The sequence below is a fragment of the Lolium rigidum genome, chromosome 1 (genome assembly GCF_022539505.1).
Source record: "Lolium rigidum isolate FL_2022 chromosome 1, APGP_CSIRO_Lrig_0.1, whole genome shotgun sequence".
NCBI lineage: Eukaryota > Viridiplantae > Streptophyta > Magnoliopsida > Poales > Poaceae > Lolium > Lolium rigidum.
Window position 1 is genome coordinate 268,305,703 of NC_061508.1, and position 57,978 is coordinate 268,363,680.

At 45.9% G+C, this 57,978-nt stretch overlaps 1 protein-coding gene and 1 long non-coding RNA gene across 6 annotated transcripts; both read left to right on the forward strand.

Annotated features, from left to right (window-relative positions):
* The first annotated feature begins 4,489 nt into the window (after positions 1-4,489).
* LOC124693739 lies at positions 4,490-30,577 on the forward strand. Of its 5 annotated transcripts, none has more exons than XR_007000213.1 (6): positions 4,490-4,793; positions 24,392-24,439; positions 24,647-24,747; positions 26,170-26,499; positions 26,670-26,718; positions 30,223-30,577. It is a non-coding gene; the product is annotated as an uncharacterized LOC124693739 (long non-coding RNA). The 5 variants fall into 5 exon arrangements; XR_007000219.1 differs by lacking the exon at positions 4,490-4,793 and adding an exon at positions 24,292-24,309; XR_007000225.1 differs by lacking the exon at positions 4,490-4,793 and having other exon boundaries at positions 24,294-24,439; positions 26,170-26,245; positions 26,310-26,499.
* A 4,271-nt stretch (positions 30,578-34,848) lies between these two features.
* On the forward strand, positions 34,849-48,990 carry LOC124658596. Its single transcript, XM_047196810.1, has 5 exons — positions 34,849-34,966; positions 35,907-36,062; positions 36,634-37,822; positions 38,482-38,610; positions 47,778-48,990. Exons 2-5 carry the CDS (start codon positions 35,912-35,914, stop codon positions 48,988-48,990), a joined length of 2,682 nt encoding a protein of 893 aa, XP_047052766.1. The 5' UTR covers positions 34,849-34,966; positions 35,907-35,911.
* Positions 48,991-57,978: the final 8,988 nt, after the last annotated feature.

The window sequence follows — 57,978 nt, forward strand, 5'->3', positions numbered from 1 at the left end:
ACCGCCTGGGACCTGGCCGCCGCCGACCTCAGCGTCGCCCGTCCCGGACGCCACGTCGACGCCGCCCCGTGCTCGCTCGGACCTTGACGCCGCCCCGTCCCCAACGCCAGCACGACGACGCCCTGTTCCCAACGCCGGCCCCAAGACCATCATGTCCTCCTCTCCGCCTCCCTCACCTTCTACACGCCCGCGCGCTTTCGTTGCACAGCCGCGGCGGTAGGGGCCCCCGGCAGGCGCCCAGGCCTCCTCGTGGTGCGCGCGGCCAAAGGCACGTTCGAGCGGACCAAGCCCCATGTGGCCGCCGCGCTCACCGGCACCGCGCAGATGGACGGTGCCATCCTCGTCTGCTCCGGCGCCGACGGGACCATGCTGCAGACCAAGGAGCACATCGTGCCGGCATACGCGCATGCCGCCGTCCGCGCCTGCCACCCGCGCCCGTACGCGTATGCCGCCGCCCGTCCTCCTCGGCGTCACCTAGCCACGCATGCCGTCGCCCGCGCCTGTTCTCCGCAGCGTGCTACAACTGCATGGACGCCACAACGGCGTGCACAGCAGCCGCGCCCAACGCCTCCTATTTCCGTCGCGACATCGTCCGGGAACTCCTCCGCAATTGCATCCAGGCGAGAGCGGCGCCGCCGCGGGGAATCCTTCCCAACGATTTCTCTTTCCGATTTCCATGTGCTAGCATTAATTGCGGGGCAGCAGATAGTACTGTATTAAAAATAGGCTTGTTTCTGTGCTGGTCCACAAAGCACACTTACCAATAGGAGGCCGATTTCTGCCGGGAGCAAATGCCCGCCGGTTAACAATGCATTTTCTCACATCTGAACTCAGCTTGCACCATAAATTTTGCTCCATGCCCCCAACAGACATGTACAGTAATTTTGAGGAGGGAACCACACCAAACGGAACCATAGCATCACGACAGATGTTGAGAACGAGCGTGTAGCTCGGTGGCTGTGGTTGGCGGTGGCCACACAGCCCGCCCGGGATCGACTCCCAGAGGGAGCGATTTTCCGGGTCCCCACTGCCACAGGGTTTAACCCTGGAGTTGACTAGGCTCGCGGTACGTGTGCTATCTAGCTTGTGCACTAGTGGGGTGTGTGTGCGTGTGGAGTGTGTTAGTGCATAAGTTCAGATACTACAGCTGTACTAAGTTGAGGAAATCTCAAAAAAAAAAAAAAAAGCATCACGACAGATGTTAAGACAACAAACTAATAGTTGGTCTGAACGATAGACATCATGCAATTGTATCAGCAGTCAAGCACAATTCATACAGTATTATCTTAATTGTTACCTGTCAAAGTTCAATATCTTTTCTCACTTATATGATTTCGAGTAAGTCGCCCAATTTTTCAACTTGAGCTATGCTAGCGTGATAGTGTAAGCAAGTGAGAAATTGTAAAATCACATGGCTTGCTTGTCCAACCACGAACTACGGCCTTCTCAACTGAATAAGCTCCACTCATTCGGAAAACTTTAAATGGAGGAAGAGCTATACGCTTTATTATTAAACATTTAGATTTCTTATTTCATAATTTTGAAAAATCCGAATCAAAATTCTAGAGATAACCAATGGTGTATACTACAATGGTGTATAATCTCAATATAAACTACTTTATATTCTAGGATACATAAAAATGACAAATTCTGACAAATTTTATAGTGAATGGTACACATTTCAAGACTACTAATTTTGTCAGATTTTATTAATTTCGTGTATCCTATAATACAAATCAGTTTGCATTGAGATTTTGCACCATTTATAGCATACATTATTGGCTACCTCTAGGATTACGTTTCAGATTTTTTAAAACTTTAAAATATGATTTTTGAGTCTTTGAAAATAAAAAGCTACATGTAGCTCAGTCTCTAAAAATCCACACTCCCACTCATTCCACTTTGAGCATAAAACTTTTTACCCTAACAAGCATGTCAATGTACCCAAGCAACCATCACAAGTTGCACCGATACAACGCAATCCAAAGCTTGTGCCACTTGGTAGCACCTTACAACTAGCTGGTCGATCTACCGAAAAAACCATACAATCACAACACGATGACAACACTAAGTTTTGTTAACACAGTTCGATAAACTTGTCTACTCTGCGGGGTATGACTACGGGCACTCTCCCAATGATACCACGACACAAGTTGTCTTCGACATCGGCACATGCTGCCGGTTCCTTTGCGCGTCTACTGCTATCAAGTCATCATAAGTTACATCGTGTGGCATCCCTCTACATTATATAGGCAGCCTAGGATACAAAAGTTCGTCGCGAATGCTACTTGTGCCCATCTGTACCTAATACAACTCAAAGTTCTAATGCAACCCCTCTCGACTTACGCTGTATCCCCTCCATCAGTCGAGTGAAATCTTCCGTCGGACTCCAGCTCCACATTCAATATGACTTCTTCGCATATGATCAGTCTACGCGCACCATGTCGATTACAAGTTCCCAAGTATACAACATCTTGAATCAACTCCGCAGTACTGCATGCCGAAGCACGCATCCCTCGGGCATGCTCCACAAGTTCTGAATTTTGATTGTGATCCATTTAACTCAATGAATTTACATAAATCCAGTAACAAACACTGCTTAACTGAAACAAATTTCCGTACCTAGATTGGAATACTGAGTTTCAAACATTTGACAACATTTACAAAGACAAAACGCGTAGTCACAACATGCTTCAGTGAAAACCGCGGGTAGTGCTTGCACATCAGAACCAAGCATTTTGGAAGAGTTCGATAGGTGGTGGCTTGCCAAAAAAACATGTGGCGCGTTTTTTTTTGTCTTTCCTGAGCCAAGAGATGTATTGTGGCAGTATGTAGAGTAGGCGTGAGTGGGGAGCCGCCACCCCTGTTAGCAACACTAACTTTGCCTTTTTTGGCACTCTTCTATGTGATTAATACACATTTCTATGGTGTATTCTCGAAAAAAAAAGTAGTGGCATGATGAATTTAATATATAAGAACTGCACTCCTTAACCAAATAGTGTGTACTTTAATCTAGCAGGGTAGAACGAAATAACAGAGGAGAAAAATAAGAAGAAACAATAATATATAATAGAGTAGAACAAATAATATAAGCATTGAATCACATGTGCAGTAAAGTGAATACCTTACATGACTATTTTCTCATGTACGATATGTTGATTGCGCTTCCAAGAGCAAGAAAAGGATCACTACTTTAAAAGCACAATTAAGGAGTGATTATAATAAAATACTAGGTATGAAAATTATAAGAAGTAAAAAATCTAGTGTGTTATTTATTAGTCAGCAAAATTAAATTAAGAATGTTATTCATCGTATTAGTGTGCATGATGCAAAGTTTGTTAGTACTTGTATTGCTGCTCACTTTAAGTTGTTAGCATTGCAATGTCTTACTACTGATGAAGAATTTAAGTACATGTCACGAGTTCTAGATTCTAGTGCCGTTGGCTCCTTGATGTATGCCATTGTTTGTTGTCATCATAATTTGTCATGTGCTATAAATTTTATTAGTCGATACATGGCTAATCATGGTAAAAAACATTAAAAAGTTGTTCAATAAATTTTCCGGTACCTTGCGAGCTCATTTGAAGCTTGCTTGAAATTTGGCAGACCAACGAGGGACTCATTAAGTATGTGGATTTAGATTTTGCTTCTGACTTGGATAAGAAGAGGTTCTTCACATATTATGTGTTCACTGTTGGTGGATGTGTTGGGAGTTGGAAGACAATGTTGCAGCCTGTTGTTTCCCAATCTAGAATTGATGCAGAATAAACGGCTACTGTTGCAGCTTGTAAAGAGTTTGTTTGGTTGAAAGATTTGTATGCTGGAATTTATGGAGATGATTCTTGAATTAATCTGTTTGTGACAGTTAAAGTGCATATACAATACTAAAGATAAAATATCTCATGATGGGATAAATCACATTGGTGTTAAATACTATTATGTTCACGATATTATTGCACAAGGTAAACTAAAGGTACTTAAGATTAGTACTCAAGATAATCTTGCTGATACGATAACAAAGTCGGTTATTGTTGCTAAGTCATGAGCTGTTTGGTATAATTGTTTAACCAAATTATTGTTTGACGTTGAAAGTATTTTCTTTATTGTTTAGGATATTTTTTAAATTCATTCTACAAGAAGATATTATCTCAAGGTGAAGTTTGTTTTGTTGTGATCCAAATAAGTACACTATATTAATATATTATATATTAATATTAACTGGCAACAAATATCTTTTTTCTCAGAATTTTGGGTCAATTTCTGAGTTCACTAGGTGGTGACACGTATGTGCTTACATAGTTTCATTACCGCAGTTGTTTTTATGTGTGCATTTTTGGTGTCTCTAGAATTTTTAGGGAGGCTGGGAAACAGTGTAGTACTTTTTGAGCTTCATTTGGCGCGTGGATGTAGCGTGAGATGGTGAAAGCGGTGCCCTGCCGCTTAACGCTTGATCGGTCCCAACTCCCAAGCCGACCAGTGCCCCCACCACTCGATTCCCCACCCCTCATCTCCCTCCTGCACGCGAAGGGGCGCAGGGGAGCATGGCGGACGGTCGGCTGCAAGATTGAAGCGGCACTAGGCAAGCTCGAGGGACGGAGGCCGGAAGCCGTGGCTGTCTCCATGAAGGCCGTCCTCGGAGCCTACCTCGGCGTGCACGTATTGGCGGCGTTCCCCATGACTTCACCCGTGTGGCTGGGCTCTTCTCAGGGTGGAAACACGCCTAGCCTTGCTGTAGATCGAGGGAGGCCACGGCCAAGGGGACCTGCATCGTGACGCAGGACATGGACTCCATGGTGAGGGATGAGGGCGAGCACATGTCGCCACTGCAGTTCACAACTTCTCTCGGTCACCGATTCCGGTGTTCCCCACCACTGGCATCTTTATTTGCAATTCTGTCGATGATGACCTCTTAGAGCATCTCCAGCCGCGTCCCTCAAAGCGTCCCCCAAACCGCGCCGGATTGAGCGTTTAGGGGACGTGTTTTGTTCGTGCCGTCTTTGGGGGACGTCGCTCCCCAGCCGCGTCCCCCAAACGCCTCCCCCAAACATTTAAAATACTTTTTTGCCTTTTTATTTCAATTTCCACAAACTAATACATAATTTGGAACGTGGTTTACACGAAAACATAATTGGGAACGTGGTTTTCCACAAACTAATACATAATTTGAACCGTCGTTGACACAAATATAAAATTTTGCAAAGAAACTAAACCTAACTAGGCCGTGCATCGAAGGTTTCCTGTGTTCGCTGCTAAGAAAGAACACTCGAGGGCACACTGATACGTCCAAAACGTATCTACTTTCCCGAACACTTTTGCTATTGTTTTGCCTCTAATTTGTGTATTTTGGATGCAACTAACACGGACTAACGCTGTTTTCAGCAGAACTGCTCTGGTGTCTCGTTTTTGTGCAGAAATCCAACTTTCGGGAAAATCCTCGGAATTTATGCGAGAAGGCCCTATTTTCCCAGGAAACTAACGGAGCCAGAAGGACAATTGAGGTGGAGGCCCGAGGGCCCCACACCATAGGGCGGCGCGGCCCAGGGGGGGCCCACGCGGCCCTGTGGTGTGGCCCCCTCGGCCGGCCTCCGACGCCCTCCTTCGGACTACTTATCGGCCTCGACCTAAAAACGCACGAGAGGAAGTCGAAGTCGCCGAAACCCTCCGAACGCCGCCACATCGCGAAACTCCGTCGCGGGAGCCGAAGTCTCCGTTACGGCACTCCGCCGGGACGGGGAATTGGAGGAGATCATCACCGCCATCACCGCCAACGCCTCTACATCAACCAGCCATGTTTCCCCCATCCATGTGTGAGTAATTCCCCCGCTGTAGGCCGAAGGGGATGGTAGGGATTGGATGAGATTGGTCATGTAATAGCATAAGATTGTTAGGGCATAGTGCCTAGTGTCCGTAATTGGTACTTTGATGATATTGTTGCAACTTGTTATGCTTAATGCTTGTCACTAGGGCCCGAGTGCCATGATCTCAGATCTGAACATGTTATTGCTTCATCAAGATATTCATTGTTTATGATCTTACCTATAAGTTGTATACACATGTCGCTGTCCGGAACCAATGGCCCCGAAGTGACAGAAATCGGGACAACCGGAGGGAATGGTAGCGATGTGAGGATCACATGTGTTCACGGAGTGTTAATGCTTTGCTCCGGTACTTTATTAAAAGGAGTACCTTAATATCCGAGTAGTTTCCCTTGAGGCCCGGCTGCCACCGGCTGGTAGGACAAAAGATGTTGTGCAAGTTTCTCATTGCGAGCACGCACGACTATATATGGAACACATGCCTATTGATTGCTTTGTACTTGGACACCGTTTTATTATTATCTCGCAAATGCCCTGCTATGATTGTTACATGAGTTTCTCTCATCCATGCAACGCCCGTTATCCGTCCCCGTGCCTACAGTATTTTAATCCTGCTGTTTACTAAAATCACTACTGCTGTCTCTGTTACTCTGCTGCTGTTATTTCACTACTGCTACTGCTATAAAACTGTTACTACTGATAAACTCTTGCGAGCAAGTCTGTTTCCAGGTGCAGCTGAACCGACAACTCCGTCTGTTAAGGCTTCCAAGTGTTCTTTATCTCCCCTTGTGTCGAATCAATAAATTGGGTTTTACTTCCCTCGAAGACTCATTGCGATCCCCTATACTTGTGGGTCATCAAGACTATTTTCCGGCGCCGTTGCCGGGGAGCATAGCTTTATTTGGAAGTTCACTTGGATTAATATTGTTCGCTGCAAATTCTCCATCATGGGTAAACCTCGCGATACTAAGATCGCCATATTACCATCCACTACAAGAAAAGGTACAATTCGAATACCTCTGCTTGCTCTTGATTCACCATCCGTGATTGATAAACTTGTTTCACCGCCGCATGCTTCACATGCGGGTACTTCTGCTGAATCCGAAAACTCTCATAATATTGATAATGTTTCTGCTTGTGCTTGATGATAGTGGTTCTTTGGGATCCTTTCTAGATGCTACAATTGCTAGGTCTAGACAAATTGAAAATACTGAAACTCCTAATGCTACTACACCTGCTAGTTCACCTGAACTTGATTATTTTAGTGATGATCCTGAGGAAGATTATGTGGAGCTTAATGATGATTTTATTGAAAAATGCAATGCTACTACTGATGCAAGAAAAATTAAAAAGTTGCTTGCAGAACATGCTTGTTAGATATAAACTATCTCCCGATCCTAAGTTTGCCACATCTCCTATAAACATTAAGGATAAAGATTATGATTTTTCTCTTGATCTATCTCATATAGCTATTGTTGAGAAAACACCCTTTTGTGGTACTGAAAAAGAAAGTCTTTGTTGAACACATGACTGAGTTATCTACTCTAAGTAGCTTGTTTTCTGATGATGTCAAGATGCGTACTTACTTTGTTGCTCAAATTTTTCCATTCTCATTAAAGGATGACGCTAAAACTTGGTATAATAATTTGCCACCTAATTCTATTAAAAGTCCAAAAGAATTGCTTGATGTTTTCTTCCGCAAATACTTTCCTGCTAGTGCTCAACATATTGCTTTGCGAGAGAATTTATAATTTTGACCGGGGAGATGAAGAGAAATTGCTCGAGGCTTGGGCGAGATTTTGCTCTCTTATTAGAGCTCGGCCTGATCATGATTTGGAAAAGCATGATTTACTTGATATATTTTATAGTGGACTAACCATTGAGTCTAGGGCATACCTGGATAGTTGTGCTGGTTGTGTTTTCGGGAAAAGAACTCCGGACGATCGTTGAAGAATTATTGGCTAAAATAAGCCGGAATCATGATGATTGGACTACGCTCGAACCGACTCCAACTCCAATATTGAAGAAGAGGGGGTTAATTAAATTGAATGATGAAGATATGAGGGAAGCCAAGAAGTCTCTCAAGGAGAAAGGTATTAAATCCGAAGATGTGAAGAATCTACCTCCTATAGAAGATATATGTGAGATAATTCCCCCTTCATCCATGATTGAGGTAAACTCCCTTCAACGCTTTACTAGGGAAGATATTCCGTATTCGAAACCTCCTGCACAATGCTTAGATGAGTTTGATAATTATATTGTTAAGCAAGAAAATTTTAATATGAGAGTAGAGAATCATTTAATGGAAAATTCTCGAGCTATTAGTGAATTGCATGATATTGTGGAGAGAACCTCCAATGATGTTAAGATGCTTGTTAAACATTTTCATATGATTTAAACTCAAATTGATCAACTCACTAAAGTGCAAAATGACTTGTTAGGGAATAATTCTAAAGAGAAACATGCTTATGAAGTAACAACTAGAGGGGGTGTCTCTACCCAGGATCCTCTATATCTCGAAGGGCATCCCAAAAGAATTGAACAAGATTCTCAACACATTGAACCTAGTGCTCATTCCAGGAAGAAAAAGAAGAAGAAACATAAAAATGTTGTAGAATCCTCTCGAACACTGCTAATGATCCTAATAGTATTTCTATTTCGATGTCTGAAACTGAAAGTGGTAATGAACATGATAAAGATAATGATAAGAATGATACTCCCGATAAAGAAGAGGTTGAAGAAGAACACTGAAAAGCATGCTAAAAATAAAAAGTATACTAAAGAAGACTTTATTGCTGAGAAACATGGTAATGAAAGAGAACCTTGGGTGCAAAAGCAAATGCCTTTTCCTGCTAAGAAACTAAAATCAAAGGAAGAAGAACACTATAATAAATTTTGCGATTGGATGAAACCTTTATTCTTGCAAATCCCTTTGATTGATGCTATTAAATTGCCTCCTTATTCAAAGTATATGAAAGATATTGTTACTAACAAAAGGAAAATCCCCAATGAGGAAATTTCCACTATGCTTGCTAATTACTCTTTCAATGGCAAAATACCAAAGAAGTTGGGCGACCCAGGTATACCTACTATTCCTTGTTCTATCAAGAATAATTATGTTAAAACTGCTCTATGTGACTTGGGAGCCGGTGTTAGTGTTATGCCTTTTTCTCTTTATAAGAGACTTTATTTAGATAAGTTGATACCTACTTGATATATCTTTGCAAATGGCTGATAAATCTACTTGCTATTCCTGTTGGTATATGTGAGAATGTTCCTGTTCAAGTTACTACTAACCGCTTGATATTAACTGATTTTGTTGTGTTGGAAATGCCTGAAGATGATAATATGTCTATTATTCTTGGGAGACCTTTTCTTAACACCGCGAGGGGCTGTTATTGATTGCAATAAAGGAAAGGTTACTTTCAATGTTGATGATAGGGAGCATACCGTTTATTTTCCCAAGAGGATTGAGAAAGCGTGTGGAGTTAATACTATTTCTAATGTGAGAACTATCAAAGTGGGAACTATTGATTGCCCCATATATGAGCCTAAGGAAGAATATCAAACTCTTGTGATTGGATCCATATCAATACAATTCAAGGTAACATGATTGATTTGAGGTTTATTTCTTCTTATGCTATGAAAAAGTTATTTGGTGACAAGACTTGATCAACCTTGTTAACGGATACTTTTTATATGCATAGAGGAGGTAAACAACATATCTTTCTTCCTCCACTTGCTCTAGTTGCTGTAGCACTTTTAATTTGCAAAGTTCCTTAGTTATTTGAAGATTTCAAAAATTTTCCTGGCCAGTAATAATAAACTAAATACCCAGAAATGTGCGTTTTTCAAAGTTTTCAAAAATTCACAAAAAATATACCGTTGGTCCTATTTTTCGACGAGGCACCTGGGAGCACCAGAGGATGACCTGTGGGGCACTAGAGGGCGCCAAACCACAGGCCGGCGCGGCCAAGGAGGTGGCCGCGCCACCATGTGGTGTGGGCCCCCCTTTGCCCCACTTTGTCATCTCTTTCTCCCAGCACCTTCTCTCTCCCAAAAAAACTCGTACCAAGTTCCTCTCTCTCGCGTTTTTGCTCCAGAGCTCCAGATTTTTCGATCTCTTTGCTCAGCCCAGATTTCTGTCTGAAATTTGGCACATTTGCTCTTCGGTATGTGACTCCTCCACCCATCCAAGTAGAATTTTGTTTGGTTGAGTATATCTTGAATATTTTGCTGCTGTAGGTAACATGTTTAGTGAGCTTGCATGCTTGTTCTAAGTGGTAGAAACTAGCTTTGATGCATGATTAGTACTCTAGCAAGTTCCTATGGTAGTTTCCCTCAATTATATGTCACCAAATCAAATTTTTATATCATTTGTTGAAAATTTCAGAAAAAGCTATGAAGAAGTTCAACTTTGGAGAGTTGTTCAAGAAAGGGACAACCAGCACCGGGAGGCCTTCTAGGGCCGCCACCCGGATTAGGCGATCATATAATGAAGATATCATCGCGCCTAGCTTTGCGCCCGAAGAGGACAACGGGCCTCCTAATGCTTTGACTTTTCCATGCTATGATTTTCTAAGGAATGCAGGGATATTGGAGGATTTCTTAACCCTTGTCAACAGGGCAGGGTTAACCACCTATATGGGAGATGAAAGGGAGCAATACTATATGCTCACCAAAATCTTCGTCGAGAGTTTCCAGTTCAACAACAAACAATATGAGCCGACGGTTGCATTCAGGATCTATGGTAATCCTGTTACTATGCAATTGAAGGATTTTTGTCGTGCATTGGATATTGCCCCTGTAGGTACAGCAAGTAGGATTGATGACAACCCCCGGGACTTGTTGGAGCTCTACCGAGGGATCACCGATGATGATTGTCGCACCATTCAGCGGGGCAAGATAAGGAACATTCAACTCCCCGCCATTAAGTATTTTGCATACTATATTGCTACTAGCATTCTTGGTAGGGAGAACACTAGCAACATTTCTAGTTACCATCTTGCTTTCTTGAATATTGCACTTACTGGTCAGACATCCTATCACCTTGGTGCTCTTATTGCTCGCCGCCGGACTACCAGGGGGCCTATTTTTGGAGGAACTATCGCACTGCGCGTTTTAACATATCTAAATCTTCCTATTGATCCTAATGATGTGCCATTGGCCCCTAGGAGACTCGATATTACTGCTATGAAGAGTCATCATTTTGTTACCACTGATTCTACTTTAGATAATATGGTGTATAGAATGTTGTTTTCTGACGGGGATGAGAAAGAAATTCATCTTCCCCAACTAGGTTTGTTAAGTATTGACAGGCAATCATGGTCGTGCACTAAGGAGGAAGTGGATGAGCATTTGAAGATAAAAGACTTCCACCAGCAACATGACTCCGAGGACGCCGGGGCCTCCTACGACCACACCGTCACATATCCGGGTGCTTCTTCTAGCACATACCCGGAATACGATCCATCTTCGTCATACGACGGAGACACTACCTCATGGGATCGATGGGATTGAACTCAATTTAGGCCAAAAGCCTAAGCTTGGGGGGAGGTATACCGGCATCACTCATTCTTTGCATATTATGGTTGCTGGATACTTGCACATACTTGTTTTGTTCGTTTGAGTGGTTTTCTAATAAGAGGAAGATGATATTTGGGGAAGTGCTGCCTGAAAACAGATTCTGGAACGTTACCGTAAAAATTCTCAAAAATAGCCAGAGCGTCATTTTGAGCTGCCAATGTTTTTGCAGGTTCCCCAGGTTGTTATCTAACTTTCATTAGTTGAACACTTTTCGATATGAGCAACGTAAGATTTTTGTAAAAATCGATTTCTGTACTGCTGTCAGGTTTTGGCAGATTTCTGCCATCTCGCTTTTCTGTGTTTCTTTTAGTTTGCTATTTCTTGTTTTTGCTTTGTTTCTTTCCCAAAATACAAAAATACCAAAAATATTTCTGTTGTTTCTCTTCACCATTTGTTTGCTTTGATTTCTTGCATTTGCTTCACTTTATTTGCTATTGCTAGTTTGCTATAAGAAAACCCAAAAAGATTTTGCTTTGTTTGTTTGTTCCCTCTTACTCTTGTTCTCAAATTCGAAAACACCAAAAATATTTGCTGTTCTTCTTTGGTTTGTAAAGTTCTTTATGAGTTCAATGGTCTTCGGTGGCTGGAGCGTGGTTTTCATTTCATATTATCCAAGCTACACAAGTGAAAAGGCAATAATGACGATCTACGACAATCTGATTGTGGTGAGAGGCTGGTATGAACTCTATTTGTTTTCATTTTTGTACATATACTCATCCATGTGAGCATGCTTAGTTGGTTCATGTGAGGTATATGTTATTTGAGAAAGTCTAGTAGTTTATGGTCTCTCATGTTTAGCTCCAATTTATTAATATGAGTAGCATGTCATGGATGTTTGCTTGCATTGTTTTATTCATAAGTAAGTATGGCATTGTGGTATCCTCCTCTGAATAATTCATTTATATCGACTTGGCACATGCTCACGCATGCATATGACTGAACAAAAAGTCAATTAAGCCTCGATGATCTATATTGCTTCAGAGTTCTTGTATCACTTTTATGCCTCCGTTAATATATTTTGCCGCAAGCATGATTATGACAGTTACTGCTCTCTTGATTTGTCGCTCCCTAGTCTATTGCTAGTCTTCACTTGTATTGAGCGGGAACGCTGCTCGTGCTTCCAAACACCTGAAAACCAAGTTGTTCCAAAGTGTCCACCATAAATACCTATGCATGGCATTTCAAACCATTCCAAGTAAATTCTCGTGCGCTACCTTTAAAACCTTCAAAATGTTTCTCAATTTGTGTTTATGTTTCATAGCTCACGAGGAAGTATGTGGTGTTTAGCTTTCAACCTTGTCATTTACTTTTGACGGACTCTCATATGGACTAGTGGCACATCCGCTTATCCAATAATTTTGCAAAAAGAGCTGGCAATGGGATTCCCAGTCCCGAATTAATTAACTTAAATAGACACTCCTCCATGGTTTATGATTGTTGGACGGCACCCGAAGGATTCGGTTAGTCATGGCTTGTGCAAGCAAAGGTTGGGGGGAGTGTCATCATCATAATAAAACTAAAATAAAAAAGGGGCACTCCTTCATGGTATGAGATTGTTGGCAGGCACCCGAGGATTCGGTTAGCCATGGTTTGTGAAAGAAAGGTTGGAAGGAGTGCCAAATAAATATGCAATAATTCATGGGAGCCGCTCTTGAAAGTCCGGTTGGCGAGGTAGTTAGTGTACCCATTGCCATTCGTTGACAACAACAAACACCTCTCAAAATAATTTTACTCCTGTCTTTATAAAAATAAAAAGCTCTAGCGCATGTTAATCCCTGCTTCCCTCTGCGAAGGGTCAATCTTTTACTTTTATGTTGTGTCTCCATTATTTCTTTGAGCACTATCTTGAGAGCACAAGCTGTCATTCTTAGTATAATATGCTTGTCTCAAAATATGATTGATTGTGGTATAACTTTGATGCATTTATCTTTTGACAATCACTACTTCTAGTCTTTCTATGAACTCCGAGAGGTGCCCGGGCATTTATGTTTTGCCAATCAAATACAGACAAGCGAGATACCACTTTATCATACTCTCTTATGAACATTGCAATCCTGCTTATATACATGATTCATGATGCTTACTATTAATTGTTGGTACCTCTCCATGATTGACATGGCTGTTAGATGATCTTATTTGCATATGTCTCATTATGAATTGCTTAAGTATTAGCCATAGCATGAGAATATATACATCATATGAGCAAATATGTTCGTGAAAGTTCTTTTATCGCTCAGTTGTTAACTGAATTGCTTGAGGACAAGCAATAAGCTAAGCTTGGGGGGAGTTGATACGTCCAAAACGTATCTACTTTCCCGAACACTTTTGCTATTGTTTTGCCTCTAATTTGTGTATTTTGGATGCAACTAACACGGACTAACGCTGTTTTCGGCAGAACTGCTCCGGTGTCTCGTTTTTGTGCGAAATCCAACTTTCGGGAAAATCCTCGGAATTTATGCAGAAGGCCCTATTTTCCCAGGAAACTAACGGAGCCAGAAGGACAATTGAGGTGGAGGCCCGAGGGCCCCACACCATAGGGCGGCGCGGCCCAGGGGGGGCCCGCGCGGCCCTGTGGTGTGGCCCCCTCGGCCGGCCTCCGACGCCCTCCTTCGGACTACTTATCGGCCTCGACCTAAAAACGCACGAGAGGAAGTCGAAGTCGCCAGAAACCCTCCAGAACGCCGCCACATCGCGAAACTCCGTCGCGGGAGCCAGAAGTCTCCGTTCTGGCACTCCGCCGGGACGGGGAATTGGAGGAGATCATCACCGCCATCACCGCCAACGCCTCTACATCAACCAGCCATGTTTCCCCCATCCATGTGTGAGTAATTCCCCCGCTGTAGGCCGAAGGGGATGGTAGGGATTGGATGAGATTGGTCATGTAATAGCATAAGATTGTTAGGGCATAGTGCCTAGTGTCCGTAATTGGTACTTTGATGATATTGTTGCAACTTGTTATGCTTAATGCTTGTCACTAGGGCCCGAGTGCCATGATCTCAGATCTGAATATGTTATTGCTTCATCAAGATATTCATTGTTTATGGTCTTACCTATAAGTTGTATACACATGTCGCTGTCCGGAACCAATGGCCCCGAAGTGACAGAAATCGGGACAACCGGAGGGAATGGTAGCGATGTGAGGATCACATGTGTTCACGGAGTGTTAATGCTTTGCTCCGGTACTTTATTAAAAGGAGTACCTTAATATCCGGTAGTTTCCCTTGAGGCCCGGCTGCCACCGGCTGGTAGGACAAAAGATGTTGTGCAAGTTTCTCATTGCGAGCACGCACGACTATATATGGAACACATGCCTATTGATTGCTTTGTACTTGGACACCGTTTTATTATTATCCGCAAATGCCCTGCTATGATTGTTACATGAGTTTCTCTCATCCATGCAACGCCCGTTATCCGTCCCCGTGCCTACGGTATTTTAATCCTGCTGTTTACTAAAATCACTACTGCTTGTCTCTGTTACTCTGCTGCTTGTTATTTCACTACTGCTACTCGCTATAAAGCTGTTACTATCGATAAACTCTTGCAAGCAAGTACTGTTTCCAGTGCAGCTGAACCGACAACTCCGCTGTTAAGGCTTCCAAGTGTTCTTTGTCTCCCCTTGTGTCGAATCAATAAATTGGGTTTTACTTCCCTCGAAGACTGTTGCGATCCCCTATACTTGTGGGTCATCACACACCCAGTCACCTAAACTGGAAAATCCAGCTGGTGACGGTGCCCTTGTTGGTTCTACCGAGGAAGAACAGACAGAGACCTCCGTGCACGTATTCGCTGCGAAGAAACAACACTAGTCGTCCTCCTTGTCGGTGCTATCGCCGTGGTAGTCCCGGCGGCACCGCGTCTCGTCGAAGACCTTGACGCTCATGTCCCTGTCGCCGAAGTAGGAGAACAGGAGGATGAAGCTGATACGTCTCCGACGTATCGATAATTTCTTATGTTCCATGCCACATTATTGATGTTATCTACATGTTTTATGCACACTTTATGTCATATTCGTGCATTTTCTGGAACTAACCTATTAACAAGATGCCGAAGTGCCGATTGCTTGTTTTCTGCTGTTTTTGGTTTCAGAAATCCTAGTAACGAAATATTCTCGGAATTGGACGAAATCAACGCCCGGGGGCCTATTTTTCCACGAAGCTTCCGGAAGTCCGAAGACGAGACGAAGAGGGGCCACGGGGTGGCCAAACCATAGGGCGGCGCGGCCCCACCCCGGCCGCGCCGGCCTATGGTGTGGGCCCCCGTGCCGCCTCTTGACTTGCCCTTCCGCCTACTTAAAGCCTCCGTGACGAAACCCCCGGTACCGAGAGCCACGATACGGAAAACCTTACTGAGACGCCGCCGCCGCCGATCCCATCTCGGGGGATCCGGGAGATCGCCTCCGGCACCCTGCCGGAGAGGGGATTCATCTCCCGGAGGACTCTACACCGCCATGGTCGCCTCCGGAGTGATGTGTGAGTAGTCTACCCCTGGACTATGGGTCCATAGCTGTAGCTAGATGGTTGTCTTCTCCCCATTGTGCTATCATTGTCGGATCTTGTGAGCTGCCTAACATGATCAAGATCATCTATCCGTAATTCTATATGTTGCGTTTGTTGGGATCCGATGAATAGAGAATACTTGTTATGTTGATTATCAAAGTTATATCTATGTGTTGTTTATGATCTTGCATGCTCTCCGTTATTAGTAGATGCTTTGGCCAAGTTGATGCTAGTAACTCCAAGAGGGAGTATTTATGCTCGATAGTGGGTTCATGCCTCCGTGAATCTGGAGGAGTGACAAGAACCACTAAGGTTATGGATGTGCTTGTTGCCACTAGGGATAAAACATTGGTGCTATGTTCAAGGATGTAGTCACTAGTTACATTACGCGCAATACTTAATGCAATTGTCTGTTGTTAGCAACTTAATACTGGAGGGGGTTCGGATGATAACCTGAAGGTGGACTTTTTAGGCATAGATGCAGTTGGATGGCGGTCTATGTACTTTGTCGTAATGCCCAATTAAATCTCACTATACTCATCATGATATGTATGTGCATGGTCATGCCCTCTTTATTTGTCAATTGCCCAAGCTGTAATTTGTTCACCCAACATGCTTGTTTGTCTTATGGGAGAGACACCTCTAGTGAACTGTGGACCCCGGTCCAATTCTCTTTCTTGAAATACAATCTACTGCAATACTTGTTTTACTGTTTTCTGCAAACAATCATCTTCCACACAATACGGTTAATCCTTTGTTACAGCAAGCCGGTGAGATTGACAACCTCACTGTCTCGTTGGGGCAAAGTACTTTGGACGTTGGCGCCGAAATCCCTGGTGTTGCGCCGCACTACATCCCGCCGCCATCAACCTTCAACGTGCTTCTTGGCTCCTCCTGGTTCGATAAACCTTGGTTTCTTTCTAGGGAAAACTTGCTGCTGTGCGCATCATACCTTCCTCTTGGGGTTCCCAACGAACGTGTGAATTACACGCCATCAAGCATATTTTTCGGCGCCGTTGCCGGGGAGATCAAGACACGCTGCAAGGGGAGTCTCCACTTCTCAATCTCTTTACTTTGTTTTTGTCTTGCTTAGTTTTATTTACTACTTTGTTTGCTGCACTAAATCAAAATACAAAAAAATTAGTTGCTAGTTTTACTTTATTTGCTATCTTGTTTGCTATATCAAAAACACAAAAAAATTAGTTTACTTGCATTTACTTTATCTAGTTTGCTTTATTTACTTGTTGCTAAAATGGCCAACGCTGAAAATACTAAGTTGTGTGACTTCACAACCACAAATAATAATGATTTCTTATGCACACCTATTGCTCCACCTGCTACTACAGCAGAATTCTTTGAAATTAAACCCGCTTTACTTGAATCTTGTTATGCGAGAGCAATTTTACAGTGTTAGTTCCGATGATGCTTGCTGCCCATCTTAATAATTTTGTTGAACTATGTGAAATGCAAAAATATAAAGATGTAGATGGTGATATTATTAAACTAAAATTGTTCCCTTTCTCATTAAGAGGAAGAGCTAAAGATTGGTTGCTATCTCTGCCTAAGAATAGTATTGATTCATGGACTAAATGCAAGGATGCTTTTATTGGTAGATATTATCCCCCTGCTAAAATTATATCTTTGAGGAGTAGTATAATGAATTTTAAACAATTAGATACTGAACATGTTGCTCAAGCTTGGGAAAGAATGAAATCTACTGGTTAAAAATTGCCCAACCCATGGATCGACTACTTGGATGATCATCCAAACCTTCTATGCAGGACTAAATTTTTCTTCACGGAATTTATTGGATTCAGCTGCTGGAGGTACCTTTATGTCCATCACTCTTGGTAAAGCAACAAAGCTTCTTGATAATATGATGATCAACTACTCTGAATGGCACACGGAAAGAGTTCCACAAGGTAAGAAGGTAAATTCTGTCGAAGAAACCTCTTCCTTGAGTGATAAGATTGATGCTATTATGTCTATGCTTTTGAATGATAGGACTAATATTGATCCTAATAATGTTCCATTAGCTTCATTGGTTGCACAAGAAGAACATGTTGATGTGAACTTCATTAAAAATAGTAATTTCAACAACAATGCTTACCGGAACAATTCTAGTAACAACTATAGGCCATATCCTTATAATAATGGCAACGGTTATGGTAATTCTTATGGGAATTCTTACAACAATAATAGGAACACACCCCTGGACTTGAAGCCATGCTTAAAGAATTTATTAGTACACAAACTGCTTTTAACAAATCTGTTGAAGAAAAGCTTGGGAAAATTGATATACTTGCTTCTAAAGTTGATAGTCTTGCTGCTTGATGTTGATCTTTTGAAATCAAAAGTTTTGCCTAATGAGAATCATCATAATAAAATTGTTACTACAGCAAATGCCATTCAAGTTAGAATTAATGAGAATATAAGATTAATGGCTGAACTGCGTGCTAGGTGGGATAGAGAAGAAAATGAAAAACTAGCTAAAGAGAAGAATGTAGCTAAAGTTTGGACTATTACCACCACTAGTAATGTTAATGCTACACATGTTGCTGCACCTCCTACTAATACTAATAAAAGAATTGGTGTTAGCAATGTTTCCACTTCTAATGCAAAGCGCGAGAAACTGCTGAAACTGCCTGTGATAAAGCTGCTGAAATTTTTTCCAACATTGGGGATGATGATCCCATTGCTTTAGATTATAATGGTTTGAATTTTGATGATTGCCACATCTCTGAAGTTATAAAGTTCTTACAAAAACTTGCTAAAAGTCCTAATGCTAGTGCTATAAATTTGGCTTTCACGCATCATATTACAAATGCTCTCATAAAAGCTAGAGAAGAGAAACTAGAGCGCGAAGCCTCTATTCCTAAAAAGCTAGAGGATGGTTGGGAGCCCATCATTAAGATGAAGGTTAAAGATTTTGATTGTAATGCTTTATGTGATCTTGGTGCAAGTATTTCTGTTATGCCTAAGAAAATTTATGATATGCTTGACTTGCCACCGCTGAAAAATTGTTATTTGGATGTCAATCTTGCTGATCATTCTACAAAGAAACCTTTGGGGAAAGTTGATAATGTTCGCATTACCGTTAACAATAACCTTGTTCCCGTTGATTTTGTTGTCTTGGATATTGAATGCTATGCATCTTGTCCCATTATATTGGGAAGACCTTTTCTTCGAACTGTTGGTGCTATCATTGATATGAAGGAAGGTAATATAAAATATCAATTTCCTCTCAAGAAAGGTATGGAACACTTCCCTAGAAAGAGAATGAAGTTACCTTTTGATTCTATTATGAGAACAAATTATTATGTTGACACTTCATCTCTCGATAATACTTGATACACACTTTCTGCGCCTAGCTGAAAGGCGTTAAAGAAAAGCGCTTATGGGAGACAACCCATGTTTTTACCTACAGTAATTTGTTTTTATTTTGTGTCTTGGAAGTTGTTTACTACTGTAGCAACCTCTCCTTATCTTAGTTTTGTGTTTTGTTGTGCCAAGTTAAGCCGTTGATAGAAAAGTAAGTACTAGATTTGGATTACTGCGCAGTTCCAGATTTCTTTGCTGTCACGAATCTGTGTCTACCTCCCTGTAGGTAGCTCAGAAAATTAATCCAATTTACGTGCATGATCCTCAGATATGTACGCAACTTTCATTCAATTTGAGCATTTTCATTTGAGCAAGTCTGGTGCCATTTTAAAATTCGTCAATACGAACTGTTCTGTTTTGACAGATTCTGCCTTTTATTTCGCATTGCCTCTTTTGCTATGTTGGATGAATTTCTTTGATCCACTAATGTCCAGTAGCATTATGCAATGTCCAGAAGTGTTAAGAATGATTGTGTCACCTCTGAATATGTCAATTTATATTGTGCACTAACCCTCTAATGAGTTGTTTCGAGTTTGGTGTGGAGGAAGTTTTCAAGGATCAAGAGAGGAGTATGATGCAACATGATCAAGGAGAGTGAAAGATCTAAGCTTGGGGATGCCCCGGTGGTTCACCCCTGCATATATTAAGAAGACTCAAGCGTCTAAGCTTGGGGATGCCCAAGGCATCCCCTTCTTCATCGACAACATTATCAGGTTCCTCCCCTGAAACTATATTTTTATTCCATCACATCTTATGTGCTTTTTCTTGGAGCGTCGGTTTGTTTTTGTTTTTGTTTTGTTTGAATAAAATGGATCCTAGCATTCACTTTATGGGAGAGAGACACGCTCCGCTGTAGCATATGGACAAGTATGTCCTTGGTTTCTACTCATAGTATTCATGGCGAAGTTTCTCCTTCGTTAAATTGTTATATGGTTGGAATTGGAAAATGATACATGTAGTAATTGCTACAAATGTCTTGGGTAATGTGATACTTGGCAATTGTTGTGCTCATGATTAAGCTCTTGCATCATATGCTTTGCACCCATTAATGAAGAAATACATAGAGCATGCTAAAATTTGGTTTGCATATTTGGTTTCTCTAAGGTCTAGATAATTTCTAGTATTGAGTTTGAACAACAAGGAAGACGATGTAGATTCTTATAATGTTTACAATATGTCTTTTATGTGAGTTTTGCTGCACCGGTTCATCCTTGTGTTTGTTTCAAATAAGCCTTGCTAGCCTAAACCTTGTATCGAGAGGGAATACTTCTCATGCATCCAAAATACTTGAGCCAACCACTATGCCATTTGTGTCCACCATACCTACCTACTACATGGTATTTCTCCGCCATTCCAAAGTAAATTGCTTGAGTGCTACCTTTAAAATTCCATCATTCACCTTTACAATATATAGCTCATGGGACAAATAGCTTAAAAACTATTGTGGTATTGAATATGTAATCATGCACTTTATCTCTTATTAAGTTGCTTGTTGTGCGATAACCATGTTCACCGGGGACGCCATCAACTATTCGTTGTTGAATTTCATGTGAGTTGCTATGCATGTCCGTCTTGTTTGAAGTAAGAGCGATCTACCGCCTTATGGTTAAGCATGCATATTGTTAGAGAAGAACATTGGGCCGCTAACTAAAGCCATGATCCATGGTGGAAGTTTCAGTTTTGGACAAATATCCTCAATCTCAAATGAGAAAATTATTAATTGTTGTTACATGCTTATGCATAAAAGAGGAGTCCATTATCTGTTGTCTATGTTGTCCCGGTATGGATGTCTAAGTTGAAGAATAATCAATAGCGAGAAATCCAATGCGAGCTTTCTCCTTAGACCTTTGTACAGGCGGCATAGAGGTACCCCTTTGTGACACTTGGTAAAAACATGTGCATTGTGATGATCCGGTAGTCCAAGCTAATTAGGACAAGGTGCGGGCACTATTAGTACACTATGCATGAGGCTTGCAACTTGTAAGATATAATTTACATGATACATATGCTTTATTACTACCGTTGACAAAATTGTTTCATGTTTTCAAAATCAAAGCTCTAGCACAAATATAGCAATCGATGCTTTTCCTCTATGGACGACCATTCTTTTACTTTCAATGTTGAGTCAGTTCACCTATTTCTCTCCACCTCAAGAAGCAAACACTTGTGTGAACTGTGCATTGATTCCTACATACTTGCTTATTGCACTTATTATATTACTCTATGTTGACAATATCCATGAGATATACATGTTACAAGTTGAAAGCAACCGCTGAAACTTAATCTTGTTTTGTGTTGCTTCAATGCTTTTACTTTGAATTATTGCTTTATGAGTTAACTCTTATGCAAGACTAATTGATGCTTGTCTTGAAGTGCTATTCATGAAAAGTCTTTGCTTTATGATTCACTTGTTTACTCATGTCATATACATTGTTTTGATCGCTGCATTCACTACATATGCTTTACAAATAGTATGATCAAGATTATGATGGCATGTCACTCCGAAATTATCCGTGTTATCGTTTTACCTGCTCGGGACGAGCGAGAACTAAGCTTGGGGATGCTGATACGTCTCCGACGTATCGATAATTTCTTATGTTCCATGCCACATTATTGATGTTATCTACATGTTTTATGCACACTTTATGTCATATTCGTGCATTTTACGGAACTAACCTATTAACAAGATGCCGAAGTGCCGATTCTGTTGTTTTCGCTGTTTTTGGTTTCAGAAATCCTAGTAACGAAATATTCTCGGAATTGGACGAAATCAACGCCCGGGGGCCTATTTTTCCACGAAGCTTCCGGAAGTCCGAAGACGAGACGAAGAGGGGCCACGGGGTGGCCAAACCCTAGGGCGGCGCGGCCCCACCCCCGGCCGCGCCGGCCTATGGTGTGGGCCCCCGTGCCGCCTCTTGACTTGCCCTTCCGCCTACTTAAAGCCTCCGTGACGAAACCCCCGGTACCGAGAGCCACGATACGGAAAACCTTACTGAGACGCCGCCGCCGCCGATCCCATCTCGGGGGATCCAGGAGATCGCCTCCGGCACCCTGCCGGAGAGGGGATTCATCTCCCGGAGGACTCTACACCGCCATGGTCGCCTCCGGAGTGATGTGTGAGTAGTCTACCCCTGGACTATGGGTCCATAGCTGTAGCTAGATGGTCGTCTTCTCACCATTATGCTATCATTGTCGGATCTTGTGAGCTGCCTAACATGATCAAGATCATCTATCTGTAATTCTATATGTTGCGTTTGTTGGGATCCGATGAATAGAGAATACTTGTTATGTTGATTATCAAAGTTATATCTATGTGTTGTTTATGATCTTGCATGCTCTCCGTTATTAGTAGATGCTTTGGCCAAGTTGATGCTAGTAACTCCAAGAGGGAGTATTTATGCTCGATAGTGGGTTCATGCCTCCGTGAATCTGGAGGAGTGACAAGAACCACTAAGGTTATGGATGTGCTATTGCCACTAGGGATAAAACATTGGTGCTATGTTCAAGGATGTAGTCACTAGTTACATTACGCGCAATACTTAATGCAATTGTCTGTTGTTAGCAACTTAATACTGGGAGGGGTTCGGATGATAACCTGAAGGTGGACTTTTTAGGCATAGATGCGGTTGGATGGCGGTCTATGTACTTTGTCGTAATGCCCAATTAAATCTCACTATACTCATCATGATATGTATGTGCATGGTCATGCCCTCTTTATTTGTCAATTGCCCAACTGTAATTTGTTCACCCAACATGCTGTTTGTCTTATGGGAGAGACACCTCTAGTGAACTGTGGACCCCGGTCCAATTCTCTTTACTTGAAATACAATCTACTTGCAATACTTGTTTTACTTGTTTTCTGCAAACAATCATCTTCCACACAATACGGTTAATCCTTTGTTACAGCAAGCCGGTGAGATTGAGAACCTCACTGTTTCGTTGGGGCAAAGTACTTTGGTTGTGTTGTGCAGGTTCCACGTTGGCGCCGGAATCCCTGGTGTTGCGCCGCACTACATCCCGCCGCCATCAACCTTCAACGTGCTTCTTGTCTCCTCCTGGTTCGATAAACCTTGGTTTCTTTCTGAGGGAAAACTTGCTGCTGTGCGCATCATACCTTCCTCTTGGGGTTCCCAACGAACGTGTGAATTACACGCCATCAGAAGCCGGCTTGGAGGCTGTGGTGCCGCGCGAACTTCTCCCAGCCGATGTTGAGGTACATCTTGCCGCGCGCGTCGTAGATCACGTCGACGATCCACCGGTTGTAGCCGCACGCAGCCTCCCGCAGATGCATCGTGCGCGGGCGATCGTCGCCGGCGACGTAGTCGGCGAAGGAGTCCGGCAGCCTCTGGATGCCGCGCGGGTCGCCCTTGAGGATGAGGACGAACTCGAACCGCACGTCCGGCTCCACGTCCATCTCCGACGATGATGAAGCCGGCGGCGTGGAAGGCGACGGCGAGCGTTCAGCTCTGCCGCGGCCACGACCACGACCACGACCACGGCCGCGAGGTCGGCCTCCGCCTCTACCGGACATAGCGTCGAGTCTTGTTGAGATGGTGGCGGCTAGGGTTTGGGAGAGAGGCGCTAGGGTTTGTGTATGAGAGGGACGATGAGAGGTGGCCCTTTTATAGGCCGGAGGGAGGCGGGGAGCGGTGGCGCGCATTAACACCGGCACGCAGAGCTAGGCGCGACGGGACGCGTCGCTGCGTCGCTGCGGGAACTGCACCGTCGCTGCGTCGCTGCGGGAACTGCACCGTCGCGAGATAGGCGACGGTTAGGTTAAAAATTTATTGTGCCGCTGACGAGTCGGCCCCGCCACTTCCCGTCTCGCTTTTCGTTGTGTCCGGCGTCCCCGGTGCGTCCCATGTGGGACGGGGACGGGCTCGGGGCGCCGGACACCGAATGGGGGCGCGCCGGACAAAAATGGGCTTTGGGGGACGCGGCTGGAACGCATTTTCTATCCGGCGCGCCCCAAATCCCTTTGGGGGCCGCTTTGGGGGACGCGGCTGGAGATGCTCTTATTTCCTTCCATGGTATGTGGTGCTTCGGTTAGACCTGCAGATTCAGTTGCATTTTTTGACGATTTGTTTCCCGTTCGTTCATTATTGTTTGCAGGCTGCTCCTACTGCCGATTAATTTCATGACCCTGAAGTTCCTTTGGTCGTACGTCTCCGAATCCCCTATCTTTTACAACTCCCATTCAGGCCTTGTTTGGTACTAGAGTTTTAGTGGGGATTAGTGGGGAAGGCATACAAATCCCTAGTACCAAACAAGCCCTCACGGAGAAGGCATACAAATCTTAATCCCCTTTCAACCTCTGATTCTCAAAAGTACATATTCCTGTATACTAATTTCTTCATTACATTGCAGCTCACGAAGGATCGAATCAGGACTTTCACATGTTCAGCTGCTGTGATTCTGTCTTCTTTTGCTGAAACCATGCTCACCACGCCTCTGCAAAAAAGATTCAGGTTCTGCTTTTCTTTCAGATTGATGTGCTGCTAGGTGTTTTGGCTAACTGAAGGCAACAACTTGAAAACTGCTTGGATGTGTGCTATGCAGGTGCTCTTAGTGTGGTCAACCGCCGGCTACATATCTGTCGCTAGTTGAAGCACGTCCCGCACCCCTCTCCTCCCGCACCCCTCCCAACCCTAAACGCACCCCGCCGCCGCCGGTAGCGCCACCGGGCAAAGGCCGCGGGGCGTGGCGGCGGCGGCGGCCTCTCCTTGTTGCCGCGCTGGGACGGCGACCGGGATCTCTCGACGCTCGCTGCGGCCGAACGGAATTGGTGATGGGCGGCGCGGCGGCCAGGCCTTGCGCGACGGCCAGATCACCGCAGCCCCTTGCCTTCCGCCTGATCACCGCAGCACGCCGGAGGGGCTGGTGGCGGGCAGCGGCCAGGCCATGATCTGCGCCACTTTCCCCCCGCCTCTAGGCCGTGTGTGGAGGCGATCTCGGGTTTCTCTCGCGGCACGAGGTCGCCCGGGGCAGCAACCTTGGGTACGACGGTAGAGGTGGCCATCTTCTTCGTCGGAGAGGGTCGGCCTGCGGTTGGTGGTGGTGGATCTATCGATCTATCACCGCATTCCGGCGGCGTGATGGAGGAGCTTGGAAGCCGGCGTCGGCGTCGCCGATGGTGGGTTGGAGTGGCCAGCCTGGGATGGTCGCCGACGTGGGGGTCCGACCTGAATAAAGGCGGCGGTCCTAGGGCCTCTCTTGCGTGAAGAGGAGGACCTACCGGAGGCCTGGACTCGTGATCTGGCCGGAGTGTTGAGTTCCGGAAGGCTCCGCCGATGAATGTAACAGTGCTTTTGCCTGGAGTTTGTTGGATCGGAGGTATTCGGTCGTGCGCACCCATATTTTTATTCCGACCGATTGGTTCTGGAGGGAGCGGCGCGAAGCTCTTTTTCTTTGATTCACATCAAGTGACTATGGATCCATGATGAAAGTCGGAAGAAGAGAATTTCATGAAGGTCAGAGGGGAGGACTAGCTAAGGGAGGTTCAAGTCTTTGCGATGTTGAGGGACTTGCTTGGTGTTTCGGGCTTCACAGCAGCGGTATGAAAGTGGGGGCGACAACACAGGTGAAGTGCAGAGTCCTACCTTTCAGGGTGAAAACCCAAGGTCTGGCCTTAATTGGTTGTGCCTGGCAATGTCCTTGGTGGAGGCATTTGTTTTGAGAGCGGGGTCTAGTCTGTAATTCAGGTGTTGTCTTGGCGGTGGATGTATTGTTGTTGTTAGGCCCGAGATACTGTAGCGGAACTTTTTTTTTTAGTTTTCTTTTCTTGTTTTTGGCTGTGTGCATCCGTGGTGCCATTAGGGTGATGCGTTGTTGCAGAGGCTGGGTGTAATTGGTATCTTCTTGATATTAATATATTCCCTTTATCGAAAAAGGTGCTCTTAGTGCAACAATATAATTGCTCTGCTTGGTAGTGCATGCTGAAGCGATGGCCTGCATGGTTGGTGCAATGTAAGCTCAATACTTCTTCCTATAGGTTTCCACAGGTTCTCTATGAGTATGCGTGGTGTTGCAGGCCATCGGCGAGTCCGATCTGTTTCTTCACCTCCTCCAGTTCCGCGCCATTGTCATGGGCTGGATGCTGTTACTGATGTGTCGCCGCCTCGCCGTGGCGGTTCTTCTGCTGATACACAGATCCAAGGCGGTGTAGGCATCCTGTTCCTGAGCAAGGTCGTGGCCAATCGGCTTCTTCTGATACATCTCATGTACGTGATGCGAGCATCCTCTATCTTTTTGGTCATGGCTCTCTAAATTTGCCGAAAGCCGCATGTCTCTAGATTAGTTGTGCTCATGTTGTTGCAGATGAAACAATCAAACTATAGGCATGTACACCATCCACATGTTCGATTAAAGGCCCAATCAACATTATTTACAGGAAATTTTACCTTGCATGATGGATCTACAAGGGCTATGGTCTTCACCAGGTAAGAGCATCTCCACTCGTCCCCCCGACGAGGCCCCCGAGCGACGTTTTTTCCATCCGAACGGCGAAATTCGGCCCAGTCGCGCCCCCGGTTCCTCGTTTTCGTCCGGATTTGGCCCTTAATCCATCCGGCGAGCCCACGCCACCCCCGGCCCCCCGGGGCGCGCTCGGGGACTCCGGACGAAAGATTTTGGCGCGAAACGGCGTGTGGACCCGCGTAGTCGGCGACTGGAAAACCAAATCCTGTCGATTTTCCCTCCAATTTGCTTGCATATCCCTATTCCCTCCAATTTGCTTGCATATCCCCATTCTCTCCCGCCGAAATTCCCCAATCTCCTCGTCTTCCAGCTCCAGTTCCCGGCGGCGTCTTCTCGTCCACCACCACTCTCCTCCTCGTCTTCTCGTCCACCACAATGCCGCCGAAGGCGCCGGCGAGGAAGATGCGGGCGAAGAAGACGAAGCCGCCGGGCATGTCGAACGCCGAGTGGGCGGCGGACGAGAAACGGCGCGAGGTGGAAACAAGCGCCAGGGCGGAGAGGGTGAAAAGAGCCGCCGCCAAGAGGTCGGCGGAGGCGGCCCGGGACGAACAAGCGAGGCTGATCAGCATGGCCTATAGCGGCGGCATGTTCCCCGGCCAATGGCCGACGCAAGGTACAACAAGTTCCCCGTCTTCATTCTCGCCTTCGCTGTACTCGCCGTCGCCGACTGCCGTGTTCCAAGAGGGCGCCTACGTCCAACCGTCCAAGCCCACACCGTCGCCGCCCGAGCTTGACGTCGGCGGCGGCGGCCTGTTCGAGGGCACCTCGCCGGCCCTGCGACGAGGGCCGCTCACGTTCGGTGCGATGGCGGCGCCGAACGAAGAGGAGATCCACGAGATGATCACCTCCGGCTCCACCGCCGCCGCTGCGAGCCCGGGGTTCTTCATGACCGCCGCCGCCGCGTGCCCGGGGTTCTTCACGCAAGAGGAGACGAGGGCGACGGCAGCTGTGGCGGCGCGCAACGAGCATCGGGAGGATGTTGCCGACGGAAGCCAAGCCGTCGAAGAAGAAGGCGAGGAAGAAGAAGAGCCAACTGAAGCCGCCGCCAACCTGTCGAAGGGGAAGAAGAAGAGGAAGAAGGACTCGCCGCCTGCCGAACCGCGTATCAAATGGACGCCGAAGGAAGAGGAGTGCCTCGCCGAAGCTTGGATGACCGTGTCCACGAACGGCATAATCGGGGCCAATCGGTCGTTCGACACATACCGGTTTCGAGTGAGGCGGGCGTACGAGGAACGCAAGCTCGTCGATCCCTACTTCAACAAGACGAACATGAACGTGTACCGGGGAGACAAGGCAATGGCCACCCATTGGGGGATCATGCGGACGGCGTGCAGCAAATGGCACGGCGTACAGGAGGAGATCGACAAACGGCCGATCGGCGGCCACGACTTGGAGCAAAGGGTATGCTCCGCCGGCCCTACACCACCGAGGTACATCGTCGTTAGCTGACCCGTATCGCCGTGCTCTTTTTCCCCAGCTGCGCCGAGCTTTGGACATGTACACGGACGACACCGGCCTGCAGTTCAAGTTCCTCAACGTCTACGCCCGCCTCGAGAAGTGCGAGAAGTGGAAGGAAGTTCGCACGTCCCTCTCGAAAAGCAAGACCGAGCAGTACAACCCCGACGCTCCGTCGGCTTGCGCGGCGGAAGGGCGCCCTAGCTCGGCCGAAGAAGCAGGAAGAGCTCAAACGGACCGGACAATCCCGCCGACAGGATGCAGGCGTCGATCGACAAGTGCTGGGCCGACTTGAGATCGCACGCCGACGGGAGGAACGACAAGTTCGACGGCAGGTGGCGGGAGATGCTCGCCAACCAAGGCGCCCGGATCGCCCTCGCCGAAGACGACGGTGGCGGCGAAGAAGAGGAACACGGACTTGGCGTTCCTCATGGGCGGCGGCGACATGGAACCGATGGACGAGGAGACGAGGAATTGGTACCAGGGCCACCGCAACGACATCCTCCGAGCCACTACGTCGTCTCCGCCGGCTCCTACCTCGTCTACCTCACCATCTACCTCGTCGACCGCGGCCGCTTCGACGTCCACTGCCGCTGCTTCATCGTCGCCCGCCGCAGCCGCTCGGCCACGGCGTGTGAGGAAACCGGTCCGTCGGACACCGCCGTGCCGGCCGGGACTCGCCGATGAGCCTGTCTCCGTGTAATTTCCCTCCGATCGCCGATCCGTGGCTCGATCCTTTTGCTCCTTTTGCCGATCCACCGGCCGTACTTGTAGCGCGGGACGGCGATTTGTTTGAATTTAAACTCTATCCGCCGAACTCCGGGTGGACGACTGGAAATATGGTACTCCCCACGCCTTAATTTCGTCCAATCCGGCGGTAGTTTCGTCCGGATTTGGGCGTGGGGAGCGCCAACGAGTGGGGATGCTCTAAGCTAAATCCACCTTGCAGTTGTCAATGTGCAGTTACTTCATCATCAACTGTATGACTTCAGTTGAAGTTAAGCTCAATCATTGCATATGTAACTGCTACCGTCATTACTTTGAAAGGACATTTTAGTTTAATGATTAGTCTGGTAGTCAAATATGCCGGACATCCTGTACGGAAAGCACATACGTGGGCTCGAGCTTTGCTTACACTACTATGCATAGTAACATAATATCCATGCTTTGGATTTTCGGCAAACATGACAAATTGAGTGGTACAATGTATGTGGATTCATTCCTCTTAGTATGTGATGATGAAAACTTTGCAATGCTCCTTGACTAGCATATCTACTCAGTAATCTGGCTTGAATCTGTGAAATATACAAAAAAAGGGACTTTTATTGCTTTTATCATGCCTAATTACCTCAAGTTTTTTTTGTTAATGGTTAAATCAGAAACTTGTAAACACGAGTGTGGTTCAAGCAGCGCTATGAATGGAGACACTAGACCATCTCTAATTAAAAGGAAAAGATATTTTGACAATGTGTTCGGTAGGGCTATTATTTTATTTTTTGAGAATTGGTAAGGCTAATTTTGACTATCAGAGATAAAAATAATATTTAAACAAAAATAAGCAAACTGTGGTCATACATCTTTTCTTTCTATGCAAAAATGTGAACAATTATTCATTTGATTATTACGCATGTGATGCCCAAAGTTATATGGCAAGCCATTTGGAACTATGTTGATGGTGCCTGCTATCTCTCCGCACTTTAAACGACACTAGACCATCTCTAATTAAAAGTAAAAATATTTTCACAATGTATTCAGTAGGGCTATTATTTTACTTTTTGAGAATTGGTAAGGCTAATTTTGACTATCAGAGATAAAGATAATATTTTAACAAAAAAAGGCAAACTGTGGTCATACATCTTTTATTTCTATGAAAAAAATGTGAACAATTATTCATTTGATTATTACGCATGTGATGCCTAAATTTATATGGCAAGACATTTGGAACTATGTTGATGGGTGCTTGCTATCTCTTCGCATTTTAAACAAATAATGCTATGGTATTTGATACACAGATATATAAGAGGTTTGTCTCGGAGTCGATTATCAAAGGGTGAAGTAAGATACACGAGATCTCATAATCAACAAAAAATGCAGAACATATTCAAATATTTGTTACAACATTGATTTGCATAATTCCAGTGAAATTAGTTACTGGACTACCATGGTTGTGGCAGAGGAATGCAGAGCAGGCTCAAGTGATGGCCGGAAGAACAAAGTGTACCTGATCATTTAGATGAAGCATTGTAAAAAAGAAAATTCAGTGTATTTTTTCCTTGAAAAGTATATATTACAATGAGCACTTGATTCAGTAATAACCCCAAAGTGGCCTCACGGGTGCGGCGTGCAACAGAGAAGATTGTTTAAGTACATTTCATCAATAGTCATGTTTCGCATTGATCTTATCAGATCTCTAGCACTCCCCAGCTTAAAAACTAAGGGTGGTTGGTTCAATAGTCATACGAGGTTTTGGTTTAAGTTCATTTCATCAATACTCATGTTTCACATTGAGCTTAACAGATCTCTAGCATTTCTCCAGCTTAAAAACTAAGAGCATCTCCAGCCGCATCCCCCAAAGCGTCCCCCAAACCGTGCCGGATTGAGCGTTTGGGGGACGTGTTTCGTTCGTGTCGCCTTTGGGGGACGTCGCTCCCCAGTCGCGACTCCCAAACAAAAATTCGGAAACTTTAAACTTAACGAGATTCGACTAAGATTCGTCCAAACTTACATAGATTCGAACGAAATTTGACTAAATTTAAACTAAACCTAATCTAGAACCACTTGCGGCGGCCGGAGGCGTCGCAGTACTGCTGGAAGTTGTACATGTCGTCGGTGACGACCTCCTGCTTGACGCGCTCGCCGACAGGCTCGTCGACGGGCTCGTCCTTCACCGCGCCGCTTGGTCCTGCCTCGCCGTCGTCGGTGAGGTCCACCAGCGGCTTGCCGGAGTCGCAGATGGACAAGGCGATGGCCGCGTCGAGGTCGCCCCTCCAGGCGTCCTTGTCGTTCATGGACGCCAAGAACGCCGCCCGCAGACCTGGGCAGTCCTCGGGGTCGTCGCTGCTGGCGATGAGCCGCTGCTGCTGCTGCTCATACTCCGCCAGCAGCGCCGCCTGCGACGCTTCCTCCGGCTCCTCCTTCACCTCCGGCTTCGGGATGAGGAGGACGCCGCCGCGCCTCCCTTGCTGCCGCCGGCTGCCGCTGCCGCCACGCCTCGTGTTGACGGGCGTCGCCGGCTCCTCCTTCACCTCCCGTTTGGGAACAGTGTACGGCGCCGACCGGTAAGACGAGGACGGCGCGGACGGCCACGCGGCCATGCACGACGAGACGCGTCCCTGCGTCGCCTGGGAAAACAGGGACGCCATTAACGTTGCTTGACCAAAGGTAGGCGACGGGGTTTTAGCCTTCCGTGCCGCTGACGGGTCGGCCCCGCCACTCCCCACCTCGCTTTTCGTTGTGTCCGGCATGCCCGGTGCGTCTCCTGTGGGACGGGGACGGGCTCGGGGCGCCGGACACCGTATGGGGGCGCGCCGGACAAAAATGGGCTTTGGAGGACGCGGCTGGAACGATTTTTTTGTCCGGCGCGCCCCAAATCCCTTTGGGGGACGCTTTGGGGGACGCGACTGGAGATGCTCTAAGCGCGGTTGGTTCAATAGTCATGGGCTTTCTCTAGATGGACAATGCATCATTACGTTTGCTGTTAACCCAGCTACGTAATTCATATGTGCATATGATTTCCGAGTCCATATCAACATGGCACCTAAGGTTTAATTTTGTACATCTTTAGAGTTGGCTGTCCTGCAACTATTGGCACTACAAATTATTTGGCGATAGAATTAGCCGTCCTGGACTCGACCACGAATTGGCCAAACAAATGCACTCCCAACTGAGGGGGATCTGGGCGCTAGCCAAAACTTTGGCGTTCAACCAAACAACAACTAGATTTCATGGACATGCCAAATTAATTTTTTGGGTAGGGCCAGCTTTGGCTCAAATCCAAACAGACCCATGCTTTATAAGTTGTCTAGAAGCTCTTTGTGCCTGCTAAATATTCAGAGGATGTGCCTTTTATCTGATAACGTACATTTCATGCCAATAACATATGACTCCTCGATCCACTTCTCGCCCGACAGTGTCTCTTCGATCAATCTCGAGAAGAGCATCATCACTCCTTGACAAGGTTCTTGCCCAGAATGACAAGCCTGCCATGACCACCGACATGGCATCTTCCTTGACAATGAAGCGCAAAAAAAGCCAATTAGCTTTACATAGGAGGCACCGAGATTGTGGACATATCATCCGACGGAGAGGACGAGAGCGATAAAATAAAGTTCGTGGAGTTAGAACATTGTGTAACCTGTATTATCAAAACTAGCAAGTCTACTGTTGTAGTGTGCATGTATTTACTTGTTTCTCAAAGTTAACTTTTTATGCATGTAATTTCAGTGTGTCTTTAAAATTATTACTGCCATCGTCTTACATAGTTGGCGCGGCGTGCCGCCACGCCCTTCCATGCTAGTTTATATAATAGGAAGTCTAACTTCTAACGAACGGAGCGAGATCCGAAGCGGATCATCATCACCACCTATCTATACATATTGTAAACCGCGTGCTAGGATTGATCACGTCATATAAGATAAACGTGACATCCATGGTTTTTTCCTCTCTTTGTTGGAGAGATTTTATTGCCGACTGTGTTTACAATGAAACGTATTAAAATGCCATCATGATACATATCAATTCGTCATGGTAGTATCCTAAAATCGCAACATATGCAGATATGCTAGTATACATGTCGGGATACTGACAGTATAGTCGCATGTGTACCGTGGTCTGCTCTGGGGGGCCTTGCGGTTGGGGTGATTTATCCTAGCCTTTTGGGGGTGATTTTGTACTAAAGCAACAATCTTCAGGGCATCTCCAGCGGCATGATGAGCGACCGTTTTCGTCCGCCGTGACCGGAAATGCGTCTGGCATCACCTCCAGCGAGGCAACACAAAGTGACCGGACCATCTGCGGAGACGCAAACCTGGCCCAAATAAGCGCCTTGGATGCGTCTCTGCGGACGCTCGGCGGACGCGGAAAGTGTCCGCTCACGTCTGGCGGACGTTTCGTCGGGCCCACCTGGCAGCGACCCTGCGTCGATGCGTCTTCTCAAACGCGCCAGCGATTGCGTCGCTTCGGCACTCTGCGCCACGTTAATGGCGATGCCTCGGCAGCCGAGCGGCCGCCCACCTCCGCCAACCACGTTAATGGCGACGCGTTCTTCTTCCTCATCCACTCCTCCAAAGAAATCCTAGCCGCCACAAAGCTCGACCGTAGCCCCACCTAGGTGTTCCTGCGACGCATCCAGGCCCGCGAGGAAGTCCATGTCCGGTCCTGGTGGCCGGCGAGGCGCTCGAGGCCGCGGCCCTGGGCGCCCCCCGTGGCCGGGGCAGGGGCCGCCGTGATGGAGCAGCTACGGCCCCACGCTTGCCGTCGCCTGCGCCCTCCTCGTCCTCGCAGGAGGAGCGCTGCTTCGAGTTTCTCCTCCGCATCGATGACGACCCACTCGGCATCAAGCGGCTCCCGGACAAGTTCGCCGAGTTCGTCGACGGCGTCGAGCCGGCACGGTGTGCGGCCTACGGGATCCCAGCCGCAACCTCGCCGCCGGACCGTGGAGGTCTTGTTTGACGGGCAGGGCAAGATGTACCCGCACACGGGGTGGGACAAGTTCGCCCGTGACCTCGCGCTCGAGCCCGGCTGCCAGCTCACCTTCCTCTACGAGGGGGCGGCGAGATGATCGTCAAGGTGTTCGACGACACGCCTCGCCGCGAGCACTACCACACCGGGGAATCCGGCTCGGACACCGATAGTTAGAACTTAGAGTGTTCTTTCTTTGCAGCGAATCTGGCTACGGGCCAGACGAAGCCAGTAGTCGAGGTTTCTAGATGTTCTTCCTCGGTAGAACCAACAAGGGTACCGTCTCCTCCCGCTGAATTTTCCAGTTTAGGTGATTGGGTGTGCTTCGAATGTTCTTTCTTGGCACGGAACATACGGAAATCAACACAACTTGCTTCTTTTTAAAAAATATATATTTATGTCCACCATGGTTCACAAAAACGATCATTTTAGCGTTCGCAGCACGACGCAAATGGACGCTCGCGGACGTTAAAATGGGTCGGCCCGAGATGCCCTTGTCCCAACCCCAACTCAACATCCCTCAGCTAAAAAAAATAATAAAAAAAACTCAACATCCCTACCCAGGCGTGAGGCGTGGCGCACGGTCCTGGAGCGAAACCGACCATCTTCTTCCCCTTCCCCCTCCGCCGCGTACGCCTGAGGATTCAGCCCACCCTGTCCGTGAGTTTGCTCCCTCACCTGCTCCTCGTCCCCATTGCGTTCCGTCGGCAGCTTTTCCTCCCCACTTCGCATGGCTCGATTCTTGATGCTCCATTCGATTTTCCGGAGGGGTTTCTGATGCTGCTGCTCCCACCACCCCCACCCTTCACTACGCTTCCGCGCCGCCGGTGACGTCTCCAGCCCCTTGTAAGCATCCTCCACCCGCGATCCTCTTAGACTCTTAGTGTCCTCCTTCTTCGTCTCTCCTCTTTCAGCCTAACCCCCCATCGACCGGATCGCAGCAAAACAACATCATCCCCGCCCGATCTGACTGCGCCACTTCGCCCTAACCCCCACCGACCCGATTACAGCAGAAGGACGTCCTCCCCGCCCGATCCGGCCGCCTTCTACCGCCTTTGCTTGGAGGGCATCAGCTAGGTATGCCCACCCATGCCTTTGTTACTTGGGAAATCTCGCTTTCGATGCTTCTAACTTGCAGTAGCAACAGTTTTTTTTCTTTTTGTTGTTCATGTGTGAGAGAGAAGGTCACATATTTGTTAAACGTTTCTTGTATGAATGTGTCATGCACAGTTTCTAACTTTCGATTGTTCACGTTTAATATAATTTTCTATTGCCAAATATTGTTCTGAAGGCACTTAATAAAATGTAAACATGATTATGAATCCTTGAATTCCAGACTTTGATTGCATTTAGTGCTCTTAATTTGATGGAGTTAATCATGAACAATGTATTAGCTTACATCTTTTTTTTTATCACCGTTTTTCTGTAAATAGTAGTATTTCACTCCACATAGTATTTCCAAATAGATGCAACTTTGACTTAAAACATACAATTATGGCCAAATAGTACAGTATACACCTTCCTTTTTTGGAAATCAAACATTTTCAGTTTTGACCAAATTTCTACACAAAGATAGCAACATATGTGACATCAAATTATTATATTATTGAACTATATGTCAAGATGGATCTAACAATATTAATTTAGTGTCATAAATGCTGCTACTTTTTTCTAGAAAGTAGGTCAAAGTTAATAAAGCTTGACTTAAGACATGTCCTAATGTACACTTATTGTAGGTTAGGGTGTAAGGTCATACGTAGTACTAAACTACTTTAAATCTGCCACTAAAAACCTCTTCAGCCACAGTTTAATGTCCTCGCAGTTATACTTACTATACTTTATTCCCCTTGCCATTATATTTCCAATATTTTAATGCTCTTTCAATTCTACCAATTACTTATTCTGTTGGTTTGGTACCAGAAAAAAAACTCGAGCATAAATTCTAGTGCATAGTTAGCACCATGTATAGCCATTTCGATGCACATTTGTGTATTCATGCTGCTTGTGGTTGTGGCAGGCGTGATGGGAGAGGAAACACGAAAGATGCAAAGAGACCGCACAGGAGCAACTCAAGAAAATTCACGGGAAGCCACACCTACTGGATTACAGCAGAAGGACGTCATCCCAGTCCGGTCTGGCCTCCTGCCGCCTCTGCTTCGAGGACAGCAGCCAGGTATGCCCGCCTATGGCTTCGCTACCTGGGAAATCTTGCCTTTGATGCTTCTGACTTGCAGTAGCAACCGTTCTTGTTATTTTGTTATTGAGATGAGGGAGATGTCATGCATTTATTGATTCTTTGTTATGTGAATGTGCAGTGTACAGTTTCTCTTGTTAGAGTTTCATGTACACATTGGCGGGGCAGTAGATTTTCTATTACTGAATGTTGTTCTGAAGGCACTTAAAATGTATTAATTCTTGCATTTGATACTCTGATTGCAGTTAGTGCTCTTAATTTTATGGAATCGTGAACAAGTTATTAGCTTACGGCTATGTTTTGGTCACAGCTATTATGTAAATAGTAGTATTTCACTCCACATAGTATTGCCAGAGAGAGGCAACTTGAACTTAAACATATTGCCAGAAGTTATTTAAAATCTATTACCGCAAACCTCTTGTGCTACAGTTTAATATCATCACAGTTATGGTTCCTATACTTTAATCCCTTTGCTATTATATTTTTTTTAGCGTCTATGGGCATTTTGATGCACATTTTTTTTATTTCATGCTGCTTGTGTCCACCGCAGGCATGATTGGAGAGGAAACAAAAAAGAGGCAAAGGGAGGGTCCAGGCGCAACAGCTGAGAATTCGCGGAAAACCCCACGTCTGGAGCAGGAGAAGATCTTCGCTGTTGAGGATGATGTGGATCTTTCAGGTTCTCAGGGCTATGAGTTACCAATTTCAGAGGTCAACTATGTCAAAGGAATGCCAAACTTAGGATATACTTGCTATTTCAATGCACTAGTGCAGTGCCTCCTTGCGCTCGGCAAGTTGAGGACAGAGATTTTAAGACCGAATGCTAAGTTAGGAGTGATGGGCAGGGCGCTCAAGGACTTATTCATGAAGACAAACAGTCCAGGCTACCCAGGAGAATTAATGGACCCAGCATTGTTGACCGCCTGTGTACGAGCTTTTGACCCCAGTTTCAAAGACCAGGGCATGCATGACAGCCAGGAATTATTTCTAGCTTTTCTTCGCCGTTTGGGTGAGGAGGAAGAAGAGGAGGAGCTAAGCAAGCCTCCTCACACACAAGAGGGGATTTCCGGATCTGCAATGCTTGAGTTCATATTTGGTGGTGGGATGTGCATTAGAAGTTCCTGCACTTGTTCAAGGTCCACTGAGAAGTCAGTGCCATTCAATAACCTGGAACTGACACTGTCAGCAGATCATCTTGATGTATGCCAGATCGAGAGTAACCATCTTGCAGTAGACCAGATTCAGAGTAACAATTTTCATTCCCCTACGTCAGTTGAGGACTGCCTGAAACAGTATTTTGAAGCAAAGAAGCTAGAATGGTGCTGTTCGAGTACCAGTAGAAGTACAGATGGTGATCAAACTAGTACCAAAGTGGCCATAGCATCTGAGGAATTGAATAGCTTGGCAGCTGATACCGCTTCTTCAAGTAGGCTGCTCCAGGAATTGGGCTCAGGGACAAGTTGTCTTAAAATGGTCCCAGTCTCTTGCAGCTCATGTAACTCGTGGATTGCCCTGGATAAGCAAAATGATAGCACTGGCAGAGTGGAGGAACAAAAGGTGAATGATGGCGCTGTACAGAGAAGTTCTATTAGCAAGTTACCGCATGTCTTGACTCTTCTCATGGGAAGATATGGTGTTCGCTTGGGAGGAAAAAACACTGTATTGAGTTCTACTATTAAGTTGAGTGGACATATAAGCTTTCAGGAGATCCTTGATATGGAAAAGTTCATGGACCCCAGGTACTGACTACTGAAATTTCTGTACAGGAGGATCTAATGCATAGTGCAGCGTTTTTTTTTTTTTTGCATTATTTGTTGTTACTAGCTTCAAAGAATGCTTAGACTGTCCAATTCCTAGTATTTCTCGATGGGATTATGCGAAATAATGTATAGTATGTGCATGCTATGTGTTTTTTTATTAATTTTGGCAGCAAAGTATAAACTATCATATAGAATGTAATTTTCTCAATATCATAAAAAATCCTCTTTAAAATAAAGGTGTGCTAATACACCTCCTTGTTTCTAACTGGCAGAACAAATGATTTATATTAAAAAGAATGAACGAACCAAACCGATGCTATAGTTATGTGGTGACATTTGTGGGCCACAGTTTGATTTACTAGGAATATATTGTGTTACTGAATGAATGCAATAAGAATGAAATGATTTGGAAACTGTATCATATTAAATTCCACTCCAACGTGAGGATCCTGTAAACATGAATACATTTCTTATTTTGTGCCATTGAACTTGATTAGCACATTTGGCCCTGCTAATACTACTTAGTTATTAGATGTGTCCTATGCATCACATTTGTTTTTTTATTCCAAGAGGTTTTTTGCTACCAATACTTAATTTTCTGTACCGAATTCATAACTTTATCTTTCCTTAATTCTCAGCTATGAAGTTAAAAATTGTACCTACCATCTGGCTGGCGTTATTGAGCATATTGGTAAGAGCCTCAACGAAGGGCATTATGTCTCGTACGTGAAGGGGAAGGCAAATGCAGATGATCAGATCCGTCGCTGGTTTTGTGTAGGCGATAAGCACGTGAAAGAAGTTTCCTTGGAAGAGGTTCAGAAGTGTGAAGCCTATATGATGTTCTACGAGAGGGGGGGAGATTAAGCATGGCTGACCAGACACTGATATATCGCTTTCTGCTACTTTTATCTGGGCCGCGGAACAGCAACTTGTGATAGGTTGTCAGTGTTGATGAGGTCTTTTTGTGAGAGCAAGATATATGTACATGCGATGTACTCCGGCGCACGTGGTAGCAGCAATCAAGGCGAGTTCCCATTAATTGCTCTTCCTGGACTACGGCAAGGGTGCAACTTAAGTTTGATGCCCACCGTTTGTTTGGACTTCTATTGACTATCCGTGCTACTAGCAATATATTGTGTTACTGGAATGGGGGTGCATGTATTCAACTTGTCATTTTACAGTGCGCGCATGAGGTCTTTTTTTTAATATGCGTGCACTTAAATCTGTCGAGTTGACTACTTTTCTGTGGGCTTGCAGCGACACGAGTGACTTGTCCTTGTGGCTTGTGTGGGTTTTTTCTTCTAATTATTTTTATAGGATATGCATATTCTTTCTAGAGTTGTTTTAGTCTGTGTGGTCTTAAGTTTTTTGGGTGCCAATTTCTTTATCATACAAAAAAGTGCGTAACTGGAATATTCTTATTTAATCCATGCATACCCGCTAAATCTTACTTCCCAGTGAGGTTGCAACTTGGATTTTTTTCGGTTGCAAGTAAAGTTACATAGATTTATTTTTTCTCGAGTGAAGTGTGGCTGCAACTTAGATTTTCTTTCTAGTTACAAGTTTGTTACAACTAAGATTATTGCTGGTTGCAAGTGAGGTTGCAATTGAACTTTTCATCAGTTGCAAGTGATATTTTCTTAGAGTTGCCTATTGGATTGCAACTGACACTACGGGAGAAACTCCATGTGCCGACGGCCAGCCCATGTGCCGACGGCCAAATGTCGGGGCCGTCGGCACAGAGGCCCTCGTCGACCGGCGACGGAGATGACCGTCGGCGCACGGTCACCGTCGGCACACTGCTGTCTACACCGACGGTCACCGTCGGCGCAAACCGGACCGTCGGCACAGAAAGTTGGCGCCCGAAGGTCACCGTCGGCAAAGCCACGGCCGTCGGTACACGCGCAGACAGGCGGGCCCAGCCGTTAGGCTGTCACGGCACCGTCTACACTGTGCCGACGGTAGCCCACGGCGCAACGGCGGCCGTCGGCACGGGACCGGAACCGGGTCCCCCTTCTGCTGTGCCGACGGTCACCCACGGCACAAACCAGGCCGTCGGCACAGCCAATTATGCACATTTTTTTGTTTTTCTATTTTTTTTGCATCAAAGAGATAATTATTACCCATATAATTATTAATCCCAATCATTTTTTTTGTTTATTTATTTCTCACTGCTATTTTGGCGAACCCCTTTGCGGGAAACCTATATATATGTATAAGGGCGGTATAGAACCCCTTCGCCAGAAATCGAACCTCGGAGGGGGTGAATGGCCCACACACGATACAAAATACTTAAGACCCACATGAAGCTCGGGAGGGAACTTTGTGAGATGGAAGCGTGGACGCACATGAAGCTGGTGACGCCCCGTCCGAACGAGCCTCGGCCCGCGCCTGAGATGTACTACGGCAAGGCCAAAGAGAACAAGGAAAGATACTGCGAGGAGTACGCCAAGCTCCATCCAGAGGTGGAGGACCCTATGACCGAGCCGGTCGACGAGGTGGCGATGATGCTCGGCGGGGTCCGGCCAGCCGCATGGACGTCCCGCCCGCCTTGCCGGGGGTTTCAAGCCTCGGAGGAACTTCACGCAGATCAAGGCTACCCTCCCTCCGGCAGCCTACGCTACCTCCTCGCGGACTACATGCCGTTCTCGGGTAGAGGTAGATGTAAGTCATCCACACTTTCATCCTCTGTTTTGACTCTTGTTCCCGAATGGCTATGTTGATGAGACGCATTATTTCTGAAATTGTAGACTCAGCTCGAGGAGGCCTATGCGGTAGCTTACGAGGAGTATCTCGAGAAGATTAAGGAGCATGACCTTGTGAAAGATGCCTATGTCCAGTGGACGAGCAACCAGATGGCGGTAAGTTTCAATCTCTATGGTTGCAAAACATCATAAGTCCCCATGTTTGAATCTGAGCTATCTCTCCCGTTTCTTGCAGAGTTTCACTCGGTTCATGATGACTGAAGTGCGAGAGGAACCACTCCCAGAGCCACCTCATCCGGGGCCGACGCCAGTGTTCCCGTCCAAGGAGGAGTTCTATATCATGTACAAGCGTCAGCGTCAGTTGACCCCGGTAAGTTGCTAACTTGGCTAAGTTGCTAACTTGGTGTGACATGGCTAAGTTGCTAACTCCCTCCAACATGTAGGGATTGGGAGAATCCGGGAACGACACTCCTTGTGGTACGCCGATGCACCCCGGTCGCCATTCTCCTGGTGCTTCGCCGAACCTCGGCATTTTTCCGGTTCCGGTGGCTCTCGTCGTGGTTCTACCTCCCCGAGCACCGTCGAAATACAGCGGCCTCACTTCACCCACTCGGAGCTAGATCGTCTGTAGCTAGATCGTCACTCGGGTGGTGCACCACCATAGTTTCTACATTGTACTAGCACATGATGACACGCTCCATCTTTGTAGTGGATCCGGTGTATATACCATGGTCTTGTATGCTATATTTGTGCTATTTGTGAGATTTGATGCTATATTTGTGAGATTTGGTGCTATACGGTGATATCTTTGTGCTATATGGTGCTATATATGTTAATGGATATTCAATGTTATAATATGTGCATTTTGTGCGATTTTCTGAGCAAATGAGGCCAAATTGGCAAAAATCAGAAAAAACTGGGCCTGGCTGTGCCGACGGTGTCACCGTCGGCACAGGCCCGTAGCTGTGCCAAATGGCAGGGTCTGTGCCGACGGTGACACCGTCGGCACAGCCGGCCCAGTTTCGCGCGCTTTTCCAGTTCGAATAGTCACCGTTTTGCCGCCAGTTCTGAAAAAAAAGGAACACTATGCCGACGGTTACACCGTCGGCACAGCTGGGGACGTTGACGGCGCCGGCGTGACGGCTGGTTGGCTCTGCCGACGATGGGGCGGCCGACGGCCACCGTCCAGCCTGTCGGCGTACGACCGTGCCGACGGTGACCTCGCTGTGCCGACGGTGCGTGCGCGCACCCCGACGCCTCGTTGTGCCGACGGGGAGACGCCGACGGTGACCGTCGGCAGAGCCTGTGCCGACGGTGAACCTTATTGTGCCGACGGTGCGGGGCCGTCGGTGTAGCCGGTTGTCCCCGTAGTGTGAGATTTCTTTCGTTTGTAAATAAGTGAGATTGCGCATCTAGGTTTCCCCGCCACTTGGGATGGCACCCGCAGGGTATGGGTACGGGTAGAGCCATCCCATACCCGTACCCGTCGCATTCAATCTTACCCGTCACCCGTACCCATACCCGTCAACGGGTACAAACTTTTCCCATACCCGTTACCCGACATGGTAAATGGGTACCCGCGGGTAAAAATACCCATGCTTACAACACATTAGAATGATCAAAAAATATGGCAGGAGGTGAAGCAATTTAAAATAGGGGTCTAATCCACACTAATCTGCCAGCGATTGTGAGACCAGAAGGGGTGAGGTTTAGCCTAGCAACATGAAGAAATGATTAGGAGAGAAAGTAAGTAGTTTACAATATTACGATGGCCATTTTTCAAACTTAGATGGGTAAATGGGTACGTGGGTATGGGTTATATGATCCCATACCCGTACCCGCTCTACCCGATGGGTATAATATTTTCCCATTTATAAACCCATGGGTGATATTTTATCCCATACCCGTACTCTTATTGGGTTTTTACCCGGCGGGTACGCGGGTCATGGGTACCCATTGCCATCCCTACCCGCCACTCAATTGGTTAATATCTGGCAGCCAGTTGAGATTTCCTCCGGGGAGAGGAATGCAACTCTCGTCAAACGGTTGCTCTTGATTCTTTACTGGAAGGTTGGGGCGTTGCAACTGGAGGTCACCATGAACCACAAGAACTCCCTCCAGCTCCTCCTTGGTCACCGCTGCCTCGAGCGCGACGTCTCTTTGGCATCTCCACGTCGGCCGCCGGCACTGTGTCATCTCGAGGTCTCCGCCTAGGGCCTTCGCTGCCTCTCACGGATTTGGGGAGCGACACATCACATCGCAAGCTCGGGGAGTTCGATGTTACGCCAAGTGGAGGTGTCCATGACGGACCAGCAACTTGTCGAGATCGACGCCTTCTTCGCCACAGTCCGAGATGCTCGTGCACAACGATGACAGGAGTATCAGGGGCTCGGGGCCTTCTCCAAGGAAGACAAGGCTATGGCCCCCAACGGGGTCAGTGCTCTTCCTCCTCTCTTCCTCTTCCTCATCAAAACTTGCATGCCTATCAATCTGCTATTATTTGAGAAATAGGTTCCTGATCATACGTGTATATGTGGGACTTATGTGCATTCAACAAGAATTTGGGTCCTACGGTGTATATGATAATGATAGATCTTCTGAAAAATGGTGCCTGGTCATAGGTGTACATGTGGTATTTACCATTATAGAATTGAGTTGTAGAAAAATGTTGTAGCCTACCGAAGAACCTACTCTCTCATGGTACATAGGTTGTATTGTAGTTAAGATTATTTCATCGTATACGTTACTATGGCAGCTTAGAGCGGTGATTGTTTGCTGCTCTTATCTGTCATGGTATACACAACACATCGCAGTTCTGGTAGATAATTCATGTATAGTATTCTTCTGTAAACTGTCTTTTATTGTTAATTATTGCATCTCGCTTCGCATATGGTTGTGGGTTGCAATAGCTCTAACGGCCGGTTAAATTGCATCAATCAGATCATCCGGAATTCTACTATCATAGACATATTTGTTACAGAATATAGTTGTACCTAAAGAACTTGATCTACAATAGGACATGCATTTCAGATGATTAGAATAACATGCATATTTTTCTTTGTAATTCATATTTTCTGATCAGGAGCCTAAGTTTTTTTTCTGATTCCGTGACTCTGTTATTCATCTTCTGGTGAATAGTTTGCATTGTAGTTAAGATTATTTTATCTTATGCGATATTGTGGCATCTTAGAGCGGTGGTTGTTTGCTGCTCTTATCTGTCATGGTATACACAACACAATGGAGTTCTGGTAGATAATGTATTTAGTTAGTACTATTATGTAAACTGTCTTTTATTGATAATTATTGCATCTCTCTTCGCATATGATTGTGGGTTGCAATAGCTCTGACTGCTGGTTAAATGCATCAATGAGATCATCCGGAATTCTGCTAACAAAGATATATTAGTTACAGAGTATAGCTATACCTAAAGAACTTGATCGACAATAGGACCCGCATTTCAGATGATTAGAACCGCATCCAGATTTATCTTTTTAATTCATTTTTTTCTTATCAGGAGCCTAATCTTTTTCTGATCCCGTTCCTTTGTGTGTTGTTCATCTTCTAGCGATGATTCAGTTAGCCAGTATGTCTTTTGACCTTTCTCCAATGCTACCCAGAAGGTATGGCTACGACATTTACTTGAAAATTAGTCATACCTCATTACGTTTTAGTAGCAGAGCAAACAATAAAGACAATGATATATGAAATTACAATGGTGAGCTCTATGCATGTAAATGTATAATACTTATCAGTGTGGTGTCTACGCATAAGACATGGACATTGAATGGTCAAGAAGCGTGTCAGAAGTTTTTAATTGTGAATTCAGCATCTAGAAAGGATGGCAACAAGATATCCTTATGGAATTTATTTGTCAAGTAATCACATGTCGTTTTTGATTTAGTAGCAGAAAGAGACAACCTCTCTATGGTTATATGCATTATTAGAATAAAATCATTGCATACGTGTTTCTGAAAATTGTTGGGAAAACTACTGGTAGCTCATTCATTTGGAAGCAAAGCTCAACGTTCAATTTTTGATATTCCCTTCTGTTGAGTAATTCACATGTCAGGTCTGAAAGATGTAGTTAATGGTTAGGAATGATATATCTACAGATAACCAATTATTTATTTTCTATTTTTTTGGGTTCAAATTTCTTTCCGTCCTTAATTACTTATTTCTTCGGAAGATGTGTTCAACAAGTTAAACGAAAAGGACTAGAGAAGGAGAAGCACAGTGATCTTGAGTACAACATTAGCATCTACTTTGTGCACCGTCGATCATGCAGTTGGCATTGTAGTAGAGGCAGTAGGAAGGAAAGACATACCTTACTATGTAAATTAATTATTGTGAAAAGGTATTTATTAGGTAATTGGTGATATTCAAGCTGAGCTTGTAAAGATCTATTTTTCTTGGTACCATACTATTTCATAATTGAGTGAGCATATTTGGAGTTCTCATGTCCTGGTAAGATCTGAATTTGAACAGCATGTGTGTTGTCCAATTTGTCCTGCCTATTGTTGTAATTTTTGCTATTTAGTGCGACAAATTTAACTAGATTGTCCGCATATGATTTATTAGAGAATATTACTTGTGCTACTCACATTTCTAGGAGACATTTCCATGGGCGATGTTTTTATTTGTTAAACCTAAGCTCTCCTGCTAGCTAAGAATGAAGGGAGGACTCATTTTATGTGTATATCTTATATGGTTTACTTTTTATAAAATGAAAGCGTCGACAACTTTCTTATGCAAAGATGGCCAACATGACGGTATTCGCTCAATTGCGCACTGTAGAAGTAGAAACATGAGGGGGTGTGATGAATAATGTAAAACTACACAGTTGTTGGTCCTTGGAGGGGTTAGGAAGAGAGATAAAAATGTTGGTGTATAGCATGGGGTATTCGAAAACTATAAGCTATCATGTTGTTAGCCGCCATGAAGAAGCAGAGGTGGAGACGTCTGGTGATGCCGCCCCGTACGTGTCGTGCCTCCTGTCCCCGCCTCCGCGCTTTTGCGTGTCAGCGGCACCCCGTGGCCACCGCCGGGATCAAAAAGCCGCCACCTCCCTCCTTCCTCTCCCCTCAGCCGCCCGAAACCAAAACCCACCCAGAACCTTCCCTCCATCCATCCATGGCCCAGCCTCCCTCCGTGGCCGCGGTCCACGATCGCGCAGGCGACGCGGGCGACCCTTCCCTCTGCCTCCGCCGCGCCCCTGCCTCCGAGGCGGACGCCGGCGACTCCTCCGGCGGGCGGCGGGAGGACGCCGTCCCGCCGCCGCCGCAAACGCAGCAGCAGCATGTTTGTTGTAAAAAAATTAGTTTTCTTTTTTTGCTTCGTTTACTATTTTTTTTATTGAAGCAGCAGCATATGAGCTTAAGTGTATTTTGTTGGACTCACCGATTATAGACTCGAACTTCCAACTAATTTAGACCTAGAGAAATTATCATGGATAATCGAGGAGAGTTTATTGCTGCATCCAGTATGAAGATCGAACATGCTCATGATGCATTAACAGCCGAAGCTATTGCTTTAAAGCAAAGGTTGGTTCTAGAATCTGACAATCTAGAGGTAGTCGAAACTATGAAGAACAGCAAGGTTAGGCACGGCGTAGCTACATCAATCTACGATAGCTGTTACCATCTCTCGAGGGTAGTTTGTAAAGATTTAGTTCATCTATGTTTTCAAAGAGGCATATACGGTAACTTATAGACTTGCAAGGCTAGCTAGGCGGTCACCTCACTGGGCATTTATTCAGGGTCCATCTATATCGATTACTCCTACTCCCTCTGGATCGATCGGTTTAACAAACGTGCATGTCCTTTAAGAAATTGCTTTGATAATTATTTTGGTTAATAAAATATAGAATACATGTCATAAAAAATATATAGTTGAAAACCACGCATATCTAATGATATAGATTTTTAGACATATAATTTATATTTTGTCAACCAAATTAGTGGTTAAACTTTGTCTTAAAATACATGCGTGTCTGTTAAACCGGCACGGAGGGAGTATTATGTTAAGCTATGTAATTTTTATTGGCAATGAATAACGAGGTTTAAGTTGTAGAAAAAATAGACCCACCACGTTAAAGGAAAAGACATGATTATGTTAAGCTTAGTATTATGTTAAGCTATGTAATTTTTATTGGCAATGAATAACGAGGTTTAAGTTGTAGAAAAAATAGACCCACCACGTTAAAGGAAAAGACATGATTATGTTAAGCTTCATGCACTAGCCACTTGAACCAAAAGTCCGAACTGATGGAAAAGGTTAGGCAATTCACATATACATTTCACAACAGATTAGACTTACGAAATCAGTAATCTTCCAATCGGCTGGTCCTCAAGAAAAAAACACCGTAGGTTGGTTCAGGTCCATGTCAAGATCGGACACGTACACAATTAACTCGACTCTTATACGGAGCGACGGTCATATATATGTAGGAGTAGTACGGAACACAGTGGACCGCGCGTTCACTGCTCGCAGCGTCCGATCGATCTGAACACCCCAAACTTTCCAGGATGAGACCACATCGCCGGCGCCGCCACCGCCGCCGGCGCGCGGATGACAGTGTTGCCCTGCCGACCGAGTTGGTACTCGAGATCCTCTCGCGCGTCTCGCCGTCCACGGCCGTGCGCTGCGCCGCCACCTGCCGGCCGTGGTTCCGCATGGTCTCCCGTCGCTCCTTCGTTCGCCGCGCAAATTCGAGCCGAGCCGAGCCAGCTCGGCTCGACTCGCTAAAGCTCGGTCAACAATCGAGTTAGCTCGACTCGACTCGTTTAACAATCGAGTCTGGATTTGAAACTCGGCTCGACTCGCAAAGCTCGGGAGTAACTCACGAGTAGCTCATTTAAAACTGTCAAATAGAATATATAAAATGTACAATGCATTTTCCCGAATATTTGGGCATGAATGATGAACAATAAGCATTAGCACTATGGTACCTGAACAATATAAACCACAACGATCAATATATCATGAGAATAATATTTTCAAGTTGAGAAACCACAAATATACTTGTCCATTTTGGTGGGCTTGGGACGACTCCATTTTTACCGAGCTAAACGAGCTACTCATGAGTTCAATGAGCTCGACTCGTTTAGCTTGAACTCGTTTAACAACAAAATATGAAACTCGGCTTGGCTCGTTATATACCGAGTTCGAGTTGAGGCGAGTCGAGTCACGAGTTACTCGTTTAGCTCGCGAGTTTTGAGTTTTAATTCCAGGCCTACGCGCCGCGCGCTCCTTCTAGGATTCTTCGCTTTCGACCACGCAGAGGACGACGATCAGTCGACGCTCCCGCCGCGCTTCGTCGGCGGCTCGTCTGGCAGCTGGCGGTGCCCGTGCGTCCCGCGGCTAGAGTTAGACGACGGTGACCCTCGCTGCCGCGACATGCACCCCGTCCTGTCCCGAAACGGCTACCTCGTGCTCAGCCGCGCCGAAGTCCACGCGGACGAGCCGACCACCATTAGGTACTGCGTGTGCAACCCCTCCACCGGCCTCCGCCGCTTCCTCCCGCCGTTCCGCGTCCACCAAGGCATCGGGTTCTGGGAGTACGGCTGCGCGCTGCTCACGGACAGAGACTTTATCAGCTTCGACGAGGACGCATCGACGCCATCGTCCTTCAAGCTCGTCGTGGCAGGGATCCACGCCGAATGGATGGAGCTCTACGTCGACAGCTTCTCCTCCCGCACGATGACCTGGACGACCTCGACGTGCCGCATCGATATCCCGTGCCGCCGCATCGCCATGGTGAACGCGGACGACGGGAAGTACGACTCCCCTTTTTACAGAGACAGGGAGAATAATCTGGAGATGCACCCGAAGAACCCCCCGGCCGTCCTCGACAACGGCGTCATCCACTGGCAGTGCTCCTGCGACGACGGCACCCGCGTCGCGCTCGTGCTGGAACTGCGCGCGCAGGACGTCGAGCTGCTCGATCTCCCGGGTGTCAGCCGCTGCTCTGGCGCGTACTGGGACATGGGGCTCGTGCTCGGCAGCCGCACCGACGTCGACGGCGACGCCGTGCTCTGCACCTTCGGCCTCTCGGCGGAAAACGGCCTCGTGCTCGAGACCTGGAGCACTCTGAAGAGAAGGCTCGACGGCGCCATCTGCACAGGGGGTCGCACCTGGCACCGCAGCGGCGATATCGATTTGCGCCGGGTGATCTCAGGTTGCAGCGGTGGCGCCGGCGGGAACGACGACGTGGGCGACATTGGCGACGTGAAGCTGCTGTGGTACTGCGAGAAGAGCAATGTGCTGGTGTTCAACACGGTCGCCCTGGGCAACTTCGCGCTGGATCTCGAGACCGAGCGTGCCGAGGCACTCGGCGAGATCATGCACTGCAACTCGGAGTTCTGCGCAAGGAATGCCTGCGTATGGTGGAGGGCTTGCCCATACGAGATAGACTGCCCGCCGGCCTGGATCACTTCAAACTGAAATCACTATACCTCCGATTGCATGGCTTGGCCTTGCGTGCCCGGTGGGAGTGGATGCGCAGAACCATGGCCGAGCCGGCAAGATCCAGGCCCTGGGCGAAACTCTAACATTATTAGCCCCTATCGTGTGAGAAATTAGAAATAAAAAAAAAAAAATGTACCTTATTAGAGATGTAATATCGACATGTATATGGTAGTACAAAATGAAAGTGTCGCCTTAATTTTTATAGGAATTGCTAAGTTTCAGCTAGCTGAGACGTAGCTTATGTCTCAGTCACGTGCTCCAGTGTTGAATTTTGTTTCTGCTTGAAGATTCATGTTTGCTGTTATTTGTACTTTGTTTAGATCCACATTAAAATACGCTGATGTAATTCGACTGAGATATAAGTTAAGTCTGAGTCAACTGAGATTTACATACATTATCTCGTGATGCTAAATCAAGTGACGCCAGATAACAGAATATTTCTAGGCCATGCATCTACATTAATTTTACGAGTCCTGACCGTTCGGGAGAGTTCGAGATATAAAGAATAAGATTCACCATTTTTCTTTCCAAAACAGCACGATGGTGTTGGAATGTTGGCATATTTACCATCGAGCATCTCGACCGATACTTCCGTGGCCTACTCCCTTTTGTTTTTTTTTTTTTTGAAACTCATATATATTAAGCCAGCAAGCCGCCTCATTAAAAACCTTCCAGCCCCCTTCGGTACCCTGGAAGGAAAAGAGTGCGTCTGGTACTTGCTGCTTCTCGGACACAAAAGGTTACATCGTGAAGAGGTTTACATCGTTTGCTAATTCAGCCCCTATACAATCAGGTGGTTCATCAATCCAAACGACAGATTGATACCCACTGGCACTAGCAGCTAACCTATGAGCAACATGATTACTCTCTCTTGGGCAAAAACTAAAGCTCACCTTAGAAAAACCCCTCGCTAGAAAAGCACACTCCTCAAAAATCGCCGCTGCTACCCCCGCTGAATTGCCATTGTCCATCATAGCCTCAATAACCTCCATGCAATCGCTTTCCACCTCAACCTTGTTGCAACCAAGCTGTCCCGCCAGAAGTAGCCCGTCCCGGACCGCTCTGGCCTCTGCCATGGTAGCGTCACCAATGTGCTCAATGCCACAGCTACTCCCCGCTATAAACACCCCTTTCTCGTCTCTAATAACAGCTCCCGTTGCCCCCGAGCAAGAATCCGGGGAGAAAGCCGCATCAACGTTTAATTTCACATAGTCTTCCTTCGGCTTCTCCCACCCGAGGCTTCGGTCTCTCGCATTCTTCTTTAGCGCACGCCAGTAATTAAGAGCAATAGCTGCTATCGCCTGCGCCGATTTAGCTGGTTTCTGAACTTTTTCATCATGAGCAATTTTCCTTCTCTCCCACCAAATATACCAGCAAGCTATTGTGATCAGCTCCTTCAAACCGAGCTCAGGCATCAGAGGCGACTTCTTGTCAGGAAGTCTGAGCATAGCCTCAAGAGCTCCAGACCCCTCTCTATCTATAGTGCAAGCCTCCAATATCTCCTTAGCTATACCCAGATTTTCCCAAATCTCCACCGCCCTTGAGCATTTAAAAAACAAATGCTGGGTATCCTCGCAATGCACCAAGCAAACTGGGCAGACACTACTTGTGATGATATGTCTATTAGCCAGTGTTGCCTTACACGGTATGGCCCCGTGCAGAAACCGCCACGCAAATATTTTCATCTTGGCCGGGATTCGGAGAGACCACACCTTTGCCCATACAGGATTCACACTTGCCGAACCCTGCTGCATCGTTCTACGTAGCTTCTCCCCATGTTGGTGATCCCATTCCAAGTGATAAGCAGTCCGAACAGAAAAGATGCCAGTTTTCGTAGCATTCCAGGAGACAAAATCATCCATCATTCCAACCGAGAGTGGAATTCTTAAAATTCTCATCACATCAACACTCCTGAATATTGATCTGATCAAAGGTTCATCCCATGATCTTGTATCAGGGTGGATGAGTTCAGCTACTTTTGTAAGAACCGTATTCCCTCGAGGAGTAATAATCTTCCTGGAACAAACCGACGGTATCCAGCAGTCAGACCAGATATTAATATTTGACCCGTCCCCAACTCTCCAAATATGGCCGCGCTTCAACGTTTGTAACCCGGCCCAGATACTCTGCCAAGAGTAAGAAGATCCCTTTTTCAGCTGTGCATTGAGAATATCGCCTGAAGGATAATATTTTGCTCTAAGAATCTGAGCACATAGTGACTCTGGTTCACACAGAAGCCTCCAGCTCTGTTTAGCTAGCATAGCAAGATTGAAACAATATAGGTCTCTAAACCCCATTCCACCTTTCGACTTCGGAACGCACATCTTCCACCAAGCAAACCAGTGCATATGTTTCTGCTCCTCATCATCTCCCCACCAGTAACGGGACATAGCATCTTGTATCCCTTTAATTACTTGTTTGGGCAGCTTGAAGACTGACATAGCATATGCAGTGATCGCCTGAATCACAGCTTTCAACAGCACCTCTTTCCCACCATAGGATAGTAACCTCTCCTTGTATCCTGCTAGCCGAGCACAAATTCTATCAATAAGATGTAAGAAGCAATCAGTTCTGTCCATCCCAATCAGAGGCGGTAGACCCAGATATTTATCCGTGATCGCTTCCGTCATAATATCCAATTCAGTGCAAACTTCTTCCCTGACCTCCACACGAGTACACGGACTAAAGAATATGCTGGATTTCGCCCCACTCACCAGCTGACCCGAGGCATTACAGTAATCCTCCAAAATATTCCTGAGACACCTGGCATTTTGTAAATCTGCTCTCATAAGAATAAGAGAGTCGTCAGCAAATAATAAATGAGAAACCGCCGGTGCCCCTCGACAAACCTTGACCCCGATGATATTACCCGCCTCCTCCTCATGCCGAAGCAGACTAGACAGTCCTTCAGCGCACAAAAGAAATAAATAAGGGGACAAGGGATCACCCTGCCGAAGGCCCCTTGTTGGGCGAAATTGGTCTGTCTCCTTCCCATTAAAGCGGACTTGGTATTTAACCGACTCCACACAGGACATAATCAGATCAATCCATACCTGATCAAAACCCAACCTGGATAAGATCTTTCTCAGGAAACTCCATTCAACTCGGTCATAGGCCTTATGCATATCTAGTTTGATCGCACATGTACCATATTTACCTTCCATCTTCCTCTTTATAGCATGGTAGCACTCAAACGCCACCAACACATTATCAGTAATCATCCTTCCAGGGACAAAAGCACTCTGTGTAGGTGAAATAATTTCCGGAAGAATAACTTTTAATCTTGCTGCCAAGACCTTAGAAATCACCTTGTATAGAACATTGCATAGACTTATCGGCCTATAATGTGATATATTCTCTGGATTATCAACCTTAGGTATAAGCACGATATTGGTGTTGTTCCAACCCTCTGGCACAACCCCAGAATTGATAGCCTTTAAAACCTCATCAGTAAGCTCCTCCCCAATAAGGCTCCAATACCGCTTATAGAAAATAGCATGAAGGCCGTCCGGCCCTGGAGCTTTCAAATCCCCAATGTTAAACAGCGCTTTCTTCACCTCCTCACGAGAGTAGGGGGCACAAAGAGCTGTATTCATATCGTTTGTAACACAGGGCTTGACCTTGTTAATCACTTCCTCCTCTGGATCAGACACCTCCCTGGAAAACAAAGTTTCAAAATAGTTATTAATATGCACTTCTAGGTCCTTATCTTCTTCTATCCACCCTCCCCCTTCGTCTTTCAGCCGTTTTATAAAATTCCTCTTCTTACGAGCAGTCGCAAAATTGTGGAAAAAAGATGTATTTCGGTCCCCCGACTTCATCCAATTAGCCCTGCTCCTCTGCACCCATCTGATCTCCTCTTGTTCATGGAGGTTTTCAATCTGTATTTGAATATTTTGCGCCGCTGTCGTTGCATCATCAGAAAGTGGCCCCGACAGAATTGCATTGAGCTCATCTTGTAGCTCCTTCAAGCGCCTCTTCGGCTCCCCCAAGACTTGGCGGTCCCATGCATGGAGTGCAGCATGCACCGCACCCACCTTCTGGGCAAAGCCCCTATTTTGCGGAACATTGGCATCCTCCCAGGCTCTCCCGACAATATCATCGAATGATTCCTCAATCAGCCATTTTGCTTCAAACATCCGTTTCCCTCCACCAGCTCTTATTTGGGCAACATCAAAGTGCTCGCCGTCAACCGTAATAGGCCTGTGGTCTGATTTCCAAAAATCTTCATTAATGACCCCAGCCAAGGGAAATAAATCACGCCAGGCTTGGTTTGCCACCGCTCTGTCTAGGCGTTCTCTGATCCGCCCTCTTCTCCATGTAAAAGCATCACCCAAAAATCCCAAATCGGTCAAATTACAATGATTCAGTGCATCTCTGAATTGTTGCATGCATCTTTGTGGTCTTAGATTACCACCCTCCTTCTCACTATTAGACAGAATTTCGTTGAAATCTCCAATTACTAACCAAGGTAAAGCATACATTCCATGCAGATCACGCAGGTAATCCCAGGAAAGGTGTTTACGCTCGCCACTAGGTTCTCCATAGAAACCGGTAATTCTCCAAGCATTCGCTGTGTTCTCATCAATCCTTATATCCAAATAATTTGTGTGGACCGAAGAAGATGTGACATTAAGTTCCTTTTTCCACAGCATTAACAAGCCCCCACTCCTTCCATCACTCTCAGACTCTATCATGTGATCATATCCTAGCTTCTTCTTTATAGTTACTGCCCTTGCTTTTGTCAAATGTGTCTCAGACAGAAAGAACACATCTGGTCTCAAACGCCTATGGAGATCCATAAGCGCACCAACTGCCGAGGTTTTACCTAAACCCCGACAGTTGCATCCACATGTTTTCATTGTGCCCGGCGGTCACCCTCGAGAGGTGCCGTCGATCCTGCATTTTGGTTTATTCCTGATGTCCCCCCCTCCTTTCGCTGTCTCTTAGAATCAGAGGAGTCCTCCTTCTCAAATAATGGATTTACCAAGGCTCCATCCACCACCATATCTGATTCTATAATAGCTAAGTTAGCGTTCACATTGACATCGCCAAATTCAAGTCTCCTCTTTGCCGCCTTCTCAGCATCTGTCATAGTTTCATCCTTGTTCTTACTGGGACTATTAGCAGTGTCTAGAAGATCAGGATCTACTATTTCCATAGCTCCTGCTCTCTCCGGATGCTGCCGCCAATCAACATAACCACCTCGGCCTCGTCCTCTTCCCTCTGTATAGCCCCCTCTCCCTCCAGATAGCCCATCCCCAAACCTCCTGGAATCCCCAAACGACCCCCTAGTATTACTGTTCGCATAGGCATAACCACGTCCACGCCCTCCTGCATAAATCCATTCCCCAAACTTCAGATTCTTTTCTTCATAAACCCCATCACCACACTCCTTGTACTCATGGCCTAGCAGCCCACACGCAAAGCAAAATTGCCCTAGCTTCTCATACTTGACTGCAAATAGAGATCTCTTCTTGTCAAGCACAATGGAGACAAATCTTGTCAATGGCTTTCTCACATCATGTTTGATCCGGAGTCGCACGTAATCACCCTTAAAAGCCCCAGATGGGATCATCTCCAAAGTTATAACTTGTCCCGCCGATCTCTCTATCAAAGGTTTGATCACTCTTTCCTTCCTGTATGCCTCTGGCAGTTTATGAACTTGGATCCAGATAGGCATATGATCAAGAGAAACCAAGTTCGGATCTGAGAATCCATCATATGGTGCCGTAACTAGCACCCAATCGCGGAACAACCAGGGGCCTCTCTCCATAACTTTCTCCCAATCTGCCAGACAAAAACATTGTATCACAAACCTATTATCATTGACAGCTCTAATGCTTATCTTCTGCGAAGAATTCCAAGCAGCGATCATCTGTTGAAATAGCGCTTCATGGCTGAATCTCTTCCGACAATTAACTCTTGCCACTGCCAACCAGCGGATGCTTTCAGCCAGCTCTTCCTCATCCTCCTCTATAACGAAGTCATCGAATTCTTCTTCGCCTATCTCCAGATTGCCAAACATGGAGTCTATCCCTTCATCACCGCTAGCCTGAGTATGGCACGGCGTGGACCTGCTCCCGTTCCCCTCATTACCGTCCTTATCACCACCTCCGCCTCCTCCAGCTAGCCCCGTCCCATCTGTCTCGCTCGCCGCAGACCTGGTTTCAGACATCCCGAGATCGGGGCACCTCGGGCCCTAACCGCACGAGCAGCCTCGGTGAACGATCGCCGAACACACTTCTCCTTCCGCGGGATCAAGAACGGAGACGGCAGAAAACCTTGGGGATCAATCCGATCTCGACTCCAAACTCGCCGCCAAAGACGGAGAGGACCTAAACCCTAACGGGGACCAGATAGGAGGAAGGTCTCTCAAGGTTTGATCCTACTCCCTTTTGTTAACATGACCTGGTTTCATCTTGTGTTCCCGAAACAACATAATCGTGGTGTATTTTTTTCTGTGAAATAATCGATACTTTTAATTCGGGATTTAGGGTTGATATTGGTGCAATGGGCGGATACACAAGATTACAACACTTCGTGTCAAATCCGTGGCGCATATCTCTTTGGGAATTAAGTACTACTCCAGTTACGTTGTTGTAATAATGGTATCATGTGACATTGACCCAAGGGATGGTTAGTGTGAAGGCATTTGATTTCAAGTGCCCAAGTTTTCCTGTCAACGTCATCCTTGTGGTTAAGGTACGTATAATTGAGTAGTAATCCCTCCATTTGTAAATAAGTTATTCAATTTTAATTTAAAAATAGATATATGTAGCTTCGTTTATAAATAAGTGACTCAAGTTTAGATACTCCTTGTTATTTAGATAAAATTGAGTCATTTATTGTAGAACAAAATAAGTATTCCCTCCGTCTCAGATTAACAGACGCGCACGTAGTTTAAGAAATTGCTTTGACCCTTATTTTAGTCAATAAATATGGAATATATGTCACAAAAATTATATCATAAGAAAGCTTTTTTGCATACGAATCTAACGATATATATTTTGTAGACATAAAAATTATATTTTATTGACCAAATCAATAGTCAAAGTTTGTCTTGAACTGCGTGCGTGTCTGTTAAACCGAAACGGAGGTAGTAGTACTAAATTTCCTTTAGTTATAACCAGTTAATGAGCAAGTTGCTCGTCTTTTTTGTCCTTTAGAGATGGTGGCCCATTAAATTAAATTGGTCTTAATCTGGAGATAGTACTAGCTAGTATGGCTTCGTCTCTATCAGATGTGACATGTCACCACCTACGAGAAAAAGAAAAGTCGCGCGCACTCTATTTTGGCCTTGAACGTGAATTTTTTTTGGGTTAAACTAGATAGAGAGGATACAATTCTGTAAGTCAAGCAAAAGTGTGATGGATCCTTATTTCTATTTCTATTGCATTCTATCTCATCGTATCATATTGTTCTCTACGATTCCACTTCGACAAAAGGAAAGAGCATACTAAGGCTGGTGCCAATGCATCACCCCACTATAGCCTCGCCACGTCAGCTTTTCCCTCACTCTCACCCCACTCTCACCTCACTCTCACCCCACGGTGCCAGTGCACGGGCTATAGTGCCAGCTCTCACTTCTCTCTCCTCCCTACCGCCTCCCTACCGCCCCCACTAGCACCGCTATCGCCTCCCACTCGCCCCGCTCTCGCCTCCAACGCGGGCTATAGGCGGGTGGTACCGCGCCCTAACGCCGGGCGCCCGTGCCACCGCCCGACGCTACCGTCTCGCCCCGCTCTCGCCTCGCTATCGCCCCGTCGCGGGCGGTAGCGCCCCTCCTAGCGCCCGCGTTGGCACCAGCCTAAGTTCAATAGCTTTACGCCTGCTATCCCGATCATGATTTCCGCATGGGGAAAGTAAAGGCCCTTCCCCCTTTGGAAGGCTGTGGGCTAGGAGGCATTCGAACCCCCGACACAGTGGTTCGTAGCCACGTGCTCTAATCCTCTGAGTTACAGGCCCACACGTCTCCACTGGATCTCTTCCCGGGGTACCCCTTCATTTCGGGTTAAGAAGATGAGAAAGCGTCTTTCTCTCTATAAAAGTAGCGCGTTCCAAGGCGTGAAGTGGGAGAGAGGGGATGTGATGATTGAGGTACTCAACGAGTGTAACAAATAGGATAATTTCCGTCCAAATTCGTTTCCAAATCTATATTTGATTTGAAGTGATCGACGTGTAAGAATATCTAATTCGAACTTGACATCGAATACGGCAGCACCCCGATATTTGTATCCAAAAAGTTATTTAAAATTATCTGACGATTTTTATATAAATAATCTGATTTTTCATCCAAAACATCAAGCTAACAAGGCATGTTTAGCACCTACTGAGTAGTCGAGTTTATTCGCTAAACAACAGCTCACTCACATTGTCAGTCTATCGAATGTGTAATCCAATTCTTTTTTGGATATTGGGCTACTGAAATGTGCTTCCATCTTATCATAGCACATGTGTTTGCCTTACTACATCCATACGAATCTACTTTGTTTATGATATTAGTGTTATATATCTATACATTTATTCTGTCATCTTGCATTATTTATTTTATTATGGGTGTTATGTTAAACTTGTTACATCAATTATTTTGTACTATAATTTTCCGACCAACTTATGCGCGTACTAATTAAAGTTTTTCACATCTAGTCCGCTCCATTTTTGTTTCGAATCCGCGGGCTCATATATCCGTATCAGAATCCGCAATAGGTTATTATCCGATCCGCTGGAAATCCATGAAGAAAAAAAATACTGTAGAATATGATAACGGCAGAACCTGGTCCGTTCCGATCGCATCCCTGGCATGCTCTAATCTAATAATGGCCAACAAGGAAACTAATCAAATATAGGAAGCACCTTCTATTTTACACCGTGTGAAATGTGCTGAAGGAGCGAATTATGAGAATTTTCACCGAGGCTACTCGTCTGAGGACATTAGTTAGTCAGCGGCCGTTGCTTTGGCCC

Coding starts and splice junctions, on each gene's coding strand:
- LOC124658596 (XM_047196810.1), top strand. CDS start 35,912: ATGGGAGAGGAAACACGAAAGATGCAAAGAGACCGCACAGGAGCAACT. Junction 36,063..36,633: donor GCTTCGAGGACAGCAGCCAG/GTATGCCCGCCT, acceptor TGTCCACCGCAG/GCATGATTGGAGAGGAAACA. Junction 37,823..38,481: donor GAAAAGTTCATGGACCCCAG/GTACTGACTACT, acceptor CTTAATTCTCAG/CTATGAAGTTAAAAATTGTA.